The sequence below is a fragment of the Alexandromys fortis genome, unplaced genomic scaffold (genome assembly GCF_014885135.2).
Source record: "Alexandromys fortis isolate MF-2015 unplaced genomic scaffold, M_Fortis_MF-2015_v1.1 scaffold_3, whole genome shotgun sequence".
Taxonomy (NCBI): domain Eukaryota; kingdom Metazoa; phylum Chordata; class Mammalia; order Rodentia; family Cricetidae; genus Alexandromys; species Alexandromys fortis.
Window position 1 is genome coordinate 21635542 of NW_026067909.1, and position 72089 is coordinate 21707630.

The 72089-nt window shown below is 41.9% G+C and overlaps 1 protein-coding gene and 1 long non-coding RNA gene across 3 annotated transcripts; one reads left to right on the forward strand and one right to left on the reverse strand.

Annotated features, from left to right (window-relative positions):
* Nucleotides 1-3307: 3307 nt before the first annotated feature.
* Nucleotides 3308-46887, forward strand: Stxbp6 (syntaxin binding protein 6). Of its 2 annotated transcripts, none has more exons than XM_050137397.1 (4): nucleotides 3308-3462; nucleotides 4297-4462; nucleotides 41257-41414; nucleotides 46619-46887. In XM_050137397.1, exons 1-4 carry the CDS (start codon nucleotides 3418-3420, stop codon nucleotides 46640-46642), a joined length of 393 nt encoding a protein of 130 aa, XP_049993354.1. In that variant the 5' UTR covers nucleotides 3308-3417; the 3' UTR covers nucleotides 46643-46887. The 2 variants fall into 2 exon arrangements, with proteins under 2 accessions (XP_049993354.1, XP_049993352.1); XM_050137395.1 differs by lacking the exon at nucleotides 46619-46887 and adding an exon at nucleotides 43898-44159.
* Nucleotides 46888-46903: 16 nt separating this feature from the next.
* On the reverse strand, nucleotides 46904-53960 carry LOC126498610 (uncharacterized). Its single transcript, XR_007590851.1, has 2 exons — nucleotides 51430-53960; nucleotides 46904-50206 (listed from the first exon to the last, which is right to left on the reverse strand). It is a non-coding gene; the product is annotated as an uncharacterized lncRNA (long non-coding RNA).
* Between the last annotated feature and the right edge of the window lie 18129 nt (nucleotides 53961-72089).

Consider the following 72089-nt stretch of genomic DNA (forward strand, 5'->3'; position numbering starts at 1 on the left):
CTCTTCCTCCACCTCTCTACCAATCCATGTTGTCTGCTGTTAGGGGTAGGAAATGTTGATTGGCTTGGTGTGAGTGCTGTGATATTTTTTATTCAGGCAATTAGTTTGCATTGAAGAGGTGCTTTCAACCATCTTTCTGGTAGAGTACTCTCTTCACTAGACGGGTGAGATTTGAGAGCTTTATTTATTTATTCATTCATTCATTCATTCATTCATTCATATCAGCTATGAACTCCCAATATCAGGAGGGAGTTAGATCACATTTTCTTCAAGGTTTGTATTCAGAAAGTCTGGAGTGATATAACTGCTTTGATGTTGTAAGAGGAAATTTTTGTTTAATTCTATAATAATGTGTATATAATAACATGATTTTAAGGCACCTGCTTCAGACTCAAAACTTGGATGTCGGAGATAATAACAATAAACGAAAATCAAACCAAACCGGGCTTGGTGCCCAGGAAAACTAGCCAGATGACTAGAACTGGGAGAGTAATAAAGTAATTATGGAAATGAGGCAGGAGTGGATAGAGCTGTAACTATATGCTTATGATATGCTTATGATATGTAAATATCATGATATGGCATGAACCCTGCTGTGGGGTTTTGTGGGGGCTTTGGTCATTGCGGGTGGGGTTCCTAACCAATTAGTTCGTTTCAATGACAAACGTTCAGTGGAATTTGCCTCCCTGACGTGTGTCTTAAACATGCCAAGAACATACGGTATTCCTTCATTGTGTGAGAACTTTTAAAATGCTACAAACTCCTTGGAGAGACAAATAGACCAGAAGTAAAAAAACAGGTGTTCATTACAACTTTAACTGAGGTCAGGAAGAAAGCCTAGAGTTTCCCAGGATGCTGGTCTGCCGTATGATTTTCATAAATGGGAGGAAATCCTCCTGTGTGTCCAGGGGTGTGTCTAATGCACATGTCTAATACCCATTTCCTGTTATTGAAAAATAGTCTTTAATATGTTCAGCACATTTTCGGGCCTGCACATAGTCTTTTCTTTTAACAAGAAAGTGTAAGCACAGAGCACACTATCGGAGAGGCCCATTCAGGTCTCTTTCTCACCATAGGAGGTGTGTGTTGAATGAAGAAAAGTAATTAAAAGGAAAGAAAATGTATGGTAGAGCAGAAAGTTTATTGTAGGTTAAAGGGAGAGCGTAGGTAGAGGCTGGGTCATTTGGGAGAGTCCAGAGTGGACATGACCAAGCTGAGCTGGGCCCTGAGGAGAGATGGGGAGGGGAAAAGAGAGGGGAACCAAATGCAGCAGCCAGGAGGCCAAAGGTACAAAAGGACAGGTAATCAAAATGTCTGGATTATATAGGGAGGAGCCTCTAGAGGAAGGCACTCCGGTCCCTGGGCTGGAGAGTCAGGGTAGGGGGTGGGGTCTGCCAACCATATCCTGTAACAGCTAGGGACTGAGGGATGCTAGGAGAACTTGGCATCAGGTAATGATGTGTTAATTCCGCACCACAACTATTTGTTCCGGGTATGAGACTTAACACATAACGTGTGTGTGTGTGTGTGTGTGTGTGTGTGTGTGTGTGTGTGTGTAAAAATGGTGATTCCCAAAGTTTGCAATAGTCTAGAGCAGTGGTTCTCAACCTTCCTATTGCTGTGGTCATTTAACACAGTTCCTCATGTGGCAATGAGCTCCAACTATAAAATTTTCATTGCTACTTCATAATTGTAAGTTTGCTAGTATTACAAATTGTAATATAAATATCTGTGTTTTCCAATGTTCTGAGGGGACCCCTATGAAAGGGTTGTTCACCCTCCCCCCTCAAAGGGTCATAACCAAAAGGTTGAGAACCCCTGGGCTAGAGGCTGAGAGGCCATTGGTGATCTTGTAAGGGGGGTAGTGAAGGAATGATGACTTCCTAACCACAGAAGAAAGGGAACTGGTGTGAAATGTTCGAACATTTTATCCAAATATAACTGAACTAATAAGCAAGAAGCCCAAACAATATTTGATGTCAAAAATTATTTGCTAGATTCAGTTTAGGAGCACAAGGAGACTGTACTAAAGCCATAAGGCCAGATTCCATGCTGGACCTGGAGACTCACCACAGCTGAAGGCAAAGTCACCTCATTGACTTCTCTCTTAGGCTCTCGACTACTTCAGTAATGAGCTGCAGGATACATGAACCATAGAGGCTTTATTTAAAAATACGTGTTTGTGTGCATGCATACATGGAGCTGAAGTTACAGGTAATTGTGAGCCTTCCAGCGTGGGTGCTTGGAACCAAACTCATGTCTTCTGCAAGAGCAGCAAATGCTCCTAAATGCTAAGCTATCACTTCAGACCTACAGAGGCTTCTTCTCAGCAACTATTGGAGCAGGTGTTTTCTCTTGCTCATCCCTCAAAACTCTACGCCACCTGCTAAGTATCTGCATAGTTATTAGGAGCACAGGTACAATATTCCCCAGATGCACATTCTTCCTTAAGGCAGCAACTGGGATGGAATGCATTGCCGCCAGTGGTTTTTGGCACTCTCCCTGGCTCCTTCATGATGTCTCATGATTGTGGCTTCCCTGGCTTCCACAGACATGACATAGTGGCTCGTTGGAAAGCCTTGTCGCGATCTGTAATGACCTCCTCCACCATCCTTGAGCCCTAAATTATCCGCGTAATCAAATGCAGGAATGTTTTGGAGTGCCTGTTTACAAGTACCTGTGCTTGACTTTGCCTGAGAGGTGATGCTGCCCGTCTGCCTGCAGCACAGAAGATTAAAAACTACTTAGGGTGGAAAGATTGCCCTGGCCCTCAGGTTTAGGGACGAAAAGAATTCATGTTGGAGCTATGCCCAGAATCCTAGCCAGACAGCCTTAATCAGAGGTAAACTAGATACAAACTGGGTCATGCTATAAAGTCAAGTCCATCACGGAAGCTCCAGTATTGACAGTGAACTGTAAAACCGGAAATAGGCCTGGTAACTACCCCCAAGGAATTGGTAACCTTTCCCGCACTTAAAATTCAGCCTTCCTAATGAGTCCTTTCTGAGGCCTGCCTGCCCTGCGTACCTCTTTCCCTGAGAGCTGGAATTGTGCACTTGTAGCCTCCATTAAATTACTTGGTGTAATTCAGTTAAGATATTTTCAGTTCAATTGGATGAAGACATAAATGAAGCGACAGTCACATTATGAACTGCTGTGAGGGGGGGGGGAGGCTATAACTTTATCTTGCATGCACTTCTCCCTAAAGGCAGCTCCCATCTTCTCTCCATGCGTGTGCGCATTCGATGTCATGTAAAAATAACACTGAGTGAGGAAATCAGCCAAATTGCCCGCCCACTAATCTTTTTTTTTTTCCTCTTTGTTTTAACAGTGACAAACAAGAAACCCACACAGGCATCCATCACAAAGGTCAAACAGTTTGAGGGCTCCACATCCTTCGTCCGAAGATCCCAGTGGATGCTCGAGCAGCTGCGCCAGGTTAATGGCATCGATCCTAACCGGGTGAGTGAAGTTCTCAATGCTAGGCAAAGGAGTTCTCGTCACACGATAACTCTGATAGAGCACAGCAGGGGAATGGTAGCTAGAGCCTTTCTTATGAGGCTATTTCTCTCTTTCAGTTATGTGACCAAAACTCCCCGGTCTATGCTCCTGTCTTAGGGGGAAAATATACATTTTCCATGTTTGATAGGGAAACCCAAGAAATGGCCCATAGGACACTGCTGTCTCCAGCATGTTTCTCAACGTAGGGCAGAGCTTAAAGAATCATGTCCCTAGGTATGAAAACCCAGGTGTGTCAACATTTCATTTGCCTCCTAATGCCAATAATTTAATGGCGTTTTAAAATAATGCATTAAGATTTCAACAGAAATGTGTCATGATGTGAGCATGTATTCAAAGGACCTCTTTTCTTTGGTGCTCAGCCTTCACTGTCCCCAAACATCAGTGAAGTACTGAAGGAACAGGGGAATTCCTTCCCACCCTTTGCATAAAGAAATTAACAAAAAAAAAAAAAAAAAACAATGTGGAAAACTTAAAGGAATTTTTTTTCTAGTAATTGGGCAGATTCTACAGTCAGCTTTCTGACACCCGAGTCTTGACCACTGCAGTGCTGGCCTTCTAGACACATATCTAAATATAAAAATACTTGGATTTCTTTGCTTGACAAAGACTTGCAGATTCTCCACGAATTTGGATCATCGTAAAGATGAATGTTACGGTACATTTTTTTTTTTTTGAGTTTTTGTTTTAGCTTTTGTGCCTCTTTTGAAAGGCCAGAGCTCAAAGTGGAAGTTTGTGTGAATTTGCAATCAGCAGTTACTTCACTGTCTTTTCCAGGATTCTGCAGAGTTTGACCTGTTGTTTGAAAATGCCTTTGACCAGTGGGTTGCTAGCACGGCCTCAGAAAAGTGCACCTTCTTCCAGATCCTCCACCATACCTGCCAGAGGTACCTCACAGACAGGAAGCCAGAGTTTATTAACTGCCAATCCAAAATTATGGGAGGTAAGTGGGCACTTGCACTATTACAACCATACTATTTCCCGACCCTCATTTTCATATAAGAAGCTGGGCGTTGAGCGACATAATTCAGAATAAACAAAAGCATCAAAATGCTCAGAACTAGTTGATACTAAGGCATGTGTTGTATATATATGCACATCTGGAGACAAAGGCAGGCTTTCATTCTTCCACAAGAGCCTGTCTTATTATAAAAAAACTGTCAGCATAACTAGAACAGTTTGTACTATGAGAACAAGTCTGTCTCTTTATTAGAAATCCTCAGTTTGATCTCTTTGCTGCCTTTGCTATAGGTCTATTGCAAAACACTCTTCTTGGTTCCTCCCATTTTCCTTCCTACGTTTCTTCAAATTCCTCCTAATACAGTACTTACTGTATTAATTTTATAAAATCACTGTGATAGGGTACTTGGCAGAAACATCTGATGGGAGCCAGGATTTGTGTTGGCTCACAGTTCAGAGGAAAATGCAGTCCACTCATGGTGGGAAATGCATTCACAGGGAGGCAGGAGCAGCTGGGTCTGTGGCAGAGGGTGCTTACAAAGTAACTTTTTAGGAAGTGGAGATAGTCTGTAGCCTTCACACTTACACATCCCCCTAAGTGTAAGCCCCATGTTCAAAATGTTCTGCAACCTCCAAAATCAGTGCCCCCAACATAAACCTGTGGAGGGCATTTCATATTCAGACTGTAACACTTTCTATCAAAAGCTTTTCTTGTTCTTTCGGGAATAGCATCCAGAGGTGAGTTGGTATTGTAAGCCAGGCTTAAGGGGCAAACATTGGTGCTGGAAACATTTGAGGGTGCCCACATCTGTGTTTCCAGTGGCAAGGCCTTTTAGGAAAGCCATGCTGACAAAAATGAAAGCTTTTTGATCACTTGAAGTCGGGGACATATTTTAGAACATTGGTCTTTCTACTGATCGAGAAAAATATTTTTAAATGCACCAACTTTGCCATCATCAAATACTGAGAAGATCTCATTAGAGATGATGCATCATCCCCTTGGATTCTATTTATCTTTCGGATGACTATGGGGGAGAAAGTATTGCTTTGTGCTAACAATTGATCTACTCATACTGTGCTATTTCTCCATGACACGTTGTATTGAGAAGACACTGTCTGCTTCATTATTTCCTCTGTGGCTATTTATATTTTAGGGACCTTAGGAGGTCTTTCTTATGCATCAAGGGGGTTCTATACTCTAACTCCTCTGTTTAGTTCTAAAATATGTGGGATGATGAATCATATTATATATACATATATATAATTATATATAATATATATAAATAATATATAATTATATATAATATAATACATGGTAACGTCATACAGCATGACTCTGAAAGATGAGTGTAGAAGGGAAGCATTAGAATGGGGTATTTTTCCCTGCTATGCCTTTGCCACTTGGAAATCTTCGAATTAAACCTGCATTAAAATCTCATCCTTATCCAATTCGTTAAATGGGCAAACTCTAGTTTTCGGAGCACTTGCAGCTATTTTCAATGCACAGTAAGTTGTCCAGGAAACCAAGCGTTTACTCATTCTTCATCAGATGGGATTTTCTCTTCTGCCCTAACATCAGATTGGTTTCTGCTGTAAGCCATTTTCTTCGTTGAGGTTGGTATGTCCATTAGCTTGCTGGTTGGCTCTCTCCTGTGGCTCTGTGAGAGGCCTCCCCGCGCATTGCTTCTCTGTATCCACATTGAGAATGGAGTCCAGAAGGAGACACGACGTCACAGGAGACATCTTTCACATGTTCTTCATTCACCTGGAATATACTCACGTTCCTCACAGGTCAAACCCAGCTGTGTATATTGGTCATTGGCCCTGTCTTCTGTTACCTTGTGAACCCCAAAGATGCAGCACTGAGATGGATCCTCATATTTCTAATGCTAAGCAGTTGGTGTGTATGGTGGATAAAACTACATTGCTTTCCTCTAGTCAGAAAAAAAGAATAAGCTAATGAGATTAGACACCAGAACTAATTCTGCCTCCTGTGACTCTAGGTATTACTCTTATTTATTTAATTTTTCTTTTATTTTCCTTTAGTTTTCTCAGGAATAACACCTCCTAATAGATTAGAGGATTTCAGTTCTATCATTCTGAGCAGCCATGATTCCTGAGGCTTAGTTTATTGTTGAATTATTTCTTGACTAAGGAACTAAATAATTTACTCTGTTAAGTATCGACTGCTCCCACTCTCCTTGGGAGAAAGAGAAAGTGTGTACTGAGCATGCTGTAATTTGCTGGCAGCATATGTGTCCCTAATGAATGCAATTTTTCTTGTTCAAACAGTTGTCTGTCCTTGATAACAGTTGTGCCAACACGGCCTAATGAGCTAGTGCTCTTATTATCTTCCTTTCTTTCACTTACACAATTCTGAAACTTAAAAACGGTGTTTCTTGGATGACTCTAGTCTGACGCTCTTACTTTTGTGAATCTGTTCCATCTTCAGCAGATTAAACCCCACATAATTTCTCAAAATCTTTGCTTATCACCTTCTATTCAGGTCACAAGTTGTATATGTAAATGTTCGTTTTACTTTGAAGTGGGGAAGTTTGTGATTTTTTTAAGGAAACTATTATTGTTATTGGTGTGCTACCCTCCAACAATCTCTCTACATATGTTATCTTACTTGGCATGAATGCAGCCTTTGGAAATACAATTTCTTATCTCTGCAGAAAAGAATAAGAACCAGGGTTATTAACTAGCTAGGGAAGGGTCATGCCACTTGTCAGGAGTGGAGATAAGAGTCCAGCGATGGCTTTCACAGCCCTAATGGCATCTTACTTGGAGAATGTGACGTGGCTTAAGTGTGACTAATGCTCTGTAGGAATTGTTGAAAACTTTTTAGCCGGAACATTCCTAGTTTTTAAAAGGCGACTGGATAGGAGAGATGGACTAGAGGTTGTGGATAGTTTTAAACGTCTTCCTTGCCACTTCTTGTATATATAATGACAATGATTATCTACTTTCTGTCCTAAGAGCCATAAATTCATCAAAGACCTTTAAAATCATCTGACTTTGAATTGTTTCTTGGTCTTTTTGGGGGTAAGGGGTGTCAGAATTTCAGAACAGTTAAAAACACAGGAAAGATGGTACTGTCATGGCCTCCCAAAGCTTCTGAGTGTGCTCCAGTGCTGTCCTTGGAAAAACTGAGATCCAGTGGTTTAAAGTGATTTTATCAATGTCCCAGAGAACATACCTGTCCTCTGAATAACACTGTCTTTAATACCGGTCTAACATAAGGTTATCACCTAAATATCAACAACTCCATGTCATCCTAGCCCTGCATCTGTCAACTGTGCAGGCCAGGTGTGATTCTATGCTTTATTTTTTCTCATGGGGAAGGTCAGTTACAAAAAAATGAAATTTTTTCTTTGACATATTCAAAATTCTCTGCTTTAAAATGGTATTTCCTTAGCTCCAAAGGAAAACAGGCATTTAGGCCTCCTCACCGCTAGTTCATGGTCTGAGAAAGAAGTGAGGACGTCTTCGTGGCTGGTTGAAGGCCTTCACGAAATGGAAGCAAAGCTGCATTCCCTCAGAGATGTGAACGGGGACCTGCTGGCAGCTCCTCATTCTTTCGTAGCTGTCTCCTTATCTCTAGATAGCTGAAGATAGTTGACCTAGGGCAACATTCCCAATCCCATTCCTAGCCTTTATATCCTATCCTCTCATGTACCAAGATTCAGTCTCTTCAAAATTAAATCCATCTTTCAGTTTTCTGATTCTCCAAACTACCTAGCAACCTGCACAGATGGATGAAACCATTCATAGCTGCTGCAAGGTGACATGGTATCATGAGTGGGATCCCTGGATGTGAAGTATCAAGTTCACATGAGTTGAATATACTTCTGGCATCATAGCTTTTATTTTTCTCTGTATCTGTTTTACATGGAGATGATAGAACATTATACTCCTGATAACATATGTATGCTTGAATTTTCGCTCCTGAGAAGAGACTTTCCTTTTAAAGAAATACAGTCAGCTCCAAATAGAGCACTCCTTTAGGTAATGGGAATTCTATTTCTTATTAATTTGAGGTCCCAAGTCTGGCTTTGTTATCTTGCTTGCTTCATTACTCTTAGTAAAATGTGAAACTTTCCTAATGGCTCTCACCCTGTGTTTATGACTTCACCTTTTATAGTGATTGCTGCTGACATATTTGGATATTTGGTATTTGAGACTCCAGTTTTCTATTTCTAAGTATTTGCATAACATAATGATATAACTTTTGAGAGGAGACTCAAGTCTGAATGCAAAATTTATTTATGCTTCATACACAGCTTATGCACAGAGCCTGAATGTAGATAATAGTCTTAATAGCTCTGAACATGAAACAAAGTTTTTCCACAGAGGAAATGACTGGGTGAGTCTTTTCCCTTACAGATCCTAAGCAACTCTTAGCTTACCCCTGTTTTTCTCTAAAGCCCATCATGAAATCAAACTGGAATATTTCACATGTCTGTGCCCAGAAAATTTTAGGTTTGGAGGTCATTTTGTTTTGTAGACTTTCAGATGAAGGATGTACTAGGAACTATGGACAACTCTCTGGGTCCTGACTACTTCTGTGTTGAAACTGCAAAGTTCGTATGGTAATGATAATTTCATTTTCAGTAAGTGGCATAGATTATTTATGGAATGAAGTGATTTATTCTCAAGGTGAGCATGCAGTGAAGTTTATCTTAAGAGTTTTCCTTGAACACCAAGGCCGAAGGCCCTGACTCATTGGATTACTTCTAATCTTCTGCTTCTTGATGTGCCATCCTCCAGTGGCTCTATGAAGTTCAGGCATGCGCATCTTCTCTTGTCACTGATCCCACGGGTGATCCCTCAGCCCTGCCCATGTGTCGAGCGCTGAGCTATCCACTTATGTACACCCACAAAGTGGCCACTCTCACCACCTTCATTCACCTTCCTGGTAGGCATCAGACTTAAAAAGCAAACTGCACATTGGCAAGGTAATGGTCACACTGCATTTTAAGGGATGGCTAGCAGCTGACAACGGGGCAAGATGAAATAAGTGTTCTCTTATTCCAGCAGTTAATCCAGACAGTTTGATTTCTATGTTAACTATATTCAGAATTTAAAACGTGGCAGATTCCTTTCTCCAGGAAACCAGCCTGTTTTGAAGAGCCATATATTTGATCAGCAGCAAAAGGTATTTCAGACACATTGCCCTTGTGCACTCTCTTCTTCAGAAGATGGTATAAAGCCCAGGATTCTGAGCACTATTAGGATGCCAGAAACACAGATGCCTCTCATGTCTCCTTCATCCCAGGCTGCCCTTTGTCTGTCCCTGCTGAATGGTATACTAGAAAGGAAGGCCAAAGGACTCTACTAGCTTCCCCACGGGTGGGCAGAATGCAAAGACTGAATAACAATGTGACTTTGTATTAGACTTCTTTTTCCACAAGCAAAGCAAGGCCATCCTTGTAAGGTGTGGGAATAGACGATGTCATCTTGTGAATGTCACAGGCTCAGATAGTGTAAAGTAAGACAACACACTGAGTAGAGGAGATGGAGATGGCTCGGTGGGTGAGAATGCTTGCCACACAGCGTGAGGACCTAGATTCGGATCTCCAGCAACCAAGGAAAACCCCAGGTGTAGCTATATATCATGACCTCCACCACTGTTAGAAAAGGCACAGGTACAAGATTCACGAGGGCGTCCTGGCTACCTAGCCCTCTCGAATTTCAGCGAGAGATCCTGCTGCAAATGCATATGGTGGAGAGTAATATAGGCGGCGATGTAGCCTCTGCATGTGTGCACATAGGATCACAGGTCTGCACTTACAACATATATACATCATTCACATGTGCCACACACATGTGCATGCATGACTTTTTTTAACCTTACAAATACTTTTCAAATTAAAATATAATTACATTATTCCTCCCCCTCCAACCCTTCCTATGCAGGCCCAACCCCCGCCCCTATTCTCAAATTCGTTGCCTCTATGTCTTTAATTACTATTAAAATATACAACAAAAAACTGGGCATGGTGGCTCATGCCTTTAACTACAGCACTTGGGAGACAGAGGCAGGCAGACCTCTGTGAGTTCAAGGCTCGCCTGGTCTACAGAATGAGTTCCAGGACAAGGAAAGGTATACAGAGAAACCCTGCCTTATAAAACAACAAAAAAGAAAATATATAACAAATATATATATATATACATATGTGTGTTTGTTTATGTATAGACATGTATATATGTACATTTATATACACATTATATATATATATATATTCCTTAATATAAAAATGTAACCTGCTCAGTCTACGTAAAAGACTTGTATGTGTATGATTTCAGGATAACCAATCTACATATTCTTCCTTGGGGAAGTCGATTTTTTCCCACTACCAGCATTCCTTACTTGCCTCTAGCAGTTCTTTTTCCAGGGTTGAGATCCCAAAAGATTTTCCCCATCTCTTGTTTGAATGTGTTTGGTATCGGTTTTTTTTTTTTTCGCATCTTGTTTACATGGCCTCATTGGTGAGATTTCATGAATGTAGCTTCTCTGACCTTTTTAGCAGACACAATTCCACAGCAAACTTCCTGTTCCTCTCCTTATTACAGTCTCTCCATCCCCTCTTCAGCTACGACGAGTTTTGGGTGCAGGAGTTGGATTGTAGATGTTTCCATTGTGGGACTGGGCAGCGGACGATCTCTTGTTTGCTTCATTTTGGTCAGTTGTGGCTTTCTGTTTGTTTTATGGGGGTGTTTCATTGATGAACTACACTTACCTGTGCGTAGAAGGTAAGTATTTACAACGTAGTTAAGAATTGTGCTGGTTTAGAAATGAGGCAGGAATAGATTCTTCGCGAATATCGATGCTCTAACCGGCTGTAGCCAGTTGGCTTTCTGGTGCTGTGAGAGCTTGTCCTCAGGGAGGAGATTTTCAGCTCAGATCCAGCTCAGATCCAGCAGGTCTTGGACAGGCATGAGATCCTGTGGAATGGGACTTCTCTTTAACCTCTGAGTAGCAGCCAAGGGCAGCAGCAACATGTTCCGGGGAGTCTCTTGGAAAACTTTGAACAACAAGCCAAAGGTGCTTCTTATGCCTCATCCTGAGATTTTTGTTAGCTAGTCCGTGGCTCTCAGGGAACAGTATCAGTCCCTATGAGAAAATTTTATTTAAACTATGTATATATGTGTATATACTGACTTAAAACATGTGTTATAGGCAATTTTAGGTAGATAGATAATATGATTTCTAATGACCTTTTGAGACATCCTTACTGGTATTTTACCCCCTCCTTCCTTCTATATTAATCTTGTGCTTTGTGTGCTGTAATGAATCCCTTGTTCCCCCATTCCCCTCCTTAAATCACATGTATCTTGCTGTTCCCCTTCCTATTGCTCCCCCACCCTGCCATGATCCCTTTACTTTCCTGGTTTCTGTAGTTATTCCAGAACATGTGCAAGCGTTTATGGGGGAAAATACGTGATGAATATAATCCCGAATTCCAATTAATTAATATGGTTCTTCAAAGGAACGTGTTAACATTTGCTGTAATTGTTAGATTTCTTCTATTATTGAATATTTTAATATATAAAGGTTTTATGGATCATGGACATGAACATTCTACACGCGTTCTGACCAAGAACATTAACATAAATTGCCTATTTTTCTAGAAAGTCTTGTGTAGTGTCGCTTCTAACTGAAACTCAGTACACTTGGGCATATACACCCATTCTCCACCCCTCCCTCTCCCTATCCTTACCCAGCACCGTACTTCGCAGGTAGAATTAACTTGTTTTAAAGGTTCCATGTTGTTTCTAGATATGTAGGAACAGACACAGAACAAAAGAGGACGAGCTTCACAAATAAATCCTAGTTATTACAGAGCTACAAAATGTCTCTTCTGGCCCTTTAAATCAAGAGGACTCCTTGTCAGAGTTCCCTTGGTGACTATTTTTGTTGTCCTTGGAAAATTAGTAGCAATCTTTAGTTATCCTTGCCCTTGGTAAAAATGAAGAAAATGACTTGTGAAACACTTACTGCAAATCCCAACAGTACTAAGGAACAGAGCTGGTGTTTAATTGAGATCTGAATCTTTTTCCCTACCCATTAAATGGAGACAAAGACTTACAAGGCCCCTTCGTGGACAAAGGGCTTCATTTCTTTTTATTGATTTAGCTTAGAAGAGGAAGTAATACGACTTTAACAAGTTCTTTGTGAGCCTTAAATTAAAAATTGTGTTTATACACCCATGAATGACATTTAATTGTGTTAACGTCCAGATAGAGAGACTTATTCCTTCCATAAAACCATTTTCATTGCTGTAGCCAACACATCTTTTCCCGGACAGCGTGTTTTATTTCAGACTTACCTCAGAGAGCTTGAGGGTACAGCATGTGTACTGCTCTCTGTTCAACCTCTCATACTGAAGAAAAAGAACATCACAGATAACTTGCTGGAGACAGGAATAAACAATGAAAAATTTTAGTGAATTAGTAAAAATAATGATGATGAAGTATATAATTGGAAAATCCTATTTGAAGGAGATACTTTGTTTTTGTTATTGGTATTCTACAATTGTAGCACTTCAAAGAAAAGAAAAATAGGAAAAAACAACACGACTATGGGGCTGGAGAGATGGTTCTGTGATAAAGAACACTAAACTGCTCTGCCACTGGACCTGGGTTCAATTCCTAGGTCCACATACAGGCTTGCTGTAGGGTTTTTGTTGTTTGTTTTGTTTTGTTCTTTGACTCTTTTGGGGGTCCACCACCCAACTCCCAAATAAACCACATACATGGAGTCTTACTATTTCCTAAGAATATCTGGCCTTAGCTTGACTTGTTTCTAGCCAATTTTCCTTAACTTAAATTATCCCATCTCCCTTTTACTTCTGACTATTTTCTTTATTTCTGTATACCTTTCTTTATTTCTTACTCTGTGGCTTGCTGTGTAGCTGGATGGCTGCCTCCTGGAGTTCTCCTCCTTGTCCTGCTTCTCAATCTCTCCTGAATTTCTCCCCCATTTTATTCTTTCTGCCTGCCGTTCTCGCCTTACTATTGGCCATTCGGGTCTTTATTAGACCAATCAGGTGTTTTAGACAGGCAAAGTAACACAGCTTCATAGAATTAAACAAGTGCAACATAAAAGAATGCAGCATATCTTTTCATCATTAAACAAATGTTCCGCAGCGTAAGCAAATGTAACACATCTTAAAATCATTGTCTACAACAGCTCACAACCATCTGTATCTCCAGTGTATGGGGGCCAGCACCTTCTTTTGGCCACCAGATACCTAAGTGGTACCCATGCATACACGGAGGTAAGACACTCATACACATATAATTTAGAATGGATTTTTAAAAAGAGGCACAAGTGTGTTTCCCTTACTACATGATCTATTGACATAGCTCTGTGTACCAGGGTCACTTATCCCTGCCTGAGATGGTATCACTCATTAGCCCTGTGACTTTCTCTAAGCAATTTACATTATACTCTCTGCTTTACTATATTATGGGGCAGTAATGTGTACCTTAAAGGAATGGCATGGAGGTTAACTTTAAAATATTCAGTCAAATGAGTCTCCTATTTTGAACTGACAATTATATATATGATGATTTATTCATACTATATACATATATAACTGTATTACACATATAAACATATATAAATAAGGGTCTCATTTAGAAATTTTTATCTACATGTCTAAAAATTTCTAAATGAGACCCTTATTTATTTATATACATTAGTAAAATCCCAAAAATTTAAATTGCATATTCATATTATTGCATGTTTTTCAGAGTATTTATCAAACATTTTCTTTATAAAGAAAATTCCCTTGTATTCTTAGTCATGTTTGCCATGCAAATAGCTGCATAGTAACTTCTTTGTTTCAGATAGGAATGAGCTTGCTGCATTGTAGATACTTCAGATGCTTGGGATGCTGAATTATTTACCATGGTTTTATAGAATGCTGAAAGTGTTGCATTTTATGTTTGACATTTATGGAGTGCATATGTTACTGCTGACTTAACAAAACAATGATGTTCAAGATATATTGAATGACACTATGCCAGAGTTCAGGGCACATAATTCAAAACGCCTAGTTAGAAAAAAAAAAGTTCCAAGGCGTGTTTTTGCAACTTTACAAGAGAATGAATATATGTTTGCCACAAGAAAATTTTTCATGAATCTACTTCTAGTTCCTCTGCCAAAAATGAAAATGCACGAATCAGGTGAGGCTGCTTTGTAATGAGAAGTGAGTTAGCATTTCATCCACAGAAACAGACGCCCTGTGCCATTCACATGCTGGCATACAAGAGCATTTTCAAGAACTTTGAAATCTAGCTCTCCACTTGATCTTTCTGTCCTGTGATGGACTAATATCTGTCATCTCTTCAGCAACAGGATCTTATCTTCAGAGTTTGGTGAGCAGCCAAGCGCAATAGCCTGAACTATTTTAGGGGCCTTTGGGATAGTCCTCACAAACAACTCTAAGGGAGATGTTCTATACTTGCACTGGACTTTTAATTTGGCAACCTACAGCTTCTAGGAAGAACATTATTCCTTGTGTAGGGCAGTTCCAGGTGAACTCCTTTACATACACACATTTATACACTTGCGCGCATGCACATTCATATACATGCACACACACACACACACACACATACTACTGATGGAGGAAGGTAATTGGTTAATTATAATAAACCAACTGCTTGGCCTCATAGCTTAGAACATAGGTGGGTGGAATAAACAGAATAGGATGCTGGGCGGAAGAGGAAGTGAGGTCAGACTCTGCTCTGCTTCCTGACAGACACCATGCTCCGCTCTCCCAGGCAACTCCAACTCAGGATGGACCTAGGCTAGAATCTTCCCGGTAAGCGCAACTTGGGGTGCTTACACACATCATTAGAAATGGGCTAGTCCAGATGCGAGAATTAGCCTGTAAGGGCTAGGGTTCATGGGCCAAGCAGTTCTTAAATGAATACAGTTTGTGTGTTGTTATTTCGGGCATGAGCTAGCCAAGTGGCCTGGGTGTTGGGGACGCAGCCCCGCCGCTCCTTATTTCAACACACTACTCCCCATCCCTCCTCTGCCCTTCTTCCCATCCCTTTCTCCAGCTAAACCTTTCCCTATTATTTACCCTTTCTCCTTATTATCTGTACCTCCCCTCAGTTAACACCACCCATACGCACACACACACAAACACACATACAAGCACACACATGTGTACATACACACACAAACACATACTCTAGTGTTCCAGTTCTAGTTTTCTGGATTCTATGGGTGCTTCATTTAAACACACAAGTCCAAAGATTACAACATTTGTCTATTTGATCTGGGTTATTTCACTCAGGAAGCTGCTGTGTGGGGTTCTCAGGTGGGAGAGCATCAATAGTCTTCACCCAGCTCTGAATCTTATAAACTACAGTATGAAACTGCATGTCAAGATGCATGCATGGGATGAGAGCAATCAAATCTGTTCAATTGGATTTAGAGCCCATTTTATAGGCAGGCCTCACAGTTGAATCTACATCCTGCTCAATGAATATAGATAGTATCAAATGGCCCTCTAAGCTCATTTCCCTATGCTGCTAGGTTAGGTCGGATCTCAGCTCTTATCCGAGAAGTTTCTTTATGCAGTGGACACTCGTTATCCAGAAACTCACAACTAGTCAAAGTACAGAGAATAAGCTTAGTGAAGTGATCAACCACAAATGGAACATCTATATTGCTGCCTCCCCTGACCGACCATTTTGGAAGAGGACAAGGAAAGGCTATAGAAGCTTGAGGTTAGGGAGGACCGGGACAGAACAATGTCTTCTGGTCATAACAGGACTGCTGCATCCTTGACCTCGCGGCAGCTGTGGTTGCCTGCACAAGGTCAAACCAGTCAGCCTGGAAGCATGGAGGAGGAGGGGCTCATAAGCCCCAGCTGCTCACTGACGAGCTGTTGAAAGTTCATGGTTTCTGGGGAGGATATGTTTTCTTTAAGGGGTTGGAACTTGGTAAGTCGTTGACACGTGTGGATAGCCTCACACCTCTGAGTACATGAGCAACACAATTTGAACTTACTGAGCTACTTTTTAAGGAGGGGTGCAAGAAAGTCAGAGGGATTGAGGAGGTGGGTGGTAGATGATAGGTGATAAGGTTAGGAATCATGGGTTGTTATAATTAAAATACATTGTCTGTAATTCTCAAAGAATAAATTGAAATAGTATATTTTTTTTAAAAAGTAACAATGTTACGTACCGTCTATTAAGTGGAAGATTTTAAACTCTCCTTATTTCCAAATGCCAATATTACTGTTTCATTCAATGACCCCTTGGACTGAAAATGGTACTTGAGTACTCTCATTCTTCCTGATAATAGGACAAAGAAATTGACCAATAGATAGAGGTCTTGGAGGAGACATTATCCTGTAAGAAGCTACTGCTCCTGGTGGTCACAGTATTTATGAAACCGAGTTTTTAAAAAGTTGGTTACCCTTCTACTATTCAGGTCACTATTGTGCTCAAGAACATATCATGCCAACCATTACTATAGCTCCACAGGGCTCACACCTACGTAACACTGTTGGTGAGTTCTCCCCCAGCAGCCTACATGGCTCCTTCTGGTGTGATGAAAGTAGGAAGCTTTTTGAGCAGTACCAACTTGATTTCTCCAAGTCCTGTGACCAAAATGTATAGTTACTGTCTTCAGCAATGGGGTCTTGACATCAAATTATGGTGGGCAACCAAAAGCAGCCTGTATTGTTTTGGGGGTACCTGGGACACTTGTGATTAACAACTCAAAGCTAGGTATTCCAGACATGGCAGTGGGCTTTTATGTGGTGTCCTGTGACTTCTGGGAGGGGTATTATCTGCTATCTAGTGCAGCATCAATTTCTCTCTGTTATGTGAGAAGGAAACATGTGTGTATGTGTTTGAAGTTTATAAAATACATTCATTTCTGTATGACTTTTCCAAACATTCTTAGTGTTAATTATTCTTCCTTCCTCCAGAAAGGTGTGCTCACAATTTTCAATAGCAAGTGGAAAAACCAACAGAAAAATAACTGAGAACTGAAATTATCCAAAAGAAATGAAAAGGAAAAAAGGCAGAAATCTGAAAAAAATTAAAATAACTATATTTAAGGTGAATAAAGCTAATAATAATATAATTCAAAATTTAAAATTCACTGGAGTAATTCATGAGCTTCATTAGTTGCATTTTGTTGATATACAATAAGAGGAAAATTTATTCTATACAAATCTGTGGATAGGTGTTGGTGGAGGCTGCTCATTGGATCCCAGGTGCTCAGACCTGAAATAATCACACAGAAACTATATTATTTGCAGCACTGATTTTTTGCCATATTTGCCAATGACTCTAGCATATTCCTAGCTAACTTTTACATCTTAAATTAGCCCACTTCTATTTATCTGTTTATTGCCATAATGCTGTGGCTTACCCACTAAAGTTCTGGGCATCGATCTCCTCCAGTGGCTTTATGGCATATCTCTGACTCTGCCAACTTTCTCCCAGCATTCAGCTTAGTTTTTCTTCTGAGCTCTATTCTGCATAAAACAGTGCAAATCAGATTCTTTATTCATTAACTAATAAAACCAACATATATATATATATAAGTGCTTCCAACATCTTCTCCTTCTATCTAAATAAAAAGGAAGGTTTTAACTTTAACACAGTAAAATTACTTATAACAAAACAGATATCAAGGAAGACTTGTAGTTACAATACTTATATCTATTTTATCTTTTATCATAACTAAGTAAAAATATAACTATCTATTTTTTAACTCCATCAAAGACCACAGAAGAATAAAATATTGCCTAAGTAAACAGGAAGTGCACTGTAAGTAAGTTCTAAAACTTTAGAATTGACAGAGACATCTCACTGCCTGGACAGTGACCCAAGGTTCTTCTGTAATGTTGGGGCATCTATCTTCAGCCTACAGGCCCATAGTATTCAGTAGACTTTTCCACAAAGCAGGAAATTTCAAAGACAGGCCTGCCTATATGGGCAGTTTGTCAGTCACTTTTTTCTTTATCCTGAAGAATGTCTAGCAGACTCTTTCTTGAAGCAGGAATCCTGAAGGACCATATCACCCTTAGGCAAGTTCAGCAGTTATTACTCTGGGTTCTGCATGTCCAGTTTTTACAGCATACCATGAAGCAGTCCAGGCAAGAGCAGCTTCTTGCCAAAATGGCTAACAAACTCCATAAAAAGCCTCTTTGATGCCCATATTCTTGAGACATTTAAATGTCATATTCCATAGGTCTGAAAATTTTGAAGAAAACCTATCCAATTGAAATATACCTTGATATATCTAGAAAACCTAACTAGCATGACTAGAAACTTGACTGTTATGGATGATTATCTATTAACCTATATTTCTTAATATTATCAGGAATGCTCAGGTTCTAATGTCCCCTCTTTAATATGAGCTGTGAGCTCAGGTAAGTTTTTTTATATGACCCTTAGCCTTCCCATTTTCAACATAAACCAACCTTATATAATTTCCCAGAGGATTAAATAAGTTTTTACAGACCACTTTGAGCAGCATTTTATCTGACATTCCTGGTCGATGTGTATTAGCTAGTTGTGCTGTTATTTCTCAGGAATGGAAATTTGTAACAGAGATGGTTGCATTAGGCACTAGGGACTGCTTCTTTAACATTGAAGATTGGTTTTGTTTTTACAGAGAATTAATGCCTCATCACTCAGTTGTATTTCTATTCTTTTGATTTGCAAAATATGAAGCATAATGGATTTCAAATTATCTTTTGCACATGCCTAAGTATTTTATAAGATAAATCAAAATAATATGTTGTAGAGACTTTTATGTTCTGATACCAGCCAGCTGTATTGACTTACTTCTTGGAACACTAGGGCAGAGGTCTGTAAAATGCAGGGCTCTGATCAAATCCAGCCTATTTTCGTAAATAGAGTTATAGTGGAACACGTCACACTCCTTAGTTGCCTGTAATCCACAGTTCCAAGATATAACAGCAGTTGTAACAGGAGCGCTACCACTTGCAAAACCCCAAGTATTTACTAATTGGCCATTTACAGAACTGACTCTTCTGAATCCTGCCTGACAGGTATTCAGTAAGTCTATAGTCAAAACCAGTATTTTTGATACATTTCATAAGGGAACTTACTATATTTAGAAAGTGTAAGGGGCAATAGAATTATAAAGAATTCGTGGTGATAGGGATCATGTTCCCAATAGCGGTGCATGGCGTGTGCATGTGCATGTATGTGTGCATGCACATATGTGTTTACCTAAAATTACAGGAAGAGATGGAATTTATCCACTTTCTCGGTGTGGGAAATGTCCCATTTAGGGCTGCTTGCCGCTGATCTTTCTGTGAAGGGATGCTGTCAAGGCCAGTATGTCTAAAATTAGAGCACAGAGCAGGAGGGCAGACAGAGACAGACAATGCAACTTTCACTCATCATCGCCGAAGCCGGCTCCCTGTGGATTTCCCTGGCCAGGCTCCCAGTTGGGAGGGGAGGATCTTTGTAATATTTTCAGTGTGCATTTTCAAGGCCTGTTGACCTTTGAATGATGTAAGCTTTTTCTTCTCTGTTCTGGTTTAATTGTTTGTAGTTTTGTTTGCTTTTAAGCAATGTTTAACTTTTTAAGAGAAAGAACTACTGTATAAGTTTGTTGAGGACTTCATAGTATAGAAAAGAGAATAAGCGCCAGGGAATGAAAGTAGGAAGATAATTGAGTTGTCTATGCATATAAGTGTTGATGCTCACACTAGCTCAGCCCCTCGGGATATTTCTAAGAGATGCATGCCTAACGTAGGTACTTATAAAATATGTTCTCTATCGAAAATATCAGCCATTTGAAAATGTTTGTTCCCTTTAATTGCACAACACAGACCCAAACAAGTACTGTTGTGCCCATTTTGCCAGTGAAGTTCTGAGTTAAACAGTGCGGACATTTGACCAGATGTAACAACATGGAAAAGATTGTGTTTGTGGCTGAAGCAGGAGCCTTCGTTCGTTGCTTTTTCACGGTGGCCGCTATTTGTAGTCACCCACAGCTCTGCAGGGCCTTTCAGACGAACCGACCTACAGAAGACAGTGTCTGGAAGACATGCCTCAGGGGGAAGTGCAAGGGAAAGACTGATCTTAGTCCTGTCCTGTGAAAGCTGAGCTGTGTCCCTGACCTGCCTAGACTCCCAGCAGGGTTGTGTGCCCTCTACACTTTTTGACGATTTTATTGTCAGTTTCACAAAGCTTATTTTTGTCCTAGCCCCTTGCTAAAATGAATGCGAGTGCCTGTGCGGCTAACTCCAGGTGAGGCTGGTATTGTGCGTTCCACATGTCCTCAGCTCAGAAGACCTGGGACATAAAGATTTCAGCATGTTCAGTCCAGTCCTCTAATCCACCACTGAAAAAGCCACAGGACGGCATTTTATCAGCTCTGGTTCCTGATCTTAGTTTAAACTCATATGCCAGTCTCCAGGAAGTGTTCAATATTATTTGAGACGTGGTCCACTGTAGTTACATCACCGCAAGAGCTCAGATTTCACATGTGCATATGCTTCTTTTATTAAATGTAAACTAATAAGCTCAGATATCACTAGCTTTTTTTGTTGCAAGTTTGTTTCTTATTTTTTTTGTTCTTTAGAGACAGGACTTCTCTGTGTAATATCCCTAGCTACCCCCAACTCACAGAAACCTGCCTGCCTCTGACTCCTGAGTTCTGGGATCAAAGGCATGAGCCACCATGCCTAGCTCACTGCTGGCTTCTTACTAAAGTGTGAATTTAGATATTTGGTAGAAACAAATGCCAAATAGACCTCCAAATCTGCATCCTGAGGCCATTTTTTATCTTAAAAAAAATCACCTTTCCGTGCTTTTTAGAGTTTGTGGCTACGCCCCCACTTTCTTTCATCTTTCCTGCTGCTCCCACCCCTTGTTTTAGACCATTGTGTCAAGTTACATGTATTCAAAATAAGCAAAGCGTTCAATTACCTAAAAGGAGAATGGGGGAAATTGCAGCGCCATATATACCCCGTAACCTCTAATAATTATGTCTGGATCCGCTAACATGCAAATTAAAATATGCGCGTTCTGGATGTCTTTCTCATCCACAAAAGGAAATGATTACTACGTTTTGTCAAGCTCATGTCAATATGATGAGATGTTAGAGTGTTCTGCCAGCAGCTGCGCGTTAGCCATATAAGGGAAGGCTTTAATTATAGCTCCATCCTGCAGCAGAATGTGTAATTGGACTCATGTAAAATCTTACTTGAAACAAGATTTTTTTTTTCCTGAAGATTCAAAGAATTAAGAAATGGTTCTCCTTCCCCATTCACCTTTCTGTTGACCTGGTTGGCCTTTACACCTACATCCTGCTGTCTCCCTATTATAAGAGTTAACAAGAAGAAAATTTCATCTGTCAGTTGATAGCTTTCTGAATGATGTTTGGTTTTCATTTCTGAGTTGTGAGTTTGCAAGTGATATTTATCCTTGGTGTATAGACCAATTATTTGGTGTGTTCCTGCAAAGCCCCTATCTGTACTCAGTGGAGTAGGAAAGACATAATGCAATCATCCCATCATTCAGGTGCAAATGTGTATGATTTCACACACATGGAAGAGAACGCCTTACTAACAGGTGTTGCTGACAACTTTCTCAGGACGCCACACAGAGTGAATTACCAGCTGCTATGGTCTCCAGTCTCTGATAGTGAATGTGATCTCAGTGGATCATCACGCCTAAAGTCTACAGTATTTATTACTTATTGTCATTTTGTTCTTTACCCAAAGGTAGATTTTTAATGAGACAAGTGGTGAATAATTTTGCTTAATTCGCACTGCACAGAAGATTAAATGTACTATGGGTGTTATCACTAGGAGTTAATATAGCATCACTAAAAGTTATGGTCACAAGTCCAATGCAGGAAATAGGATGTTTATATTAGTGTATTAATCTCAAGTCTAGGCCTTTTCATTTTGATCCATAAAATAGGTTTATTAGTACTTATTTTCCAAAAAACACCTATTTGTCTTTAACGACATGATGGAAAATAACTTTTTATAAAGTAAAACCTAGCTTTCAATTGCATAAGCCATGTTCTTTTATTGTTGCAAAGCAACATTTTAAAGGGATTCACTTAGATAATTTAATTTACTACATGCTTACCAGATATTTAGTATTTCCCCCTCCCACTCCCAGGCACACTAAAACAACCTATTGACTCCATGTGTCTTAAATTAATAAAGCATTTTCAAGGGGCTTTTAAATTTGGGCACTCTCCTCAGAATATGTTGAAATTGTCATCATCAACCTTCCACAGTTGAGAATTCAGTCAATACAACAGCAATGCTTTCTTCCTTCTTCATGTCGCGTGACTGGAAGCCTTCCCTCAAACACTTCATATGTTAGGAACCGACTCAGTTTGCGTTGGTCTCTGCCCTTCTGGAGTCAGTTCCACAGTGGAAAAGAGAGATGGAGGCCTGCTACAGGGCTTTCATCACCTCAGCCCCAGTAACACGCATTGCCTCTACTGACAATGCACTGGCCCTCTTACTAATTCTACTGCAGGGATCTCCTTAAAATACATGCTTAAACCTATGTGAGAAAGAGAGAGTAGGGAAGGAAGAGAGAAACGGGACGCTGTTCTGTGGATCTCTAGCATTATGTCTGTCAAATCGTTCATCTGGATCATAAAGGAAAAACACTTGGGAAGCACTGCTTCAAATCCTTCAGATGGTAAGCCTGGTCTGATAGTTACGTGATACGGAAGAACCTTATATGGATGAGGATCATTCTTTCCTCGGTTCGTCTTTCTAATGCCGCTTGCAGAATATGATGCATAGCCTGTAAGCTGTCTCTCTTAACTGGCATATATCTTTATCACTAAGTTCTGTGATTTTTCTCTTGACATTTTAATCTTATCATGACTAGGGAAGGAATGTATTAAAGTTTGTTGTTCTAAATGTGGTTTTCAGTGTTTAACCCTTTTCCTTTTAAAGTGTGATATTTAAACAGGGAGGTGTGAACAACAAGCCTTCATTTCCTCCAATGAAATAAACATGGATAAAAGCAAAATCTGTTTTGGTTTAAACTCATTTTGTATGTCATACTTTTTCCACCAGATCATAGTAGTTTTGGAAACAGCGATGTTTCCAGTGAAGATGTGTCTCTATATATCAAATAGCTTCAATTAGATGTATTTTATACATGATTAGATCTTCAATAGAGTAAAGAAGTCCCTAACAACTTGGAAAGCAATATTAACCAAATTATAATTTTTTCACCATGTCCAAAATTGCACTCTTCTTTGTACTAGCCATATCATTATCTATGAGGAATGACAATGAAAATAGGATGTAGATGTATATACTAACCATAGCATGTTTTTATGAATCCATACATCTGCTGTTTCTGGTCAATTTCCCATCCATTCAGCAAGGATCAACGAATACCTAAAAAATGATACATGTTGTTCCCGGAAATGCCAGAAAGTCAGGGATGGTGCTGTGCTCTAGGAAGAGGCTCCAAGTATGACAAACGGGCAGCTAATGGACACCAGTCTGTCAGAGAAATGCAGGTGGTGGTCTGAGAGCAAGAGTAGCCTTCCTTACTCAGCCTCAGTGGATCAGAACTAGCTTCCCAGAAGAAATGTGGTTTAGGTTGCCAAGCTGATGAAAGGGAATATGGACGACAAGGGAAAATCCAATCTTGGCACTTAGATTCTGCCTCACAATTGTGTCTAAATATGTGAAAAGTCTCATATACAAAGAAAGTGGTATCGAAGCCAACCATAGCTGATCAAATCAAGATTTTATCGCAGGCTAGTAGCATAATTTTGTGTGAGTTTCGGCATTTCAGTGGGCTTAAGAGATCATGATATATATCTTAAACAACAACTATTAGGATATAATAATGAGTGTGAAGCATTTAATGTTGTGCATCACATGTGGTGGCCCTTAAGAAATCGTAGTTTCTTACAAATGGCAATGAGCTGCATTTGTGACTCTGGTCATCCAGGCATACTGTTCGTTGGCCACTCCTTTCAGTTCGCATCTTGTTAATATGAATTGAGAAAATATTAATGGCTAAAAATAGCACAGTGTATATTAGCTCCTTTCTGTTAATTGATCATAATTGGGTTCTGCTGATGATAATTGTGGTGGATTTTAATGACAAGTTGTCAGTTCTCAGAAAAATTCCTCTTAGGAAGTAAAAATTTATACCAAGAATTCATTAGTAATCAAACAAAATACCATAGAATAACTAATTAATAGTCATGAAACACACTATGGTTGTATAATTTCAAAATTTCTAAGTACCAGAAAATTTGTAAATGTGCCCACTACTGCTGCCAGCCCAGGCAGAACTGGACTGACATTGGTTAGCATGGCCATATTCTGTGCCTTGTCTTTGACAGGAGGTTTTCAACTTTATATTCACCAAATTAAACTCTGAGAATTGAGTTCCAAGTTCATGTAAAGGTCAGCGTGGTCTGGGAGACTAAAACGATGAGCCCAAAGCAATTCCTCCTTCGGTTGCTTCTGTCAGGGATTGTGTGACAGCCTTGAGAAAAATAGCTAAAGGGAGAACTAATTCAACTTATTACCTTCTAAATGCTAGGAGAGAACCATATAGAAATAATGACTTAGCCCCCTTGTAATGTAACCTTGGTAACTACAATAGCAGTTTCTCCTGCTCAGCGCATTTCAACTACAATTTAGCACCAATGTCGCCTGCACTCTGGAGACTCATTCCTCTCATTCCTGTTTCAAATCTCACTGCTGGCCCTTATGCATTGCTTAATCCTAAGCACATCATTAGTGGTTTCTTTACAACGATTTAGTTATCTTAAAGCCATTAGTTAGCCGTGAAAGATGCTAGTGATAGTCTTGAAGTAGCCCCCTTTTTTTGCCCTTTTGGGTTTTGTGATTAGTAATTAAAGTGTTTACTGAAATTATGAACTCTTGTATGTGCATATGCTTAGTGGAATGAACTTCTCAGCAAGTGAAGACTTGACATTTCCCAAAAGGAATGTGTATCGATTGGTTTAAGAAAATCAGGTGTTGGAGTCTTGACTTCCATGGTTTTTCTTTTTAAATTCTAGAGCTCATGCAAACTTTAAAAATTGATGTTGGATAAGACTTCTAGAATCTGATACTCAGAAGTTGATTTTAGGCATATTTGAGTACAGTGCAATTTTGGAAAATAGTTTCTGGTGACAATTACCACAGTAAAGCTCAAGGAGTAAGTACATCACTTTTTTTTTTTTTTCAAAGTGCATGTGACCTCTTCCACAAGAATAGGTTCTCTATAGCTTAAGGGCCTGGGAAAAGAATCTGGTACAGCCTAGGTCATTATAGAGGTCACCAAGCTCCACTGTCTTTGACACTTCCCTTAAGGCTGGATTCTATTGACTGAGAAGAAATCATCAAGATAAAAATCCAGACCTAGACAGAATAGTCTGGGGGATTCTGGTATGGCCCTGCCCTATAGATAGCACAGATTACCAGGCTATTAACAACATCCACTCCCAGCTCTCTGGATGGAAAACACTTGCAGGCATTCACCCGCCCCTTGTTGAAGAGACCAGCCTGTGTGCTTAACATTCCTGGTTTCTCTAGTGTTTGCCTGTGAGCACAAGGACCTGGTGTCTTCTTCACCAGGCTGCATCATTCCCTATGCCATGTTAATAAACAAGCCTTCATATGTTTCTTCTCCTTCGTCAACACTCTTTATGTGTATACCCATTAAATTTTTCCTCTTTTTATGTGTTTATTTTCATATAAACCATATGTATGTAATGAGTAGGCCTGAGTTAGGGTTAGGACAGTTTGATGGCAAGTGTACAAATGAAGATCAAATACAGAAAAGGGAATTTTGAAAATTCACAACCTGATAAGCTAAACAGATGCTTAGCTGCAATATAATGTGATTGACTGACTACATTAATAAAAGCATGAATACAGTGCCAAGGGTGCACAGACATGGAAAACTTTCTGCTTAAATTTTGGTGAAGTTGAGGCTGAGAAGATAATATTTGCTGCGCATCCAGGCCATCCACATCTGTCTCAAAATGTAAGGCGGACAACAACTCAATGTCAACACCCAATGTTGACCTATGGCCTCCACACACATACATACTGACATATACACACATAATTAATGAGGTCTGGTTTACCTATGTTTTCTGCCACTTGGACTTTAGTTATTATGTCTAAGAAACCACAACTTAAACTATGGTCATAAGGATATACACTGTTGTAGGAGCTTGTTTGTTGGTTCCCAATTGCTCAGCCCCAAAATAATCACACAGAAACCATATTATTTGCAATACTATTTGGCCAATAGTTTAAGTGTATTTCTGGCTAACTCATATCTAAAATTAACCCATCTCCATTAATCTGTGTACCACCACAAGGCTGTGGCTTACTGGGTAAAGTTCTGGCATCTGTCTTTGGCAGAGCTACATGGCTTCTCCCTCACTCCTTCTTTCTCCCAGCATTCAGTTTAGTTTTCCCCACCTTCCTGTATTATGCTCTGTGCAGGGCCAAGACAGTTTCTTTATTAAACAATGGTATTCACAACATACAGAAGGGAATCCCACATCAGTACACCTGTGTTTCCTTTTAAACATTGTACAGTTTAGCTATTATTTTTAGTCTTTGATCTGTTTTAAGTTTTGCATATGAGCAATGTAGAGATCAAACTTCAGTCTTATACGTGCATCTTTAGTTTGCACAGGAGCTTTTGACGGAGAGGCTCTTTTTCTGCATCAAATTGTCTTGGCATTCTTACAGCCACCCCTTTGATACATTTGCCGACTTTCCATTGACCTGTGTTTTTTTTCTCTACTTCTCAGTAAATTTTATTCCTCCCCTTCATGGGCATTTTTAGTTTTAACATTCATGTTAAAGTTTAAAATTCTTGAAGGAAATGTTGGTGAAGCCTTCCCTATTGTCTACTGTTGAACCCTGGGCCAGCTAATCCCATTCTCTTCTGAAAAGATCCAAATTTTATCCTCATCCTAGACTTCAAGAGTACAATAGTGGCACAGTATCTTGGCAGTAACCAGTTGGATTTAGACCATCTGTGGCACTGGAAACCTAACCAACTAGCAAGGGCTAGTGTAGTTATCAGTCATGGAGAGAACCTACAATATTGCTTTACTAGGTGTATTCATCACGCTTCATCAAGAAAACTTCTCTCTGCAACAGATGGAGACCATTACAAAATACCACAACTCTGGACAGTTGTTTCTGTCCTGCCTGGTCCCTTTTTTTAATTATTTAAATCACTGCTTGGCCAATCACTTAGGCATATTGCTAGCTAGCTCTTATATCTGTGGTTAACTCATTTCTATTATTTTATATTTTACCGTGAGGCTTGTGACCTACTGGCACAGTTCCAGCCAGCAGCTCATATCTTTTGCTTCTGGTGGCTTCATGGCCTCTCATGACTTCACCTTCTTTCTTCCAGCATTCAGTTTAGTTTTCCCCTCCTAACTCTACTCTGTCCTATCACAGGCCAATGCAGTCCTTTATTCATTAACCAATGAAAGCATCACATAGACAGAAGGACTTCCTACATCAGATAACCAATTAAAATGCGGAATTGTGACCCCCCCCCAGTCTTAATGGATAAATCCACAAATTAACCACTGCACCTAAGGTTCAAGGAACTTGCTGAAGAGGGAGAAGAAAGATTGTAAGAGCCAGAGATTTGGGGAGTTAGCTATGAGATGTGTCTCCTTGGAATCACAAAAAAATACACCCATAAAGTCTCACCAACATGACTGCTCAATATAAGATAAGCAAGGACAACAATAATAGACATGCTAAAGTAAAGGATGGATCAAGAGGCATCAATCATATGCAGAAACACTGCAAGTATCTAAGGAATGCTGAGAGGTAGAAATGGTCCTTCCCAGGGAAGAGCACACCAGCATGTTATCAAATACCAAATTGTCAACCATAAAAATACAGATATACAGACTGAGCAGGCTGTATTTAGGGACATATATGTTTAGACATATGCATTTAACAACAAAAAAATGAAAAAAGGGGGGGCATGAATTTGAAAGAGAACAAGGAGGGGTATGTAAGGGGCTTTGGAAGGAGGAAAGGTATAGAAGGAGCTGCGGCTGCGTTCCTGCCCCCCCCCCCCCAAGCTTCTGGCCACCGGCTAGCTTTATACCCGAAATAATTACATGGAAACTGTATTCTTTTAAACACTGCCTGGCCCATTATATCTAGCCTCTGCCCAGCTAACTCTCACATCTTGCTTAGCCCATATTTAGTAATCTGTGTAGCACCAGTCTTACCGGGAAAGATTCAGCATGTCTGACCTGGCGGCTTGCTTCATCACATCTGCCCCTGGAGTGGAGGGGCATGGCATCTGCCTCATTTCCTCTTCCTCCCAGCATTCTGTTCTGTTTACTCCACCCACCTATGTTCTAACCTATCAGGCCAAGCAGTTTCTTTATTAATTAACCAATGAAATCAACAGATTAATATATGACACTCCCACATCAGAAAGAGAAGAGTGAAATGATGTGAATAAATTATAATCTCAAAAATAAATGAAAAAAAAAAAACAAGAAGAAACAGTATGACTTTGGAATATCCACTGTCACTCTGGTTAGCAGTTATATTTTATCATTAAATTTATTGTCAGCCCTTCACTGTAATAGTTACTACTCTTCCTGAAACATGTTGGCTTTCTATATTTGCTGTATTTTTCTATTGCTATCCACACAAATTCAGACAAATACACGTTGTCTTTCTTTGTTTTCTACAGCTGTGATAAAAAACCATGACCAAAGGCAATTTAGTGAGGAAAGGACTTATTTCACCATATAGCTTGTAGTCCTTCATTGAAGGAAATCAGGGAAGGAACACAGGAACTGAGGCAGAGGCCTCAAAGGGATGTTGCTTATGGGCTTGCGCAGCCTACTTTCTTATACAACCCAAGACTGCTTGCCTAGGGTGGTACCACCAATGAACTGGCCCCTCCCACATCTATCATTATCCAAAGAATGCCCTACAAAGTCTTGCCTACAGACTATCTCTGTAGGAGGTGTTTTTCTCAATTGAGGTTCCTTTGCCCATTATAAATCTAGCTTTGTGTCAAGTTAGAAACCAACCAGGATAAATATTCTTCTATACAGAATAATATAAATAGTTTAAGGAATGAAATAACCAAATATTAAATTATCTGTTGCTAAATAAAATGAATCAAATAAATGAAGCATCCAGTTTTATTTTGTATAAGCATCATTAGTATATATTTTATATGAACTCTTTGTCTTATTAGCATTAAAATGTTATGGAGATTTTTAGATAAAGCTAGTATAATTATATCATTGCTATAACTTTTATTACTGTTGGAATTCTAAATATCACAGCTTGCCTAGAGGAATCCACATTAAACTAGCTTTTTATTTCAGTACTACCCCTTCCATTGGAAAGCATTCTCAATGGCTGGCAATAAGATGCTTCAGACGTATCTGAGTGTTTCTTGCCCCAACTCATAGAATCTACTTTTTAAAGAACTTCCCTTTCTCCTTGCATAAAACTAATAGACACCAAAACCCGACTACCAACTGCATTTGAAGATGGACTGATGCTGCCAAAAATCACCTGAATGCTCTACTGCTAAGGTTAGGAACAAAGATGGACGCAGTTTTTCTTCTTATCTTTTTATTCACTTTGCTTTTCGTTCGAGACACATTTACTACATGTGTTTCTCTATAGTAACACACTATAACAACTTAATAACTGGAAAAAATAGTGGGGCAATCGATAAGGGCCAGATAACAATGACAGGCTGCAAGTAAGTAGCCTGGGACTAGATCAAGAGATGGGCCTCCCTTGTTGACTCTGTCATATCATGAGTGTGGGCCAACACATTATAGAAACAAGAAGTTGCCTGACCCACATTGCTTGTGAAGAAACAAGGTACTGGAGTCCTAAAAACCAGTGGGAGGGAAGTTATGCAGGATGCTGTCTGTGGTTGTTGAATAGGGCCAGAACAGTATCTAAGGTTCCATAGTAACTAGAAGTAAGTGGAGAGCTAAGTGCTCTTCTGAGGTATAATGTCCCAAACTTAGGTGGAATGATGGAGGTTACAATAAAAGATATTGGCCTGAACAACATTGTGAATCCAGGCAGAATGGTACAGTTAGAGGAAGAAGACAAAAAATAAACCACTAAGTTAATGCTATGATATGTGATTCACATAGGACTGGTTATGCGTGGTTATGTGTGGTAGGTAAATTGCAGAATATGTAGTGAGCAATTTGCTAGGTATATATTGCCTTTACTTCGTATAATAGACCCTGAGAAACAGGTACTTTCATCCCCTTTCTACTGATAAGAAATTATAACCTCAGAGTAACTTATCTGAGATCAGAGATGGCAATTTAGCAGAGCCAGAATCAAGCCCAGGTGTTTTGGCTTTATTTCTCTAACAAGAAAAAGAACAATGTGAGTGGTAGAAATAAAAAAAAAAAAAAAAGTTAGTCTAGAAGCAAAATAAAAGAATGACCAGTCAATGAATTTGTTATGCAGTGGCCAGGTCACTGGTAAGTCTGAGAGAAGAACCATTGTATGTTGGGGACAGGGAGTTCTATGCATATGTAAAGACTTGCACGGATCTATGCACATGTGTAGCAACCAAAGGAGAACAAGGTGTCCTGCCTTATATTTCTTTTACTCTCTGCCATATTTCTTTCAGACAGGCTCCCTCCCTGAACCCAGAGCTAACCATTTCTCAGCTAGGTTGTCTGTGCAGCAAGCCCCCGTGATCTTTCTGTGTCTGCCTTCATCCCCAACTCTGGTGTTAAAGGGGTGTGCAGCCATACTTGGGTCTTTATGTGTACGTCATGTCCCAAACTCAGGTTCTCATGTTTGAATACCAAGTGCCCTTACCTGCTGAGCATCTTCCCACACCTGAGAGAAGAATCATCATATAGTCAGTCAGAAGGATCACACTGAGTGTTCCAAATGTTGAGGAAAACCCGAGAGAGAGAACCGCAGGCAGCTGGTCACAATGGTGGGAATGTGAAGTGAGAGATGAGCTGAGGTGAGATACCTAGCAGAAAGATTTTTCATGCCAGGTTGTTTTGTTAATACTGATGGTTGACTACCTGCAGCATATACCACTTGTACCTCGTACTTGGAGATAGCTTCCACCATACATTCTTGGGGGATAGGTACCATACTGACCTCATGATAGAGTAACTAAACTGCAGCACAGAGGGGAAGGTAACTTGTTCAGTGTTGCATGGCTAGGATGTAGCAAGCTGTACACGTTGAACCGAATTTGCTTTCTAGCCCACAGCATTAGGTAAAGGTATTTCGTGTTCTTGATATTGTAGTTCGTAAAATAAAAGCCACTACCTTACTCCTTTATTAAGATCAAAGATCTACATGGCATAACTTGATCCTTACCAGACTTAACGAAAGAGACAAAAGGCATAAACCGTTTTTCTTGTTGAGTGTCTCTTAAGTCTTTAAACTTCAAAATAAGTGTGGTCATACGGGGCATTTGTGAAGTGTCACCCTTTTGAGAGCCTGACACTCTAAACTGAACCAACAGATGTGGGCTTGCACTCACTGTTCTCATCCACCATAGCTCATAAGAACAAATCCCTAGAAACCAAGACTCAATTTTTGATAAAGGTATTGATTTGATAAAGGCAAGTGTTGGAAGGGATATGGATAAAATCCTAAATGTTTTGTCATTGAGCATGCTGGAATTGAATTATGAAGTCATATTTACCTATGAGATAAGGAGAGAAGTAGAGAGCATAGGGCTTTTTCCCCTAGTCTTAAGGGTTTCGCTGAATTACCTTGACATAGCCAACAGGGGACATGCATTTAGTAGAACGGGCCAGTTTCTTCTTTACTAACTCCATCAAAAGATCCCAGGGCCTCTTGCAAGTAGGCTTTGAAATTTATGGGTTTACAAAGTATTCCTGGATTCGGAGTCCATTTTTCTGAGTCATCCAGCTCCAGGCAACTTGCAAGTTTCATGGTCCCTGAAATTAGCCACCAAACTGAAACAAAAGATAATTCCAGAACTGCCACTCAGTGTGCTATATCTGTTTTACTGCCTCTATAAAGCAAGCCCTTTGAATATAATTACATGACTTGTCTGTCCGTTACTAAATTGATGGTGACAGCCCAGATTCACAGCCGTTTCCCTTTAACTTAGGAGTGAGTCTCGTTCCTTGCAGCGCTTTCCAGCACGAGTTCTGCTTCAGCACACTGTCCAGGAGGATCCCACAAGCAACTCTGTTTGAGAAATTGCACACCATACTTTCCCCCCATGCTTACCTCATTTAAATGTGTGGCTTGCATAATGAAGGGTTATCTAAAATTTGGCAAGAAAGATCCTGATTAGATTGTATTTTATAGCTATTTTGACATGTCATTTTGCTTTCTTTGGGCCACATATTTTATAGCATAATTCTTTATTGATTCTTCGGGAATCTCCCATCATGCACCCCAGTCCCTCTTGCCTGCTCACTCTGGTATCCCCCCTGCACCACCACAGCCTCCCTCCTCTGAAGGAAACCCACCCATGTAATTAAAAACAAGCCAACAAACAAAAAAAGCATCTTGCTCTTCCGTCTTTCCCTTCTCTCCAGCACCCTAACATTAGGAACTGCAGTGTGTCCTACATCATACCATTTATCTAATCAGCCCCACCCGCAAATGTTCATTGCATTGAATCCTTGGTGTGGCTCAAGGCCTCGGGCACACCACCATCACTGGACCCTCACCGAAATGCCTCTCGAATATCCTGCTGGTACCCTAAATCACGGAGATCCTCCAGCTCTCCTTCCACAGACACAACCCCAGACATGAGAGAGCTGGCCCAGAAGGCATGGGCCTACGAGAGCCATTTATTTTTCTTAGTCCAAAGAACCACACTGGGAAACACAGAATGGTGAAGAGGTTTGGAGTTAGTACAAAGGCTGTTCTGGGCTACTCCCTATTTCTGGAACTGTAAGATCAGGGTCAGAATGTCTTCTAAAGAACAGTGACCCCTCACCAAGGTACTTCTTGCCTTGTAGACATTCATAAATGGGAGCTGTTGATGATTGGCTCACATTCATATTGCATCTGGCCCCAGCATGGGTTAATACTCTTTCTTTTAGAAAGGCTTGATATAAGCACCGTTTTTAAAAGATGTTGTATATGTGGTCATCAACACGAAAATACAGGTAAAACTTGCCCTTTAGAAGAGCCTTCCTCTTAAAGAGGGCACTCAGGGCTTCCAACACTGGCACGCACTGATGTGGTGTTATTTGGTTAGCCCATATAATGTACAAAGACCTTGTTATTGCTCTGAACCTTACTTAATTGATGGAGTCTGTGAATAGGGAACCAACTTATTTTTCTGGGTAGGTCTTTACATCTCATTACTCATTTCATATAGATAATAACTAGCCTCTTTGGCACTTAAATTATATTCACTTCTAAGATGTTGAATGCAGGTCACATGGCTAAGTCTGCCTTAAAGTACTAGGGGACTGAAGGACCAATGAGGGGCAGGAGTGGAACTTCTCATCACAGGAAAAGGACAATGTAAGTAGAAGTGAGCACTTTCAGTAGCGGGCAAGAATCCAAGTCTCCGGGAAACTTTGTTGTGCTAGAGGTAGACTGGAAGTAGAAAAGAAGGAAAGATAAGCATTGGAGATTAATCCCACATATTAATGTCCATTTAAAGCAGTGCGTATGCTACTAAACCAAGCCAGACTTAATTGTACCTTAAACCTTACTCGCAGAAGTGGTTTTGCTAAGAGAGTTAATCTCCTAGGTGAAAATTGAATAGAAGCCATTTAATCTACTTGGGGAACAAATTATTAGCAAACAGTTTTAGCATGCATATGAGAGTATTAATTTTTTGGTATACTAACGGATTTATTTAAATCTTCCTGCCAATTTCTGTGAGGTGTTTTGCTTTGTTTTGTTTTGTTTTCATTTTGGAGAACCCAAATAGTTCAAACAAAGGAAAACTATTTTTAAAAGTCTGGCTAGAACAAAGGCCTGGTAGCTAAAAGTTCTTACAGCTTTTTCAGATGATCCTAGTTAAGGTCTCAGCACCTGTATCAGGTAGCTCAGAACTGCTTATAACTCCAGATTTGCAGGATCTGATGCCCTCTTCTGGCCTCCATTTGAAATTGCAGTCACTTGACACAGATACACACACACACACACACTAATAATAATAATAATAATAATAATAATAATATATATGTATTATATATATAGATGAAGTAGCTATTGAAGTTTTTCAATTACCTCTTTAATCAATATAGTATTAAAAATTTTAGCCAACAGCATGTAGGCTGAGGTCTACAATCATCCAGTTAATTCCTGTTGGTGTTTGAGCTATTGGTATGATTTATGTACTTATAAAAACTCTGTTCTCTTAATTGTCTTCATTTATCACTTTCTGTGTGCTTTCCTCGGTCTCCATTCCCCTTCCTTGTTCTCTCTCCTAATTTGGTTCTAATGGTGACTGCAAACAACGATGGGTCTTCATCTCATGTTCCTCTCCCACAGTTCTTTAAATCACTTAACACAAAGGGAGCTAACATGTGTTTGTTTTAAGATGGCATCAAGTGGAACTGAGGGGAAGACCACATCAGTGAAGCCAAACCGGTCTCCCTGTGCCCTCCAGAGTCTGTAATTCAAATGGCGGTTGACTCTGTTTGGTGTGGTTGACAGCTTCTTCTCAGACGGCTCGAATAAATTTGGGTATTAATATGCTTCCTGTCTATTTAGAAAGAATTATGATTCTTGCTGTCTCGGGAGATTGCTTCATTTCCAGATTTAACAGCACATGCCTTGACTTAATGGACGTGTGTTCATCTCCCCTAAGCGAGACGCCGAGCTACACATAGATACTTAAGAATCATCTTTCATTAGTTATGAAACATTTATCCCAGGTTAAGGGGGGAAAGATGGGAAAATGTAGTTTTGCCGTTTCCTAAAACTTCTCTAGAAGGCGTATGCGGCCTTCCTTCGAGAGGAGGTGGGGAGGCACGCCCGCACGGAGTGCTGCAGCTCCTTTGTCTCCATCATAATGTTCTCTGTAGCAGCCAAATGAGGTAGACGGCAGGAGCCACGTTTTGAATGTAAAGAAACTGAACACCAGATAAGTAACATCAGGGTGACTACCAATTGCATCAGTTCAACAGTGCCTGCTGCAAGTAATTCTGAGTGTTTAATATGAGCAATTTCCGCATATACTAAAAGCCTCAGAATTTATGCCATTTGAGCCGCCAACTTCTTTGGTAATAATTATAAGACAAGTGAGTAATTTAAAAAAAAAAAGGAAAAGAGTAAAGACCTTGCCTCTGTGTGAGGAGCACGAGGATGGTAGAGCACAGTGTAGCCAGCGGTCGAGAGTGCAGTCTTTGCTTGTGTTGGGGTAGTGGTAGCGTGAGAGCCTGCATGCAACCCCTAGACTTCTGTCTTGTGCGATAAGATGGACTGATACTAGAGTCATTCACAGATCAGGAACGCTACAGAAAATACTATAGGGTCAGGTGTAGACGTATTGGATTTGAGGTAATTTGGGGGCATTCAGTTGGAGTCCACTAAGAAAGTACATGGGTCCAAGCTCAGAGAGCTACCTTATGAATGATGAAGATTTGGGCCCTTGAAACTGAACTGCACAATATTGCCACAGGGAGAGGCCAGAGCCCTAAAATTAGTAAAAGTAAGGGTTCCAGAAAGAAGGAAGTCAAGTGAACCAATCTAAGTCAAAAGAGAAGCATCATTACAGATCTAGGGAATGGTCAACAGAGTGAAGGAGGATGCTCAAGAAATCGATGATCCAGCAAAACGTTGTGCATAAGAGGCTGAAAACGTTTAGTATGAGAAGAGGTTGACTTGGTTTATGTGCCACGGTTTCACTTGTTTAAGCACACTAGTGATGTGGGAATGTCAGCGAGCCCGATAGGAGAGGGGAGTTCCCCAGGCCCTTCCAATGTGGGCAGCATTGAAACTGGGAGAGGTCATTTCAAATGAAAGAGATTTTTTTCAGATTCATGCTTATTCCTGAAAATAACCGAAGGTGGATTTCCTATTGGCTGTGGTCATCAATGTCACCTGTAAACAAGGAGGGCAGCATTTGGTTCCATTTTAGTTACACAATGCGTTTCCTTCTACAGCAGCTGTAAGAAACTGGGTGTAGCATTATCTGCCATCATGTACAAGATTCATCCCAAGAAAATCCTGACATAGAAGCAATGTGGCTTATGCATAGGAGATTCAGTCCAAACTCATAGGTGTATGTACGTTAAGAAGTGATATGGTTCTATTATAACTGGGAAAATATGGTGATTATATGTCCTTTGAATTTCACTGCAGTTACTCCCAGAGTCCCTTCAATTAGTAATACAATTGTTCCCAGATGTGTTAGTGACTTTTCTCATTGCTGCGACAAAATGACTGGCCAAAGCAAACTAAGGAAGAGGTTTTCTGGTTCAGATGTGAAGCACAATCTTTACTAGCAGGAGAGAAGTGGCCAGGACGGCAACTCCAGCTATGCCGTGCGGAGCATGAGGCAGATGGCCATGCTGCAGCTACAGTCAGAAAGGAGAGACGGGTGCTGATGATCTAACCACTTTCATCTTACTCAGCCCTGGACCCCAGCCCAGGCATAGGATCATCTACATTCACATCTCTCTGAAAACACCCTCATAGACACAACCAGAGTCTATCTCTCAGCAACACTAAATTTTGTCAGCAAACTGAAAATTAAGATTAACCATCACAGGGACACCATTTGTCAGCTTGCCCTCCAAACACACCTCTTAATGTCTTACCCCATAGATTTATGGCCATCTCATAGTGAAAATGTACTCATTCCATCTTAAAATATCCCCATAATCTTAAAACATTAAAACCTTTATAAGTTCATAGTGATCTGTGGCAGAGGTGGCACACACCTTTAATCCCAGCACTAGGGAGGCAGAGGCAGACTCCATGAGTTCAAGGCCAACCTAGTCCACAAAGAGACCAGGAAAACCAAGGCGACATGGAAACCCTGCCTCAAAAAATAAAAAAAATAAAACACAATAAAAAAGGTCCATAAGAGTCAGTCCTGGAAATATCAGACTGAGTAGGAAAAACACCAAATTCTGGCACTGATTCTTTGGCTTCTGGGGTTCATGGGCTTCCACAACCTTTGGGAGCCACTTCTCTCTGGTTCTGCGGCTGTAACACATACAGTCTCTCTTGCTCTGGTTCCACTCTGTGCCTGCAACTTTCTGAGACTGACATCCCATAATCCTGGCATCTTTTGGAGTGTCAACTGTGATGTGTACTTCATCCTTACAGCCTCAGACAATGGCCTCATGTCCTTAGAGGGAATCCAACCATGCCACACATTGCCTGGCCTCTGTGATCCTGGAAGTCTTACATTTTGAAGACCAGCATCATATTGGCAAAAAATGCCAAGGTTGTAGTCTGGCCCCTTATACCAGAGCTGTAGTTTCCTCTGTGCACGTTAGCAACTGAACCCAGAAGAGCACTTTTCCTGGAGCCTCGTTTCTAGCAGGGAATTCGTCAAGGACGTTCTCAGTCCAGTTGCTCTCCTTCCAGATGAATTTTCATTTTTACAAGCTGCATAAGGATGACTCCTTTAAACTCTCATAATGGCTTTCTAGGGCCTCTCTTGCCACAAATTCACTTTTTCATATTTCTCCCACAATCCAGTCGTCAGACTTACCACAGCTATGGTCCCTCTTCTGCATTCCAACTCCCTCTATTAGTTATGTGTGTGAGCGTGCACACGCGTGCTGGTGAGCATGTACACATGCATGTGCATGCTTGCGTGCATGTAGACCAGAGGTCAACCTTGGGTGTCCTCCTTGTATTACTCTCCACTCTGTTTCATTTTGGTTTGAAATTTATTTTTACTCATGAGCATATGTTTGTCTGTGTGTCTGTGTGTCTGTGTGTCTGTGCCTTATGTGTGTGCAGACATCAGCGGATGCGAAAGATCCCTCGGCCTTTCAACACTGCCTGATGTCAGTGCTGGCGACCAAACATGGTTTCTCTAGAAGGGCAGTGAGTGCTCTTAACCACTCAGCTATCTTTCCAACTCCTCTACTTTATTTGTTGTGACTGGATATTTCATCAGGATTGGATACTTCTGATTTGGCTAGACTAGCTGTCCAGAGAGTTCCAGGGACCCACTAGTCCTGTGGCATGCGACACCACACCTGGTATTTTCACAAAAGTTCTGAGGATCAAACTCAGGTCCTCTTGCTTGTGCAGCAAGCACACTGCTGATTGAACTGTCTCCGTAGCCTTGTGTTCTTCACTGCTGTAGTTAGATATACAATAAGAAGCAACTTAAGGGAAAGGGGATATTTTCTTTCTTCATAGTTTAAGAGTATAGGCCATCATGGCAGGGAAGATGGGGAAGAGTGGGTGGGTGCAATGGGTGTGTGAGGCAGTTGGTCACATGACTTCCATAGTCAGAAAGCAGAGATACTGATATTCTACTTGTATCCCCCTTTTTAATTCTGTCTGGGGTCTGACCCTGTGGGACGATGACGCCCACTCTCGGGGTTAAGTCTCATTTCCTAGTTCAGCCTCTTTGGAAATGCTTCCACAGACATGCCCAGAAATGTGTCTTCTGAGTGACTCCCAACCTGACAAGTTGACAATCAATACAAGCCTTCACACCGAGACTTACAGATTCCTGCCGCGTCTTTTCTCAATCCTCTTGTTGCGAATCTGTGGTACAGATTAGGAAGGATTTCACTCTCTCCTCCTGTAACGGCGTAAGTGAATGCAGACAGATTGTCAAAATATAGACAGCTTTAATGGAGGAATAGACTTACAGAACCACTGTTCCCGCGGAGACCAGGAAAGCAGAAGAGAGCGCTGGGAGCACGCTCACCAATTTTATAGGAGAACTTTAGCCTGAGGCGAACACGCCCCCTAAGGGGTGGGACTTATCCCTACATCCTCCATCTTCCTAGTCCATCCTGCTGGCTGGCCTCTTCCTTCTTAGTGTCACTTGGCTTCCCTTGTAACATTAGCAGTAATTAATTACTAAGAAAAACACTTTTAGGGCAGAAGCAGTCTGGAATTATCCCGGGAAATAACCTACCAAAGCACACACCTGCCAAAGCTTATACCCGCTCACACCTGCACCTGTACGCCAGTCTGCCCACATTTCCGTCATAGGATTGCTACATCGTGTCTGTGGGAAAGGATAGGGCCATCCACACACAGAGGCCCCTCGGTAACAACCACGTCACTTTCTGGTGTGATGACCATATGCAAGCTTTTCCGCTTGTCCTGTCTGCTGCCTCAGAATTTTGGACAAATGAGGTGATCTTGGTAAATGCTTTTATGCTTGTGAAATCCTGTGTTAATAACTGGGATAATAGACGGCCACTGTAGTCATGGGTAGCGTATGGTAGCATACCGAGACCAAGATTTCTTCTCTTAAGTTTGTTCCGAAATCCCCAACTTTCCCCTGTGCTCAAAGCCATCTCCCTAGCTCTGTGCTCACCGTCTACATATATAGTATGTATCTAGAATACGTGTGTGTGTGTGTGTGTGTGTGTGTGTGTGTGTGTATGTGGGGGGGAGGATGCTGGCTACAACTGGTAATGTTAGTTAACCCTAATCCCCTCTTCTTAAGTGGGTATTAAATCCTTGAAAACTAGAAAGTGGCTTCTTCAGTGCAGCCTCTGGACCAGGAATTCTTTGCCTGAGATTCTTTCCCACAAGCTGCAAAGTGTTCCCACAAAGGAGAAATTAGGAAGCTTCTGTAGCCGAAACTAGTGAAAATTACATTTCTACGTTTCTATTAAAAGCTATTTGTGGCTAGAAGCATCCAGTAAAATGATGTAATCAGCTTATTCAAAGACATAAAGCTATTGTATAAAATGCCATTAAATATCTTCCATTCGATGTTAACAAGACAGAGGTATAATTTTTCCTGAGGTTGTCATTTGGCAATGTGCTTGTCCCCCATGGCTAATGGACCTGCAAGTCCTTCACCAAGTTGTGGTACCTGTCTTGGCAAGTTGGAGTATCAAGGATGCATGACCTTTTGTGATGCCATTGGCTTCTACTTTTCTCTGGTGTCATTCCTGAATTCACAAATGCCAGATTTCTTCATTTGCCAGTTTCTGAAATGGTTTCCTACCTGCTCGCAGCATACAGTGCTGCAGGTGTTCGTCATAATCTGGAGCTCACACAAGGAAGCCCAAACATCACTGCCATAGCACAGGCCTGGAGGTTGGAAGCCATGATATCACCTTAGCCACACACTGGGGAGTGTGGCTTACTGGCTAGGTAAAGGGATAACATAAAGAGGAAGGGATGTAGAACATTATATCTAGGAAATCCCTATGGCCCAAATTTTACTGTGATTATTGAACTTAAGCTTCAAGTCAAAACAAACTGTGAAGCTGAGAAACAGCCAGTGGGGGAGGTTTTGCCTCGCATTACCAAGGCCCTGAGTTCAGTCCTTAGGACTGGAAGACGGCAAACAAAAAACCCTCCCACAGGCTTTATTGAGCACGGAATCCTACCACCAGAGACAGAAAGATGAACTCCCAGGCTAGCCTAAACTACACAGTGAGATACTTGTCTCAAAAAATAAATAAGGCGCTGAGGTGGCTGAGCAGGTAAGGCCCTTGCTACTAAGTTAACTGAGTTCAGCTGCTGGAACTTTGGCCTTTCCATAATGTGGGAATCTGTCACTGTGGCTTAGACAAGCCAACTCCTGACACTCTTGCAATTCTTCCAGGAAACAGCATCCTCCATTCAGCGGCTGACAGTGTGACCAGTGCAGTACAGAAGGCAAGCCAGGCCTTGAATGAGCGTGGGGAGCGGTTAGGCCGGGCCGAGGAGAAGACAGAGGACATGAAGAACAGTGCCCAGCAGTTTGCAGAAACCGCACACAAGGTGAGCCAGCAGAGAGGGTGCCCATGCTGGGTTATAAGAGGTCATAGTGCCTAGAAACTTCCTACGGCAAGAGAAGAAATCAGGTCCATTTGATTCCATGATTACTAGAGCCTAGGCTTTTTCTCCTTGTACCTGGCTTTTGTGGTCACCATGTTGTTTCTAACATCATCATCTCTTTTTGTGACCTTTGACTTTTAGGTATTTCAGGCAACAGGGAAAATGTTTAATTACTGTCCCAAAAATCAAGATCCAAGTCAGGTTCACAGGAAGAGAGAGAAATGAGATCAGGACTCAGGATATAGCCCTGTCCTTGGCCACAATCGAAAGAACAGTGGGGCTCTTAGTCTTCTTGGGTCTTTTTCCCAGTCTGCCCCTTTCTTATTCTATATATCACTGTGTGTTGTTAGCTCTTCAACAGACGTAAAGCAAGCCCTGGCCTCAAGGCTGGTGTCCACTCTGGAAGTGGCTGGGTGTTGATTCAAGACCTATAGTCTGGATCTCTAATTCTGAGCACAGGTGGCACCAAGATTATCTGCTGGCCCTGACCTCTGAGCATGGTACCTCTCATATAACTGGAAACTTAGCACGCATGTTCATCCTTTTGCTGAGAACCGCCTCTTAGAAGAGCGCAGGACTGTGTTACTGGCAGCCCCTATCTAAGGCAATCATAAACGGAAGGAAAGAGGAGACCCACTGCTCAGGCGATAAGGGAGATTAATTACCATGCGTGTACTTCATATCAAAGAGTGGTTCATTTCTAGCTGGTGATTTGAATTTAAGTTTCCGGAAACCATTTCTACTGGTGACATATTGGCCTGTCAGGCTCATGATCAGGGCCTTCAGATAGTTTTTAGTTGATCTTTGAGGGAGAATAATTCAGTTGGCCTCAACAGAATATGCAGCTTCTGCTGAGGAATCGGGAATGGAGAACCAAGAAGCAAAGGGAAAGACATATTCCACTGGGGCAGAAGATGCTTCTCCAGGCCTCATACAGGAGACTGGCTCCCGCTGGGTGTTTATTGCTGCCTTTCCTGCATGGTCCCCTTTACACATAACTGCCTAAATGTCCCAGTGACGCTGTCCCTGCCACAGTGGTGTCTTTAATGCCCTTAGTGCACTGCCTCTGAAGCCCAGGCAGAGCTCCTTGAAGGAGAACTAGCCAAGTCTGTTTGAGAAAGTAGACAGACCAGCTGGAATCAGGACCTCACACCCGTGAGCTGTTGCAGAAGGAGGAAACTCGGGCGCGTGTTTCCCCAAGGCTTTCTAGTACAGAGGAAATGACGGTGTGGAAATGTGACAGTCCCCAGATGCGCTAATACGGAAAAACAACTCCAGTTATTTGAGTGGGAGATGGACAGTAGAAACCTGGAGGGAAACTCCTCGTGTTGAGGTGGGGAAGAGAAAGCCAAAGGAATCCCAACGTCTGCTAACGCTGGGTTGTCCAGGCGATTATCTCTCCTGCCTTCCCACAGAATTGAGCATTCAATGGTGCACTGATAAGGCTCTGCTAAAACAGTTCTGGCTAATGATTAAACCATGAACCAGGTTACCAAGGAAGCTGGGAAAGTATTCTTCCTGATGTGGGGTAGACAATACCTGGATGTCATCCACATTGGCGTTTCTCTCAGGAGGGGCTGTACAAACACCCAAGTTCTTGGCCGCTGCAACTGTTTCCCTGACACCGTGGCCAAGTTTGCTGGACGGTTGGGAAATGACATGGTATAGTAGTTAGCATCCTACGTTTGAGCCCTGCACTGTCATTTACCATCTGGGTGACCTTGGACAAGGGCTGAATTTCTCAAAGCCCGTGTTTTCTCATCAGTAAAGCGGAGGCAACTAATTAAAAACAGCACCTACCTCCTTGGGTGCTGAGATGAGCATGCTCATAAATCTAAATTGTTTATGATTTATTTCAATAGACAGAGCTTCTGCCGAGCCTGTCCCATTTGGTCACATAATGAGCTCAGTAATGAGGCTGGAGAATTATTACAGATGACTGAGAAACTTTAAAACAGCAATATAAAAAAAACGGAATACAGATGAAAATTGTGTGATTAAAATCAAAAGGGTAAGGCAGCGGGCAGTATCCAGTGTCTGAGCTGAGAGCAGTCCTTACAGCAGCCTATGAGACCAGAAGTTGATGAGACTTCAATCAAATGCAAGGGGGTCTCCTGCTTTATCAATGAAGGACAGGTGCCTGGTCTCAATGAAGAAGGCTTAGGCAAGAGAAGTTAGCGTTTTAATTGGTTGCCCCTCTGGAAGGTGTTCCCAGGGGAGAAGAGACACTGTAGAGTTCCGGAGAGAACGTATGTGAGAGAGCGTAAGACAGTGTCAGAGCTAGGCTTGCGGGTTTCTAAAATGGGAAAATGCACTTATGAGCCACTAGCCTCGGCTGCGTTCCCAGTGAGGAGGCTGACCTCTTTAGATAAAGTGTGGCTGCTTTCCCACGGGCAAGAACTGCTGATTTGTCCCCATTGGTGTAGGCTTACCATGAAGATGCCATTTCACTGGCCAAGTGCCAGCCAGGCCTGCTTCTGGGAAGAGGGTTCAGAGGAGGAGCTGGGCCTTCTACCCTCCCCCGCCCCGAGACACTTGTGGCCTGTTGACTCACGAAGAGTGGGGTATGTTTACAGGAGGAGGACACAGTGCGCATGGCAGAGAACAGTCATCCCAGGTGACAGTTCCTCTGGGAACTACCAGCGTCCAGTGGAAAGTGTGGCCTGTCTCTCTAGATTACAGCAGGAAAGAAGCTTTGGTCTTCTAGTTTTTTCCAGGACCCCTGCAATGACCCAGGTGCAAGAGTGGACAGTCACTTTTATACAACTAAACCCTCAAATTGTGTAGGTGCTGGTCCTCTCTAGAGCAGAGAGGGACAAGATCCTTCTCTCTTGTCCCGACACCCTCCTCACCCCAGCTCTGGTTGGCCTGTCTTGAGGAAGTGTGATTCCTTCCTAAACTGTGGATTTGGCACAGGTCCAGCCATCAGGAAAGAACAGGTCATGACAGAAGCCGCTCTGCTCACTTTCCCCTGCCCCCAAAAGCTCAAGGTTGCAGCAGCGTTTTCCAGGTTTTGACAGCCCACCATGGGTGTGAATCAGCAGGCAAGAACATTGCCCACAGTTGGCACCCTCAAATGCCATTTCCCACAGAAAAGAGCACTAATCTGGCTTTTCTGCACCAGCCCACGTTTGTGGGGGAAGGGCTGGCAACAGGCATTATGTTCTCTAGGAGGGGGAAATGTCGGTCTCTCGCCATTGTCTTCCATTGCAGTTTCTCCAGGCCAGAAGGATTCTTTAAAATTATCATTCTGTAAAAGAGGTTACAAATCATGAAAGGGGGTTTCTATGAGGCACTCAGTATAGAAACCAGGAGGAAGTTGTAAATGAGGAACTCCAGCACCTGAGTTCACCTGGGGCTGTTTTACAGGCATGGGAAATAGTGAGAAGGCAAGGTATTCTTGACTTTGAAGCTCAGCATCTCACAGCAAAGTTGTATAGTCCAGTTTCCTATTTTTGTCTAGTCCTACTGATCTTTCTGCCTTAATTCTAAGGCTCTTCATTCCCAGAGACTTAAGGAAGCCAGAGAATCGGTACTTCTTACCCAAATACCTATTATGAGTCTGTTCAGGCTACTTAAACAAACAAACAACAAACTGGTAGTTGATAAACAGTGAATTTCTCACAGAGAAGACTGAGGTCAAGATGCTTGATTCTATGCCTGGCGAGGGTCTGCTTCCTGATCCTCTTCGAGAATGTCCTATCATAGTGAAAGCAGAGTCTCTAGTTTATCCTGAGACCTCTGCATCCTGATCCAGCCTCCTCCCAAGCCCACCTCCTAATACCCTCTCCTGGCAGTTAGATTTCAGCACATGGCTTTTGGGAAGGCACAAATATTTAGACCACAATGAGACCTAAGTAGCAGATTGTTCTATCCGATTGCCTTTCTGCCGAGTACAGGTGGCCATGGCCCAGGGCCTGGTCTGAGCAGCAGCCCAGTCGTCCTGATGAGGAGTGACTGAGTGAATTGGCACAAGCCCGTTAGTGGGGAGTTACGAGCTCGATAAATACCACCACAGTAGCCTTGATCAAATATTTATGGTTCGTATTCATTACGCACAACACTTAACAGCTCTGTGTTTATTTGATGGACTTCGTTGCTAAATAATGCATGAAAACTGGAGGCAGAACAAAAACGCAGGCCTGACAGTAAGGGGCCGAGAATGTGACTGAGGACTGGGATAGGTCTGAGGCGGGGCCCTACCGCTATCATTCCCTGTGTTGTTGACTAAATAATGCCAAGAATTATTAGGCAACACCACAGTTGTTGGAAGCAACAACAACAACAACAAAAGCTTTAGCACTCAATATAGAAGAATGGGTGTACTCAGAACTCACAAATTCTGCATCTGCCAGCTGACTAAACATTACTGCAGCCAGCAGAAATTCTGAGGAAGTCTTCACTGGCTGTGCCATACAGGGGTACCAAGGCTTTCAGCTGAGGTATCCACAGAATACCAGGACAGCGTCTAGCATCTAGCCATCTTCTGTCACATGCAGCAACACTGATACTATTTTCCCACTGGGAGCTCCGGATTCTAACCTCTCTCTTTCAGCCACCAAGAAGATGACACTGTGACTGCCCCGGGCTTTTCTAGAAAGATGGATTATTGACCTATTTCAGGATGAGGCCAAGCACCAGTAATTAGAAGCTAAGGTCTATTCTTCATCCCTACTCAATAATACAATTTAATTGCCTGGAGCTTTGGGCCTGGTTGGATATTCAGTATGCATATTATAGAGATGATTTTAGTTTGTCTCTTAGCATGCTGTTGAGCTTTCACACTTAAATATTAACATCTCAAGAGTGTTGCTTCCTGACGTAACCAGTGACCTAGGCACCCCACCTGTCCCTAGGGTGAGTCCCCTGTCCTCCCTGGGCATCTTGTTTCCATTGTTCCTGTAGTGGGATGAAAGAACACTGCATAGCATCCTCCACCAGCAGACACATAAACCAGCAAGGCTGACAAAGTGCAGTCTCCGGCGCACATCTGTCAGGATCCAGGGAGGCTAGGAATGGTGGCGGTCACCACACATAGAGTCTGGTGACGCATCTCATCCTGGATGTGGGAGGGAGAGGCAGGGAGAGCTCCCTTTTAATAAGGTCTCATCTGATCTCATCCTTTCTCACTCTCTCTCTCTCCTTAGCTTGCCATGAAGCACAAGTGTTGAGAAGCTGCCTCTCCTGGTGAACCTCTAGAGAAAATGGAAGAGTTTGCTCAGCCGTGATTACAAGAATTCCAGACTGCTGCTTCTTTCTTTTTGTTGTTGTTGTTTTGTCTGTTTATTTGTTTTTTCCAGTATCTGGACATTGAGTGGTTTGGCTTTTCATCTTCAGATGTTAATATGAATGAAAATGTGTTGTGTTCATACATTTCGCTATCTTGCTAAGAAACGCTGCAATAGCATCAACTTCATCTTTATTTTTCCATTTTGTGTGTGTGTGTGCGTGCGTGTGTGTGTGTGTGTATATTTTCCTTTTGAAGGAAATTTTTTTGTAGTTTGAATATAAAATTCAGACTAAATGATAAACCAGGTCTAAACTAGCAAAAAAAAAATTTTTTTTTTCTTTTCACCCTTGGAAACTAAGCAAGAAAACAGTTGAATATGCTGGCATCAGATGATGGTCCTGGGTAAAATTAAAAGTCAAGCCGTGGATTCACTTACATTCCTGGCTCTCTTCATCTGAAGAGCAAAATTAAAATTCAGTATCCTGGGATTTAAGTCTGTGCTGCAGAAAACACGCTTGTCAGGAAGAGGAGCGGCATTGGGTTTGCTCTTCACTGCATCTTCATCTTTTTGCATGAGCCATCACTAGCATTCACGAAACAAGTCGGAACCACAAATAGAAATCTACTTTCTGGGCTGAAGCATAAACATTTCCGCTCCTTCTTTTCCAGTCTGATTAGCAGGAATTTTCACACGAAGGGTAAAAATTTGGGTGTACAGACCTTTACGGAAAACCCTCCTTTAAAAGCTCCATGTCTTACGGATGTTTCTCTCTTTTGTCATTCTCTCAAATTATAGTAGCTGACTTGGGGGGTGGATATACTTCTAACAAAAACCAATGTATCTAGGCTCAGTGAGGTAGCACAGTAGATGAGGTATTTATACCATAAACCTGGTGACTGGATGCCACAGAGTTGACCTCTGACATCCATACATACATGTGTCATGACACACCTTATAAAACACATACACAAAAACAATAATAATAAATAACTTGTCTAGATAAAAGTCTGTGTAAATCATAATGTGAAAAGATGCTACTTTTTTTTTCTCCTTTTGCAAAGTTATGCCCAATGTTAGAGGTACTCTCACATTAGCCTTCGGAAAGGACCCCAAATTTCTTGGTATCTGGGTTTTGGAGGTTTGGATATTGGTTTTGTTTTTGGTTTATTTTGTGTTGTTTAACATGTGCTTCGTGACAGATTGCATATGTGTCCATTAGAACCTGCCTGTTCTGGTCCAGACAGCATGGCTACAAGCCTCTGTGTTGCTGTCAGAATGAACAGAATCTCTTCCGTACCTTTGAATTTGATGTTGCTCAGGATTTACTGCACTTAGACTGTGGACGTTCTGTTTTCTGGAGGATTAAAAACTAAATATAAAAAAAGCAAAACAATCTGTGCTTGTTCCTCGTAAAGCAACGAGGCAAGCAAAACATGTCAGACACTCACTGCAATGCATGGAGTTTTCAGCTGCCTGGGTCTTAGGACCCATTCGTTCTTTTGTATCCACCTGTTTGTGTGTGATGTAGCCTCTGAGGCAGCAGCATAAGATGACTTTAGGTTACTAATGTGATTTAAATAGTGTAAGTTCTCCTACTAATACATCCCAGGGAAAGAGCACATGGTTCATGGAATGTCACAGGCATGAGGTCAGGAGGATGCAATTTGCGGCAAATAATCCTCTCGGGCGGGCAGATAGTCCAGTTGAAGAACATACTGGAAAAATGTCTACTGTGGTCTAGGAATGTTTACTATACCTTATACTTTTCTTTAGGTGTCTTAACATTCTAAAGAAGCCGGGAACATGCAATCCACTGACTACTGGAACTGTCTGATTTCTAAAACGATAAAAATACAAAGGCCCAACTTATCACCTCAGATAGGTTTCATCTGCAGACTTTAGCTCAGAAAACACACATACTCATCTTCCCCAACTGGATTCTCGTTTCAGAGAGTTAGCGTACATAGTTGAGAGAGGTGGTCTTACTTTCCCCACACCACTCAAGAACAAAATTCGTTGTCTGCTTTGGGGCAGCTGATTCAGAAGGGGCAGAGGGTGGGCCATATGCATACTGTGAAAGCTGAATCTTCCTCCTCAGCCTAATTCTCAGAGTTCCTTTTTCTACGTGTAAGTGCCCTTCCCTGCCCTCCTTCCGTTCTTCCTGTGGATCACACTAGGCCCAAGTCTTGTTAGAAACAGCCTGAACTAGAAGAGAAGCTCACCGGGAGTTACGTTAGCTGCCTCTACTGATCAGTCAGCATCCAGGCCTTCATCATGGTCTTCACCTGCTTGTCCTCCACCAGAGTCGGGTCTGTAACAGCTGTTGCTGCCCCTCTTTAACTGTCAGCCATCCAGCCTCACGCAGAGAAGCCCCCGACAGCACATGTGAAATTCTCGCTACCCTTTCGTAGAAGGTGCTGCAATAGCAAATACTAATGCAGTCTAACCCACTGAAATTTGTTCAAGGGACTCCTGTCATCTGGGCCCAACCCATTTGGTTGAGCTTGCTGGAAGATTCACAGTGCTTATTAGATTTCTGCATTTCACTGTGAATTTCAGAAATGCAGTCTTTCTCTGAAGGACTTTGCACATCACACTGACGAGGCATAGAGAAAAGGAGCTGGCCAGTGTTTCCCCTTCCTCCTGGAGTGCAGCCGTCGAGTTCTTCACTGGAGTGGTCAGATTTCTATGTACAGGAGCTATGCAGTTATTCAGGTTGATGTTTCATCTTAAAGAATGTATTTGTAAAATGTAACAAGATCAGTAGTTCACCTTTTTTAAGGTCCGATAAAAGTAAGCTTACATGTTAGACTTAAAATTATAGTGAAATCTGTCTTATCCTATTGTGAGTAGAAAAAGGTTATGCATTTCTGTAGAAACATTTACAGAGTTCCCTAAATAAAAGAAACTAGTTGAGATAGGTTTCACCCCTAACTTTCAGAATTGTGATGCTGTTAACGTGTGTTCTTGGTTCCTCAGAAATTCTCTCTGACATTGAGCCCCCTTTGCGTTTCATTCGGAGACAAGTAACAGCTGTTCTGTTGGCTCGCAATTACAGCTACTCAAAGTTTGTCATTAAATATTTTAACTCTGTGGTGAAAGTTTCTTCTCTTAGTTATTTGGGAAACCTGTGAAACCTCACCGAGCAGGTGAGCACCATCACCCCTGCCATGCTGGTGGGGAAGCCTGCATGCCTGCAGGAGACCTAAGCACTGAGAACAGTATGATGGTGGTGGCATTATGGGAAAGCTTGAAGTGTAGAAGATGGAGGAGCTAAGCTCAGATGGAAGAGCGTGCCCGGTATTCAGCGAGAGTGGGGTCTTGTGTCCATCTTTGTGAATGAAGCAGTTAGGCTCATCACTGCATGCCCTCATGCTGGTATCAGTAATATGTGCTCAGCTTAACAGTTTCTCTCAGTGTGCTCCATGACTCAACAGACCAGTTCCCTGCTCCGTCAGATGGTAAGGTAGATAGATCAGATCGTGTCCACTTGCTCATTTGTTTCTGTGGCAAAGCAAATGTCACTCCATTGGTTTTCAAGGAAAATAGCCTGAGTAACTATGTCAGCAAAATGGCCATTTCTGGCAGGCACACACAGGAAAGGAGGTAGACTCACTCAGAGACTGTGGCCTCCACTGCTCCAAGAAGAATCAATGGTGATAGAGTTTGGTTAAAGGAGAACTTCGAGTTAAGGTAATGGTGCACCTAAAGACACTTTCTCTTGTGAGCAACACTACAGCTTACCTGGTAGACCTTAGAAGATTATTGTTAAAATTATTTTATTTGTTCTCAGTTATACCAACTAATAATAACTCAAAATCACCAACTCAAATTTTGAGGGAATTAATACGATAAATTGATAAGGACTTTGATCAATTGGCAATCTTCCCTCTGTTACCACCAGGAATGTGCTTTTAAAAAGTGTGTGTGTGTGCGCGCGCGCGTGTTTGAGATACTCAAATGTATGCAGCACCACACCAAGAAAATCAATTTGATGTCTTAAAAATCTTACCTGTATAGATAAGCAATTTGAGTTGGGAAAGATGGAAAGGAGAAGGAGGGCGATGGGGAATTTCCTTGATGGATTTTGAACCAAAATTCAAATAAGTGGATTTCTTATTGTTAATCCCAGTGCCTCTCACTGGCCCAGGATAGCATGGGTGGCAGGCGGATGTAAGCTCACACACACACACACACAGCCCCGCTGGCCATGTTGAGGAAAGAGCTGTGCTGAGCTCCCAGAAAGCCCACAGAGGTCGCTTCATTTGGAGAGGGAACTTGCAGTCACTAGTGACACTAGAAATACCTCAGATGGGCAATTAAAAAAAAAAAAAAAGACAAAGACCTGCATGGCAAGGATCAAGGACACGTGCCTAACTGGCCAGCACTTCTTTCCCCTGTAAAATCTGGACTTACGTGTGTATATACAGGAACTGGACGTAGAGAGGAGCTTATGTGTGGGAGGAAGGGGTTACAAGGAGGGGAAAACAGGAGGCCGTGGAAAGACAGATGGACATTGCATGCTTTCTTTCATGTGGAACCCGATTTACCACGTGTATATGTGGAGAAGGAAAGGGCGAGAGGACAGTGAGGTGACCGTGAGCAGAATGCAATGAGATGCTTGAAGACGTCAGTGATGGCCCGAACTCTGCTTAGCAACGAGTTCAAATCCCACACGTGCCCACGGGTGAGTCTCAGCTCAGCTCAGAATGAGAACGCTGACTCACCAGCAAGGTGCTCCCAAGGAAGGCTGTCCTGGGCTCTTGTTAGAAATTCGGAAGTTGTTTCTACGTTCTACTTGACAAGAAATGGTGCAGTCACTCTGTTTCCGTGGCTAGTAATTGTCAAGAGTCCATCCATTCTGTGACGGTGCAGACACGGTGCCTTTGGGTCTCGGTTATGTAACAGTACAACACGGTGGTGCAAAACTGGTCACCTTGTGGCCCCAAAATGAAAAGTAGATGAAAGTCTAGGTCCCACAGACCTCCTTAAGAGTGCAGTTTCAATAACTTGAAAATCCCCCCTTGGCCTCCTCCCAGTAGCCTTGGAATGATGATGGACCAATGTTCACCAGGCAGAACTTTTGAGCACATTATAAATCCAAACCATAGGAGCATGCAATTATTTTATGTGGGAAGCCTTCCTGATGCAGAAGTTACCTTCAAACCTTCACCAAATATCTCTTCTGTCCCGACCCTTCTGGTAGGTCTGCTTAGTCCCTTCTTCAGCGCAGCCTTGCTAAGTGCGTACTCACCACGGGTCACAGCCATTTCCTTCACCCCCGACTGCCGGTTACAGCCAATTGTGGTTTTCTTAGAATGTTCATGTTTACTTTTAAATTTACTGTTTTGCTATCCCTGATAATCTTGCCTGTTTCTAATAAATAAATAAATAGCTCCATCAGGACCCAGATGGTGGGCACCTGCTTTTCCCAGATGCTGACTAGATTTAAACCAGCAAATAAAAGCTGCCAAGAATATTCAGTATAGAGTGTACTTACACTGTGTTGCTGATGGGTTAGTCTTTTGCCTTGACTCTCATATTTTCACATTTGAGCCTCTTCTGAAACCTCTGGATTTCTCAAATCCTGTTTTCATTCCCTCTGCCTCCTCATATGGCATTTTCCTGGGGAGATATGAGCTAATGTCTGCTCACCCCAGATAGAGGACCTCGGAAAGTCCAAAGTAAGGATACTATCAAAGCCCAATGTGGTGAGTCATGGGTCTCCTTGGTCTTATTTATGAGCATATATGTGAGAAATTACTTCCAGGAGCAGAAAAGCCTCGTTACCAAAGTCCACTCCAGAACAGGTGACAGCTCACCAAAGCTCGAGACCTGGAGCTCCCTACCCAACCTGAAGGCAGCTGGTCAGACTGGAAACGGTCCTTTCCAGGTGGCTCCACTCTTCCAGGAAGCTCAGCTGGCCTCTTCCTTTTCTAGGCAGGAAATCATTATTCTGATAGATACTTCACATCGCTTCAGAACACCCTATGTCTGCCTGCCTCCACAGTGGAAGTTTGCCTCAGAGGAAGTGGCTATGTGCAGCACTCCGCTCCCGCCAGCAGAAGAGACGACCGCAACAGGATTCTTCTCAGAACACACTTTATTGGAGCACTTACACTTGAGGTTGTAGAGAGGCAAAAGACCCCGTCCCCGTGAAGCAGAAGAATATATACGGTGCCAGACAAAGCCCTGACGTGTCATCAACCCAATGGCTCAGGCCAGAATGGAGTGATCGTGCCAGATTATGATTGGCCAGATTGGATGGCCAGATCGAAAGACTCCCCCGCGCTGGGGGGAGCTCACGCGCATGCGCACAAGTTGTCTGTCAAGTTTGACGTGGAACAGCAAAAGGTGCCCAGGCTCCGTGCCCACGACATGACAGCGCCATGGCGCACGCTACATCTCCGCGTGCTATATCTCTGCGCGCTACAGCTATGGAACATGACTTCTCTTCAAGTTTTCTGTCAGAATTCTTTCTGTTTGCTGAGTCATGACTAGACTACATAGGGCTTCAGGGTGATTACACCAAAAGTCTGGCCCATCCCATGGCCCATCCCATGGTTACTATGGACTATGGTATACAAACAGGACTCATGGTCATGCCTCCTGGATTATGATTTAGCTGGCTATATGTATCGCCGTTATTCTCAAACTCCCTTTATTAGGCATTTTAAATGCTATGGGTTCTTTCAGGTGGGAGGAAATTTTATTTGACAGCACATAATTTTTCTTTCAGTCTGCCCCAAGTGGCAAGTTTAAATGTCACACGTGTAGTCTTAGGTGTGTGTGTGTGTGTCTGTGTCTGTGTCTGTGTGTGTGTGTGTAAGAGGGAGCCCTAGTTCTTTGAGTCCTAGGATTCAATTATAACTTGCCAACATTAACTATGGATGGAGCTTTGTCCTATGACATTGTATAGCAGTTGCTCTGCCAATGTGACTGTTTGCCAGGGGCCACAGAGATAAGAAAACTAAGACCCTGAATTCCTCAAGCTTTGCCGTGAGCACTAAGGCTGGAAGTCCCAAACTCTAAAGAACCTGCCTGTGTAAGCACTGATAGGTGCCCCAAATGACCTGTTTAATTATGACTGCATCCTTGGTAGCTGGCACATAAAGTTTTCCTTAAAAACAATCCCTTCTTTTTCTAGTTTTTGGAGGACAGAGAATACATTTTTATTGGAGAGTATGCCTGCTTTTTGTCCACAACACAGAGGGTTCCCTCTGAGTGTTTTCTGTTCCAGGCATGGCAGTAACACCCAATATTTGGGGACATATTTATATTAGTCTGCAATGTTTCAGTATTAAAGAAGCCTTGCAATTTAGACAGAAAATGTCCAGGGATCTATCTAGGGGATATAGTTCTGCAGTAGAGTGCTTGTCCAGCTGGAGACCCGGGTTCCATTCCCACTACTGTGAGAAAAGGAAGAAAGGAAATGTGGGTGGGAGAAGAACATAGAATTGTAACACATGCTCGCACGCACACCCCTCCATAAAAATAAACCGTTGCCTTTGCATTGTGGTGAGTTGGGGCAGGGCACCCCCTTGTGGTTACTCACGGGAGTAAGCATTTCAGGATGACTCTGTTGATAGCAACTGGATGACACAATGACAGCCCTGTGCCTGCCAACTCCATGCTCAGTGTATGTCAGGTCTGTCAGTCTTTCCTGCGATGAACCCCAAGGCCGCGACTTTGCAGGACTTTAATGGCTGCTGAAAGTGGTGCTGCTGGTCCAGGGCATGTGGAGCAGATGTTGTTCAAATCACTCTGGCCTTATGATCCGTCTACATTGAATAGACAGACACTCTAGAAAATGAGAGATAGCTGACCTAAGTCACCAGCCACTTGCTGAATGAAGCATCCAAGAAAAAGGCTGGGTTAAAACAGGTCTCACTGAACATAGCGGACAATGAGGACTACTGAGACCTCAAGAACAAAGGCAATGGGTTTTTGATCCTACTGCACCTATTGGTTCTGTGGGAGCCTAGGCAGTTTGGATGCTCACCTTACGAGACCTGGAGGGAGGAGGGTGGTCCTTGGACTTCCCACAGGGCAGAGAACCCTGATTGCTCTTTGGGCTGACGAGGGAGGGGGACTTGGTTGGGGGAGGGGGAGGGAAAGGGGAGGCGGCGGTGGGGAAGAGACAGAAATCTTTAATAAATTAAAAAAAGAAAGGAAAAAAGTAATAAGAAATAAAAATCAAAATATAAAATAAATAAATAAATAAAAGAGGCATTAAAAAAAAGAAATTCAACTCTATGTCTCAGGCACCAACCACAGGTGTAAAAATGAACAGTTCGCAGTCTGGGAGATGTTCTGACATATCCTGGTACAATGGAGGTGGGGATTTTCCAAATCCTACTCTTCGCTGTTCCCTACCCAGTGCCCAAGTGTTTCCTCTGTGTACCAACACCTCTCTCCCTGTGGGCCCACCCTAGTAGCAATGGGTGGCATCAATATTTTCTTCCTTTATCAAAAGGAAAATAAAGACACCCCCCCCATGATTACTTGTCATTATGGAATGCAGAGCAGGGAACTATTGGTAGTCACAAATTGCTCATGGAAGGAGGCAATGGGCTTACAAGCCATTCCTGGGCGGGGGGGGGGGGGGGGGGGGGGGGGGTGTTTAGGACATCCCCAAGGTCAAGGTACTGCATTGTACAGGCTGCTTTGGAAGTAGTGCATGCTAAGACTGCTGGTAATGCTGGAGGTAGGTGCACCCTAAGACTGCTGATAATGCTGGAAGTAGTGCACCCTAAGACTGCTGGTAATGCTGGAGGGCCCTGGCGGCCTCTCAGAGAAGCTGATGTCTACCCACCAAGAAAACGTTAAAAAACAACAGCAAAGTTTCAAAGGACTCCAGGGAAGTCAGACATTCATGTTCAAGAGCTGATCTGAGACCCCTTCATCCCCTCACTGGACAGGACTGTTGTCCTGAGATTAGTGTCCTAACATTAGCTAACAAAAGGGAAGCCACAGAAAAGAGCCAAGTCTTGGAATTCACTAAGTAAAGGGGAAGGGGATGGTGGTTAATAAGTTATCTGACAATCAGGTTCTGATAATGGGAAGACAACTGATTGACGGAAGACTCAGCTCCCCTCATCTGAACCTGTGAGTGCAGCACTGTTACCCCCATGGAAAGTGGAAAAGCTAAAATCAGCTGTGGTAGCTTGAATGTAATTGGCTCCTATAATCGCCTAAGGAGTTATGTTATTAGGAGAAGTGACTTTGTTGGAGTGGGTATGGCCTTGTTGAAGGAAGTGCATCATTGTGGGTGCAGGCTTTGAGGTTTCCTATGTTCAGGATACCTCCCAGTGTCTCAGTTGATTTCCTATTGCTTGCAAGATGTAGGACTCTCAGCTACTACTCCAGCACCACGTCTACCTACATGCACCCCTTGCTCTTCACCATGATAATAATGGAATGAACCTTTGAAACTGTAAGTGAGCCACCCAAATTTAATGTTTTCCTTTATAAGAGTTGCAATGGCCATGGTGTCTCTTCACAGCAATGGAAACCTAAGATACCAGCTCAGTTTCTCCTTGAGAGCACCAATCTGGCCTCACATTCCCCACAAAAGCAATAGGAAAAGGGATTAGAAGTGATATAAGTGTCCCTGCCCTTCAAGTTTAAGGTTGAGCTGGAGAAAGCTCTGACCTTATGTTCTCATTTTTTCTGGGTTCCTAGTGACCCTCTATGGTGGGGATCAGCTTCTCTCCTCAGAGTCGATCGTCTGTCTTTTACTCTCTGCCCCCTCAGGTTCCATCATATGTTTATCACCCCAGATATGCAGGAGGAAATCTGAGGACCTTGCAGGGAGCATAATCTATATTCTGCCCAATGGACTCCTTCATGTCTGCTCTATTTTATCTTTCCTCTTATTCTGTGGAATAAAACAAGAAATGGAAGAGAAGGAGGAGAGGAGAGGAGTGGGGAGGAGAGGGGAAAGGAAAGGAAGGGAAGGGAAGGGAAGGGAAGGGAAGGGAAGGAAAGGGAAGGGAAGGGAAGGGAGGGAGATTTATACACAGTTCCCAGATCTGCTCACACTCAGAGAGCCTAATCTTCCTAAATTGAACCAGGACCGTGAGCAGTTGCTACCTCATTACTCGCTGGCTGTAACTGCCCAGCCACTTCAAGCATGCCAGGCTCTCTTGCACTTGAGAACCTCCACAAATGCTGCGTCTGCTGCCAAGAATACCTCTTTTCCCCGTGCAGCACACGCTGACTATTTTTCACGTCCACTAAACTGTCTCAGAAAGACCTTCCCAGCCCAACCCCTTGCAACATCTTTCTTCATGGAGCCTACATACAGAAGTGTTTGTCTGCAGGTAGTTCATTTCATTGTTGTCTTGTACACAAGGTATTGAATTCTGAGAAGCCAGGAGCCATGCGACTGTGACCCAGAGCCTAAGATTTGGCAGAAATTTAATACATTCTTGGTAAAAGAGTGAACCTGACCTATTAAAAGCCTCCAAGCAAATGGTATGTATAAGAACTTACTGGCGAAAAAATAAAAACCAGTGAGTTCCAGGCTTGCCAGGGCTACATAGACCCTCTCTCAAAAAAGCAAAAAGTTAAGATCAACAACACCAAAAAAAGAAAAAAAAAAGCCAACTAAATTTCAAAGGTAAATAATGCAACTGAATGGGGGTTGAACTGAAGCCACATCTTAGAAGGCTGAGTGCCAGCATTAGGACATGGCTGCTAGTCTCATCCTCAGTCACCTCTGACCTGGACCATGCTATGAGTTTTATGTCCCCAGGCATGTGGTGGTTTAAATAAAAATGGCCCCCATAGGCTCATGTATTTGACTGCTTAGTCACCAGGGAGTGACTTCATGCTATATGAAAGAAGTAGAAGGATTAAGTGTGGCCTTATTTGAGGAAGTGTGACACTGGATATGGGCTTTGACGTTTTAAAAGATTCTGGTCTCTCTCTCAGCCTGAAGATCAGGATGTAGCTCTCCGTTCCTGCTCCAGCACTACACATGCCACCATGCCCCACCATGATGAAAATGGACTAAACCTCTGAAGCTGTAAGCAAGCCCCAACTAAATGCTTTCTTCTATAAGAGTTACTTTGATCATGGCGTTCCTTCACAGCACTAGAGAAGCGGTTAAACCAAGGTTGGGGATAGGAGCTTATTGGAAAAAAAAAAATCCAAACAATGAGTTTCAGATCAGCCAGGCCTAAATAGACTCTGTTCTTGTCTCAAAAATAATCAGAAAATAAAACACAATAATAATAATAAATTAAAAGATAAATAACACTTGAGTGGACATATAAGGTGAGGCCACATCTTAGAAGGCAAAGAGCCAGCATTAGGATTTAGGTTGCTGGCATCTACCACCCTCTCTCACCTCTGGCCTGGGACTATGCCACAGGCTGGCTTTTGGTCCTGGCTTTCCTATCCACAGACATAGTGACTTAGGTTTCCTTCCAAGAGCAGAAAATGCATTGAAAGGTTCTTTAACTTCTGCAAGGCAGAAGGTGACCAAGGGTCTCTAAAGTCCCTTTGCAGTGGTCCTTTTTGATACTTCACATTAGCTAGTATTGCTTCTTTCATCCAACTTCCGCAGCCATGCCTGTTCCTGGGTCCTCAGCACTTTCCGCCAGGATTCTGAGTCTGAAAAAGAAACAGAAATAATAGAGGCTCCTGGAGCTTCCCGAGAGTCCTGTGCAAGTTTGTTTCTCTCGGGTCTTTTCTTAGCACCACTTCTTCATTAAAAATGTCTCAATACCTCCTACCCTTCATCATGCTCAAGCAACCACAGGCAAACTTTACTTTTCTCGCTTTTCTGGAGCATTCTGTTATTTATCACAGGTATGAACTGTATCATTCATAGACAAGTGGCCCCTAGAAAGCTAAAACCAAATCCCGGTAATATATAAGAACACACATGAGTAGCTCAATAGATGTGTGTTTATGGACTATATGTATATATAAATACAATGTGTTAGCCAAGTACTTAACATTTCTTCTCTCAACCTAAGCAAATATAAACTTTAAGTATTTTTATACATATATCCTTTTGTCATCTCTATGTAAATACTGATTTTTTAAAATAGTTTTCCCTTGAACTAACCTCTTCTGGACAATATGTATATGCTTTGCATGTGTGCATTAGCATATGTGTACACACATTAGAAGAACCATTCCTTTCTCACTCAGTATCAGAGTAGTGCTTTCTCCTTACTCTCTGGTCAGCTGTGGGAAAGGGAAACTCATAAAATGAAATGCTTTATGTTAATTCTTATCACGGTGACAGCACACTGTAGGCGCTCAAGGCGTGTTAACTTTATCACAACGGTGCTTACATGTTTCACTATAAAAACATCGAAGTCCTCATTTTCACGATAGAATGAATCTGAAAGACTTTGAAACTAGACACCCGGAAGCATAAATATCTAACTTGTCATTTAAAAGAGTGTGCGAGTATAAAGTTCCAGGAACAGAAGGCCATTGTATGAGAGCCTGAAACAGGTGACAGATATAACAACACAGGTGCCATGGTTGGGGGCAGTGGGGAAGATTGTTTTATTCTAGAATAGAGAAGCTTTGAAGCACATGGTGTTTCCTGTCTGGAGAAGTGGTAATGGGATGAAAGTGGGGCAGAGATGGAGAAGTAGATTTGGTCCTACAGAACACGGATGTAGGGAGAAAGGACAGGAGATGTGCCCTTACATCCCAGTATCTCTACTATCTACTGAAGGCTTCTGCCTACACTTCACCTCCCCAAGCTGTGCAGTCCAAGAGCCAAAAAACAGCTGAGTAGGATGTTCTGAGCCCTAACAGGTAAATGTCTAAGTTGCTTTAGAAGAAGGTCTCTTTTCTTTGACTTGGAGGCCCATTGGGAAACTTATATATCACATGTCTTCATTCCTTCTAACCTTTAAAAGACAAGAAGAGCACATCAATTTTAGTGATGGGAAAATCATCCTCTCTTCAGGTGGGCTTACATCAGGCTTATGAGAAACATTGTTGATGGCTAGGACTGTTGGGAGCAGTGAAGCCCCAGATCCTGAATTTCTTGTAAACAACTTGTTTTCCCCTGATCTGAGTGCCTACAGCTGCTCTGAGCACAAGACCTTCAGGAGTTCTTGATGGCAAGAGAATGGTTTCTGGTGGGTTTGGCTGGGGCGTGGCTATCCCTATATAAGCTGTCCCTGAACACAATAAAGGGGGCATTCTTGGGGCATTCCTGTTTCAAGGATGACCTGTGTCTCTGTCTCTCCCTGAACACAATAAAGGGGGCATTCTTGGGGCATTCCTGTTTCAAGGATGACCCGTATCTCTGTCTCTCTCTGTCTGTGTGTCTTTGTGTGTCTCAATCTCCAGCCCCTTGCCTGGTTCATGAACTGTATGGTGGTGCATAGAGTGCAGACGGGCATGGTGCACCGCATAAGACCTTGAGATAAGCCCTATGACAAGTTAATATTCTAGTTTGTGAGGGTCATTGGGGTGGGCTGAATGACATTGCCTTCAAAGGTATGCACATCCTGACCCATGGTACCTATAAGCATGGTGTTTTTTTTTCATGGCAAAGGGGATTTTGCACATATGATTACAGATCTTGAGATAGGTTAGAATAGGTTACTTAAGTGAGCCCATTGAATCTCAGTGATCCTTATGAGTGGGAGACAGGACTGTTAGAATCAGGAAAGGATCAAAACCCACAAGGCAGGGAACCCGGACTGCTCTTCGGGCTGATGAGGGAGGGGGACTTGGTTGGGGGAGGGATATGGGAGGCAGTGGAGGGGAGGAGGCAGAAATCTTTAATAAATAAATAAAAAAGAATCAGGAAAGGAAATGTGGTAATGGAGGTGGGAAGAGAGGGAGGAAGGAAAGAGAGACAGGGAGGAAGGAAAAGAGAGACAGGGAGGGAGAGGGTGAGAGAAAGAATGAAAAGTAGCCCTTAGCTTTGAAGATAAAGGAAAGGGCTATAAGACCGTAAGTGCAGATGGCTTCTAGAAGCTAGAAATAACATGATAACATGAACACAGGACCTCTCCTAGAGCATCCAGAAGAAACGCAGCCTTGCCAGTGCTTTGCCTTTACTAGAACTATAAATAATAATGATAATAATACATTTGCAATGGGACTGGCAAGATGGCTCAGTAGATGAAATACTTGCTGTGCAAGTATAGGAGCCATAGTTTGATATGAGAACTCCATCAGCCAATATTAAGATACCGGCCCACTTTGGGCCACTTTGGGCTTAAATCTTAAAGGCTATTGATGAAAAGAATTCCCACAGCAAATCCCCCTTTTGTCTAAATAAGTGGGCTTAGTATCTTAAAGTCTATTGGTTGAAGGGGTTTATATCCTTAGCACCCATAAAATCCAGGTTGGCATAAGAGCCACCTGAAATACCAGCCCTCAAAGGGGATCCCTTGAGCAAGCTGGCTAGCTGCACTAGCTAAAATTGGTAAGCTCCAGGTTCAATGAGAAACCTTGTCTCAATAAATAAAGTGAAAAGCAATTGAGGATGCAAAAAGACCTACACACACATACACACATTCACTCACACACACACACACACACACACACACACACACACACACCAGTTACATACATGTGAAAAGATATCCACAATGCTTTCACATGACACACATGCATACCACCCCAAAGTAAACATTTATAAATCAATTTGTTTGCTCCCCTATATTGATAATAAGTTGTTACAGCAACAATAGAAAACTAACAACGTCTTTAACCTCCAAGGTAAGGCATATAAGTTTTCAGGAGGGATCATGAATGAGGTGGGAATACAAGGAGAAGCCAGGGGAACATCCTTGTCTACATTGGCATGATGGTCTTCATGCTCAGCCTTTCCATGTGATGGGCTTGAGGCTGTGCACCAGGTTGGTCCACAATGGTACAAGGTCGTGTCTGCTGCCTCAGTATGGAATCATTGGCGATTCCTTTCATCTTGACAAATGCCTGTTTCTGGATACACAAAGAGATTCACTGATGATACATTAGACAGGAAGTCACTGGCCTCACCTTACACCCCTCGGACGAGCTTTGAGCATGGATCTCAATGTAGTCCCAAATGTGATCCCCACGTCTTTATGTGGCAATGAAATCTCAGAAGAGAATGCATTTGGATGATTGACAGTGAGGAAAGCAGACATTTCAATAATAGACGCAGTACTCAAAATCCCTTCCTAGCACAGCCGAAGCAAAGAAACTGAAATTACATTACCTAATGAAAACAGCGATTTTAATATATGATAGCTCTTACAGAGGTGGCAATTTGAGAGACGGGGCTTTGTATTGTTTTGATTTAATTTGATTCATTTTGGTTTTTAGCTGTGCTTCTGGGCAGACTGGTGATAGAAGCAGAGAGCTAGGGAAAGGAAGGGGTACGGGACAAAGCAAAACACAAAAGCATACAGGCAAGAGTGAAGGGAAGGGTCCTAAGTTCCAGACACCTTGCCACCTTCTCCAGCTTTCAAGAGCATCCACTAAATATCCCAATAACCTTCGATCTCAAGCTGCCCTCTTTCCAAAGACAGGTGCAGCTGAACAGTGGGGCACGATTGAATCCTGGGTCTGCCTGAGTGGGGTTCTGAAGAGTGCCAGGGCGAGAACTTCACGTGCGTGGGGTTTTGAAGAGTGCCAGGGCGAGAACTTCACTGCTGCTCAGCCCCATCACACGGGACCAGAGGCGGACTGAATACGTCACTCAAATTGACCCTAAAAAAATGAAAACTGAACTGCTGACAAAATGAACATTATCAAATTATACGAAGCTATTTAATAGGCTCAAGTTCACACCTACCTTTGAAGGGCTTTAACGGGAGTCTGTCTCCCAGCTGTTCTCTGCTCTTATCTAACAAGCAATTTCTTAGGCAGGACTATCACCGCCTTTAATACAGGATGTCTCTCACAAGCCCCTCCCTTTTCTCTCTTCTTTTTAATTCCTCTTTGGGGAATTCTCCAATTCCCCGAGACGCCACCCTCAGACTCCCGAGCCTCCCTCTGCCTGAAGCTGTAGCTGATCTCCATCTGTTCCCCACTCCCTCTGAGTCCTACCGACATTCCCCTCCCTCTTCCTTTCTCCGCACTCCAGACTTCCTAGGGGAAATACTCACTTGCCTCCCAAGATATTTTTGCAGTTGGTGACGGAAATAAAGAGAGGAAAGGGGAGTCACAGGGGGGGAGAGGAAACCAGAGTTACAGTGCGTGAGGAGACAGAGGGAAGTATGGAGAAAAAAGGTTGGGAGGAACGTATGAAGGCGACATGAGGAGAGGCCTGGTGGCCAGGCAAGGGGAAAGACCACCAAGCACTCCTGACTGCTCTGGGCTAATGGTTCAGAGAAGCTGAAAGGGGGCCCGCGGAAAGTCGTAACACTCACCAAACCCTTGACAGCAGCTATTCTTTACAGAGACTGTGAACAATCGCCTGCCTGCCAGTGTCTGACTGGAATAATAGCTGTACCTCCAGGATCATTTGGAAGACTGATGGGAGAGGAAACCCCGTTTATCTGCCAGCACTCATTTCACGAGGCTCGCTGTCCTGTCAAGCCAGGGTGGGAAATGTGAATGAGTGCAGCTTTGCTAATTAGCCTGCTCATTGGGTCCTTGTTGTTTCAAAGCAAGGACCCCACCCACCTCTGCCCGGCTCCTCCACCTTTTCTTATTTGCCGGACTGTGCTGACATAGATTCCAGATGCATCCAGAAAGGCCTTGGGTACTGTGAGGCAAAGCAGGCCTGCAAAGCCTGGAAACTTTGCGGCTAGCTGTGTGGGAGCTCATTTCTCATCCATTCAGCCCCTCATCTTCTCTTCCCGCAGCCCCTGTCTCGGCTGCCTTTTGTTGTTTCCGTGCTTCTGACCCACCTGGGCTCATATTTCAAAGGCCACATTACTTTTCCTATGCTATGCCGAGTTCCTGTTCTTTACTTCAATGACAGCCACTTCTCCTATAATTTTTATAACAGTATTAAGCCAGATGTGGCCTCTCTGTGTCATGTGTATGGGCTTGGAGAATGTTGAGGCACTCAATGGCATTCCGGTACATCTGAGACCCATTGCTATCATTCAAGAGCCCTTTCTAAGAATTCAGATGGGGGATGAACCAACGTGAAACCCGGGAAAAGGACAAAGACTAAAGGCCAGGCTCATAGCATTTCCCTGTGCAGAAAGATATGGCCCCATGCTCATTTTCACCTTCTTCGGCTACCATCCTGAACCTCTCCATAATTTTTAAACAATCCCCCAAACTGTCATGTTTGTAGTGAGTCTTGAACATTCAGTGGCTGGTTTCTGCCACAATTGGTAGACAAAGGGCAGAGCCGTGAGTTAATAAGGTCGAACTGAGAGGCTAAAAATCCCCAAGGTTTCTGTAAGTTGAGAGAAGCGGAAAAATCTGCCAATTTGGCCAGGGAAACATAAACAGCAAATGCTATTCGTGTCTTGGAGAAGATGACTTTTTATTTTACTTTATTTCTTATTTTATTTATGATTTTTGTGCTGTTGGGGAAGAAACACAGGCCTCCTATTGGCTATGCAAGTATTGCACTGAGCACACCCTCAGCCTGAAGCAGCCTGATTTTAGTGCACTGCTAAAACAAACGTTGTTAACCTGCAGACACCAGACAGTCGTAAACTCTTCAGGGTAATGGCTTCACCAGTGATAGCTTTTGGGAACAATTATTGTTGTCACGGACCCTTTCACTGCCGTACAAACTTCACTATATACCAATTATCCTGAAACATCAACCAGCATGCCAGAAAGGACACATTTTACGATACAGGTGTGTGAAAGGACTTTCTGAACCAGAGCCCAGTTGTTCAAGATAGAAGGCCAACAACTGGCAAAGGGGGCTACGTGATATTAAAAAATTTCTTCACAGCAAACAAAATAGCTAATCAAGTTAACAGCCTGCATAAAGGGAGAAAAAAAAAGCTATACAATGACTGAGAATTAATATCTAAAATAGACAACAAAGAACTAGACAATACTAAACAACCAGAAACTAAACCCAATCTGTAAGTACACTAAGGAAATGAGCGGGCAGTTCTCAAGAGCAAAAATATACAACCCCATCAGACATCAGAGAAATCCAAATTACAGCTATATAGAGAGTTCATCTTATCCCAGTGAGAATGTCAGTTATTACAAAAACAAATTACAGCAAATTCTGGCAAGAAAGTATTGCGTGCATAGTGGTCAAACCCACTCAGGTATCCTGGATGAACCAGGGTAGGTCATGGCTTCTTCCCATGATGTTGGAGCACCACGGTGGGAACTGAGCATGAGATGCAGTAAAGGGAATATATTATCCTAGGTCCTAACTCTTCAACGGAGAGTGGGATGGGCCCAGGTCAAGTTTGACTCATGAACTATGAGATCACCTCATAGTACTGGCAGCATTTCAAAGGTCAGAGATTTACTCAAAAAAATTAAGACATAAAGACGCTCATAAACATACCTATTTGGGGAGGCTGCTTGTTTATTTCCCAGATGGCTAGACTCCAGAAATAATCACACGGATTGTATTAAAACACTGCTTGGCCCATCACTTAGGCATATTGCTAGTTAGTGTTTACATCTTAAATTAACCCATTTCTATTGATTTGTGTATCACTACATGGCAATGGCTTGCCATGCAAAGTTCTGGCATCTTTCTTCTCCCTGCAGCTACATGGCATCTCTCTGACTCCACCTTCTTTCTCCCAGCATTCAGTTTAGTTTTCCTGGCTAGCTCTATTCTGCTAAGCCACTGGCTGAATCACCTTTATTTATTAACCAAGAAAAGCAACACATATACAGAAGGTCTTCACACACCACCTTTTCTTTTTTTGTGGATTTTTCGAGACAGGGTTTCTCCGTAGCTTTTTTGGTTCCTGTCCTGGAACTAGCTCTGTAGACCAGGCTGGCCTCGAACTCACAGAGATCTGCCTGCCTCTGCCTCCCGAGTGCTGGGATTAAAGGTGTGCACCACCACTGCCCGGCCACACCACCTATTTTTTAAACTTGTTATTGCACAGTGTGTAGAAACTTTATTAGTACAAAATGGGTCAGTTTCTGTGTCTTTATGTAGTCGATGACTTAAAAATCACTTCTTAGTATAAATAAAAATAGCACTTTTATCTTCAAACAATTAATTAGTAAACCCAGAACTAATACACAAAAGAAGGGCTGTAAAATATATACAAAATTAAATATTGTCCAATGATTGAAATATCCTCACTCCCAAGGGGATATTCCAGTCTCATTATAAATTGATTTATCTCTTTTCTCAATACCTGACTCTAGTCCACTCCAGACTTAGGAAGACATTTGGCCTATGCTGCTATTATCTTCCATGAAGGTCCTTTCTTGTATTAATCCTGTCTCAGAGATGCAGTGCATCACTGAGTTTTTTCTGGGTTTACGATGCTCTCGCTTTTAATTGAATTAACTGATTGGAAATGAGAAGCAGATGGACACCTGGCCCAGAGATTAAACTCCATCTCTTGTAATTAGATAGTGTGGATTCATGCTTCCATGGGATCCTCCTCCTCACTGCAAACAGAAAACATTCCAATGGGTCTTTCTCAAAGCATCATCCTTTGAATTTACTCAAGGATTCTGAAGAAACAGGAGTCAAATTTTCTTTGCCTTTTTGGTTTTCCTCTGATGGTTTTGCCACTTGACTTTGTTTTTTGGCAAGAGTTAAAACTGCATAAAGGGAATAATGCTGGATAATGCTTGGCTAAATTTGACTTCCAAATAACAGAACTTAATTGGGGGAGAGGATGAGCATCATAGCCACAGGAAAGTTCTGAACTGTGACCCTCAGCCTCTCACCTCTTCCCAAGTGATCACAGGAAAGAGCGTGGAGACTGTCTAACCCGTGTTTGAATCTTAACCCAGGGGGAAGCTTTAAAAATCTGTCGTGTGCTACTAAGTGCTTAACAAGAGGATCTCAAAATATAAATCTTGATTTATAGCATGTGTCCATTTCTATGGCATGAATTCTTTTTAATCAAAGCTTATTTCAAGTCATTGAATGTAAGGTTAAGAGAGGTTTATACTTTGAGCTCAGCTGTCCCACATAAGATGGCTGTAGAACACCTCTCTGTTAAAGCCTCAGCTTTTTCATCTACAAAATGGTAAGGAGGTGACTTTCAGGGTTGTTATATATAAAAATAAAGTATAATTAAAGATAAAGAAGGTAACTCTCAGAGTGAAAATGAAGCAACTTTCAAAACAAATATAAGATAAAGATTAAAGTAATAACTGTAATGCAACCAGGAAACCCTGACCACTAGAAGGTCAGTAAATTGTTCATACACCTCACCACTTAAAACTGGGCTATAAGAAGTGGCTTCACTTTGCTCAGCTCTCTAATCTTCTGTCTTAAAACTTTAGCAAGTAAATTACCCTCCACAGGTGTGGCTGGGAACCTGGATATTTGATCCACATTAATCAAGCTCATAAGAAGCGTATATATCATTTAGTATCTGTTTACCCTTTTGATTTACATACAGAATTTCTGAAACACCCACATAGCACAGTGATTAATTTTTACTTCTAGTGGCTTTGGAAACTGTAGTACAAAAACATAAATATTAATTATATTCAAATATGCTTAAATAAAATCCTTATTAAAAATTAAATTGAGGCTGCCCTTGAGCCTATGTTTTCTTCCCTATAACCCTGGCCTAAAAGCCAAGACTGGTGATCTTTTCTGGTCTCCTTGTAGGCAATTAGTTTTGGAAGGCTGCGGAGGAAGACATCATTAAGAGGAGAGAGTCCTGCTTGAAGTTTCTCAGCTACAACTATGATAGATTTTAAACTCACCAAGGAGGAAAAACAGAGACTAGTGTTTCATTTTTTCTATATGCTAACACATGGGAAGGTAAAGAATATGAAATATTCCTAGAAGATCTCAGATGGATTCAAATCTTAAAAGCATGACATACATAGTATTCTTTTCTCCGTCCCTGGGATAACAAGTTGAACAACCCAAAAGATACACACTGTAGTAAAATACAGTAGGTAAATATGGATAAACATTAAAAGAGAAAAGGAGACTTACAATTATAGAGGTGACTGTTTCCCTAAAATATGGGATTATATAAAAAAATTAGAACGAGAGAGGGGTTTAGTATAGCAGTTCTCAATCTGTGAGTAGCAACCTCTTTGGGGGTTGGACAATCCTTTCACAGGAATCACCTAAGATCACTGAAAAACACAGATATTTATGATATAATTCATAACAGTAGCAAAATTATATTTATGTAGTGATGAAAATAACTTTATGGTGGGGGAGTCACCACAACATGAGGAACTGATGGAGGTGGGTCTTGTAATAATAAAGAAACTGCCTCGGCCCTCATAGGACAGAAAATTAGGTAGGCGGAGTAGACAGAAGAGAATTCTGGGAAAAGGAAGCTTAGTAGAGAGTCCGCCATGATTCTCCCGCTCCAGACAGACGCAGGTTAAGATCCTCCCTGGTAAGCCAGCTCGTGGGCTACACAGAATATTAGAAATGGGTTAGAACAATATGTAAGAGCTAGCCAATAAGAAACTGTTACTAGCCGGGCCAGGCAGTGTTTGAAAGAATACAGTTTCCGTGTAATTATTTCGGGCATAAGCTAGACATGCGGGCGGCCGGGTGCCGGGGACGCAGCCCTGCCGCTCCTATTTCAACAGATGGCGCCCAGACGTGATGGGCTAAATCCACTTAAAAACCTGAGAGGGCTTAAAAAGGAGAGAGAGAGAATTTAAGACAGCTTTTTGCTGTTTCTGGGTTGCGTGCCGCAAAGAAATTGTCCTGACTCGGCAGCAGGAAAAAACTGGCTGTTTTAAAATGCCGGCTTTCTGGGCTGTGCCGCCATTGTGATCTCTGTCTGGCTCCGGCGGGAGACAGAGCTTATGAATGGAGCATTTGGATTAAAGTGCTACGATTTGTTTGATGGCAACTAGACTGCTGTGTGCCTAAAAGGGGGACATTGTGTGCCGCAGCTCAGAGGCACAAGCAGCTCCGCCATGCTAATGGTGCAATGTGCAAGGATCAGAGGCACGAGCGGCTCCGCCATGTTGGACTGGGCGGGGCCAGCATACAGTACCTGTTTTTGACCTAGGAATGTCACAGCTTAGATTCTTAAGCGCTTAGTGATTTAAAGGCGCAAAACAAAGTGCTCCTGGATAGTAAAAAAGTTACAGATTCACAATAAAACAGATTCAGACACTGTTGGATAAATGTACGTAGGCTTGGGAAAGAGAAGAAAAAGAATATAAAGAATAAAGTTAATGTCTTAAAAAGAAAAAGGGTAAAGTCTTTAAAGAGACAGAGTACAGAAGTACAGATAGTTATAGATTAAGAGAAATAAAGAAAAATAAGCCACGTAAAAATGGAAAATTCACAGAGAGTCTGGATTATGTACATTGTGTTTTCTTTAAAATTTTTGACTGTGAAGGAGCTAAGTACAGAGAGACATTTCATTATATGGGCTGCCAAGCTAAACCAAAATGGATTTCATGAGGGTATTATGATTTCAGAATTTGGGTCTAAGGATATGATGCTTTGGAGAGGGTCTTCTTTTGTTTTTGCAGAGGATGAGACCCTGTGGATTGCATCTATTCCGATTTGGTATGATAGACCACGCCCTCCTGAAAGGTTGCTGTGAACACCCTCAAAAAATTGCTTCGCTCAATTGCCAACTGAGATGAAACTAGCACACAGGTTATATCATGAACGACCTAATTAACGACGCCCCTATTCAGCAGGAAGCAGTTTGGAGAGAAAAAACTACGCCCATGTTCCCAAATATTGTTTATAAATGTTCTTTTACATTTAAAGGGGGATATGATATAGATATGAATAATTTGCATTGGTATGGATTTTAAGGTCAATTTTGTTATATGTATATGTATTTTTGATCTTGATTAAGGTATTGTGATTGTGTAGTTCATTTAAAAATGTAATGTATAATTAGGAAATATAGGTTGTTAATGGATAATCATCGCTAATAGTTAAGCTTGTAGTCATGTTAATTAGATTTTCTAGATATATAGAGATATATTTCAGTTAGATAGGCATTCTTCATATCTTTCAAAGACTGCAGAATATGGCATTTAAAATATTTTAATAACTTAGGACTTTTCATGACAAGGAGACACGTCTGCTCCTGGCAGCACCAGCTACTTCAAGAGGAAGATGGGCATCGAAGAGGATCCTTATGGAGTTGGATAGTCATTTGGGCAAGAAACTGCTCTTGCCTGGACTGTTGCATAAACTGGACACAGAGAACCCTCAGAGAGAGGACTGCTGAACTTGCCTAAAGGTGAGATGGTCTTTCGGGGTTCCTGATTCATGAAAGAGTCTGCGAGACATTCTGCAGGACACAGCAGAAAATGACTGAACTGTCTTTGAAATTTCCTGCTTCATGGAAATGTCTCTGGATACCATGGGCCTGTAGGCCGAAGATGGATGCCCCAACGGTACAGAGGAACTTTGGGTGACTGTCCAGGCAGCGAGATGTCTCTGTCATTTCTAGAGTTTTCTTATTTCTTGTTTACTTAGATAATATTATATCCTTCTGGAGTCTTTGATGGAGTTGAAGAATAAATAGTTATAGTTTTCCTTAGTTATGATAAGAGATAAAATAGATATAAATATTGTAACTGTAATTCTTACTTGATAACTGTTTTGTTATATGTAATTTTACTATGCTAAAGTTAAAGCCTTTCTTTTTTGTTTAAACGGAAAAAGGGGAAATGATGTGGGAATGATTTCTTACTAATAAAGAAACTGCCTTGGCCCATTTTATTGGATAGAAAATTAGGTAGGCGGAGTATACAGAAGAGAATTCTGGGAGAAAGAAGGTTAGAGGAGGAGTCGCCATGATGCTCCCACTCCAGACAGATGCAGGTTAAGATCCTCTCTGGTAAGCCAGCTCATGGGCTACACAGAATATTAGAAATGGGTTAGAACAATATGTAAGAGCTAGCCAATAAGAAACTGGACCTAGCCGGGCCAGGCAGTGTTTGAAAGAATACAGTTTCCGTGTAATTATTTCGGGCATAAGCTAGCCATGTGGGCGGCCGGGTGCCGGGGACGCAGCCCTGCCGCTCCTATTTCAACAAGGAACTCTATTAAAAGCCGCAGAATTTAGGAAGACTGAGAACCATTGATATAACAGATCAATGTTGTAAGAATTCAGGAGTTCCCAGTTTGGTAAATACACTCTCCCATAAAACCAGATGCATTGAACCTGATAGAAGAGAAAATAGGAATAGCCTTGAACACATTGGCATAGGAGATGACACTCTGAACAGAAGAACAGAATATCCATAGCTCAAGCGGGAAGATCACAGTTAATTAATGGGACCTCATAAAACTGACAAAAAAAAAAAAGCTTCTGTAAGACAAAGGACACAGTCATTCAAAGTGGTAGCCTATAAAATGAGAAAAAAAGATTTTTTAAACCAATCCCACTTCTGAAAGAGGACTAATATCCCAAAAATGTATAAAGAACTCAAGAAACTACATATCAAATAATAAAGACCAAATAATACAATTTTAAAATCAAGTACGTATCTAAACAGAGAATAATCAGTAGAGGAATTTCAAATGGCTGAAAAACACTTAAAGAAATGTTCAAAATCATTAACCATCAGGGAAATACAAATCGAAATGACTTTGAGATTCAATCTTACACCTTAGAATGACTAAGACCAAAAGCACAAATGGCAGCTCATGCTGGTGAGGATATGGAACAAGAGGAACACTCCTCCATTGCTGGTGGGAGTGCAAACTTGTGCAGCCTCAGAATGCTTCAGAAAATTGAGAATTGATCTACCTCAAGATCTGCCTGTACTACGCTTGGTCATATATCCAAAGGACACCACATCCTACAACAAGGACCCTTGTTTAGTGGCATTCTTTGTTGCTTGATTCATAATATCCAAAAGTTGGAAACAACCTAGATGTCCCTCACAGAAGAATGAATAAACAAAATATGGTACATGTACACAATGGAGTATTGCTCAGCTGTTTTTAAAAAATGACATTGTTTTGTCCTGATTGGTTGTTATTTCACAGAAGCCTGTTCTTTTCTAATGAGAGAGAGAAAGGGAGTAGATATGAAGGGAAGGGAAATTGGAAAGGGACTGGGATGAATAGAGGGAGGAAAAACTATAATCAAGACATATGATATGAGAAAAGAATCTATTTTCAACTTTTAAAAAAGACCAAGTCTTCTAATTACAGGTATAGAAGAAAGAGAACAATGTCAGGATAATGGCATAGAATAGACATTCAACTCTCCAAAATATATTAAAATTAAAGCACTAAATATACAGGACATATAAAGAGTATTGAAAACTTTAAAAAAAACACAAGTCATTTATAAAGGAAAACTCTTCAGAATAACGCAAACTTCTC

Bases quoted from the DNA above. Each gene is read 5' to 3' on its own strand.
- Stxbp6 (XM_050137395.1), top strand. From the start codon at position 3,418: ATGCTCGAGCAGCTGCGCCAGGTTAATGGCATCGATCCTAACCGG. The intron at 3,463-4,296 runs GTGAGTGAAGTT...TGTCTTTTCCAG, and splicing joins ATGGCATCGATCCTAACCGG to GATTCTGCAGAGTTTGACCT. The intron at 4,463-41,256 runs GTAAGTGGGCAC...CAATTCTTCCAG, and splicing joins CCAATCCAAAATTATGGGAG to GAAACAGCATCCTCCATTCA.